Raw genomic sequence first — 72089 nt, 5'->3', positions numbered from 1 at the left:
GCATATCCCAATACTATGACCAATTGTAGTGTACATATATTCAGGCCTGCTCCATTGTCGATCAAGACTCGCTTGATCCTATGTTGGTTGATAAACCCTTCGATGTGGAGTGAGGTGTTATGAGGTTGTTGGAAGGATGTATTGTCACTTTTAGAAAAAGTGAGACAAGGTGATGATCTTAGACTGCCAACCATGGCTTGGAACTGATCTGTGTTTAGATTTGCAGGGACTGACACCTCTTTGGAGAGCTTGATCCAAGATTGTTTTATGAGACAGGGATAGGTGCAATTGCTCTAAGATAGATATCAGTGTGGGTGTTTTGTCTAACTATTCCATGAGGTTATACTACTTTGGGATAGATGGGTTGCCTTATGGAGCTTATTTTATGGTGATCTTGCCACGACATGTAACAACATTGCAGGTAGAGCTAGGATTTTTTATGGTAATAGTTGCAATTTGTAAACTGGCATCATATAGGTGATTCACAGTGTAATTATAGGCAACGCATGTATAATCAGTGGTATCTGTGTTTCTCCCTGAAGTGGAAGTACCCCTTTGATCTTGTGATGGAATTAGATTTTTAAACATGAGATGATCATTATTTGTTATCTTTGGGTCATGTCCTTCAATTTCGATCTCAGCTCGGTCAATAAGATCTTGAATAAGATCTTTCAATCGATGACAATTGCTTGTCTTATGCCCTTTCCCTTGATGGAAATCGCAACGTTTAGTATCCCTCCACCATGAAGGTTTGACCTGAGGCTAGTAATTTGATGTTTTGGGTAAGGTTACCAGATTTTGAGAAACCAACTGACGTAACACCATTTCAATAGGTTCCCCTAAGGGAGTGTATGTTCATTTTGGTTTAAAATTTTGCTGGCATTGTCTAGGTTCCTCTTGAGGTACATTGCGTCCTTGATTTGAGGGAGCAATTGTGTTATTCTTGGGTGGGGGGTTCTGTCCTACAAATCAGACCATAGGTTGTGCACTTTTGAGAGTTCTAGCATCCACAATCCCATCATTGATGATATTTTTGTTTTTGTTCCATAAGTTAGCCTTATCGCTATTGAAGCGTGGGCGAGGGCCATCCTTTGGCTCGTTGTATATCTTGATAAGCCCTTTTTTTATGAGAGCCTGCTCACATTTTAAACCTTTGGTGATCATGTCATTGAAGGAGTCTGTGTCTTTTACATCTAGGTGAAATTCCATTTCATCATTTAAGTTGGAAATAAATATTTCCACTAGTTCTTGTTTAGGTAACTGAAGAGAACGTTTGATAGACATTTGACGCCATCATTGCAGAAAGACTAAAAATAGCTCGCCTGGTTTTTGTTTAGTGTTACATAGATCAACCATTGTGATATCATGTTCAATGTTGCATGAGTAATGTGCCGGGAACTTCTGGACTAGTTCTTCGAAGGTCCTAATGCCACTTGGTAATCGAGAAAACCATGATGTGGTTGTTCCTCCCAAACTTTGGGGAAATAGTCGCATTAGGTATGTATCCTCATATGCCACTTCTAGGCAAGTTGAATGGAATTCTCTAACATGATCATGAGGATCTCCTTTTCCTCTATACTTTTCGAACTTAGGTGTTTCAAACCCTCATGGAAAAGGTGTCATATGAAGATTCCTATCAAAGGGATAGGGATAAATATCATTAAGTAAAAACTGATTAGTTTTCACACCACTACGAAGTTGTTGGGTGAGATTCTTGACTTGTTGCCGCAACATGTCTATGTCATTTGGAGGAGGAGAAGGTGGGGGATTTCCTTGATGAAGGTTGTATCTGATGTGATCATGACCTCTTTCATCCTTATTATGACTTTGGCATTCTGATGCTTGCCTTAGTTGTGCAACATCAAAATCAGAGGGTAGTTTGGCTCCCTCTTGAGCAAGTCTTAAAAAGTGAGCATCAACATTGCTCCTGAGTATCTTGTCAAAAAGTCTATTAAAGAGAGGGTTGTGTTGTGCCCTTTCTATTGTTGCAGGAGTAGGAGTACTTGAATTTTCATCATTTGGATTTCCTCCAAGAGCTTCTTGGAATTCATTGATATTTTCCTCCTCTTCTTCCTTAATTTCCATTTGTATAGTTCTTGATCTAGTATGAGCCATTTTGTTTACAAGTTTTTATTGAAGTTGGGTGAAAATGATGATGAGTTGTTGATGAAATGAGAGATTTATGTTTGGTGGGGTGTTTTGCATATTAATCTCTAGCACTAAAGGTAGATGTGACTAAAGTCCTTTCTTGAATTGCTTGTTGTGTTTGGTTGACAATGTTTGGTGTGATAAGGTTTAAAAGGATCTAAGATGTGTTACATATCCAACTGCCTAGTAATGAGAGGATTCACTCATAGACTAGTTTTAACCTGCGCAGAAATACCTCTTAGGATGAGTTTATCCTAGATGTCGAGACACTCTAAAAAGTGATGTATTTTGTTTGATTTAAGCAATATCGAAAAAGAACTTTAGGACAAAAATCTCTTGATGTTTTGAGAATTGAAATTGATTGATGATGTGTGAATGGTGATAATGGATGAAATGTTAACTTCAATAGAAACTTTGTGTTACAAAAGGAACAAACTCTTCCTCTTCTTGTTCAGGGGTTGGTGGTTCTACCTTAGTTGAGTTATATGTGATACAAATGTCTCGAAAGAAGGTAGGATTGATCTTGCCTCCCTTGTTTTTGTGACAACTCAAAGCTTGATATTGAGTAAAAGCTCTACAGTTTAATGACTCTTGATCAAACTCATTTTATTTCCTTGAAGATAGAGACACATGTAATGTAAGAAGGTTCAATGAGAGACAAAGATTTGTCTATTAAGATAGAAGAATTTCCTTCTTTTGATGAAAGCTTTTGAGCTTAATGGTCTTTTCTTCAAGTTGATATGTTGATGAAGATTCTTCTTTCTCAAGATGTGAAGAATGGTCATATAGTTTGATACTTTTGTTGTTGCACTTTGTTTTTGATCTTTTGTTGTTTTTTTGAAAAATGTTTGTGTTGGATGAATACTTATTTTGGAATTGGATTTTTGATGTTTCTTTGACAAGAAAACAAAGCAAGCACACAAACACAAGAATGTTGCCTCAAAAGGCACAAGTAAGTTTGGGTCTAGATCAACACAATCTTTGGACTTTTCTGACCCTTTCCTTCAAATATATTTTAGGTGTTTTTCAAAGCCCGAAGTTGGCTCAATTTGTACTGGTTTGACACAAAATGAAGACACTTCAAACACACTTTATTCCTAAGGTCAAATAGCCAGTTGCGATAATTTCAGCTCAAATCTTGATATTTCTTCAACTTTGGTACCTCATACCTTATGAATCCCACCGTGGTAGGTAAGGATGTGATCTACTAAGTCTTGCACAAGCATAACAAATAGATGATCCCTATGATGGGGGAGTCACCACTTTTATTAGGCTACAAGTAACCTTTCAAAAAACTATGTTTCTACTAAAGGAAATATGTATGGTGAGTATCTTGGGAGCAAAACCTTCCATACTCTTGTACTGAACTTCTCACAAATATCCTCTTTTTGCAGAGCATCATTTGGAAAAAACCTGGCAAACAGGTGCCACTTATAAAGGCTATGGATCCATTGTCTTTCAAACTTGTTATGATCACATTCATTACACACACATATCCATAAGTCCAAAACCAAGTGCTAAAGCGCGAACAAAAGCATTGAAGTGCGACCTGTGTGTCAAGTAAAATAGTCAAAAAGTTAGTTGTCCAAAAAAAGGTTGATCTTCGATTCATGTCAGGTTCACCAAATGATGCTCTTCGATTCATGTCGGGTTCAAAATATTCTCCTATTAATTAAATAAAGTGTTAGTAACACTCAAAACATATTTCTTCTGTGCATACAAGTAACTTTTTGAACTAATTAGACATGCTATGAAATGAACTAAGATTTATTTTAAATATGCCCCATAAAATATTAATTTGTGAGACAGTTTTGAATGAAGGACTCAATGAATCACAAGTAATGTAGAATCCACTTCCATCAATAGGTTAAGGGCATTGCCCCCAGTTTAGACATGACTCTGAAAAAGTGGGATGCAAGACGCATGAAGTACTATCTTTGATTGTAGATAAAAAAGAAGCCATGGTTTTGGACTGATGGATGTGTGTGTGTAATGAATGTGATCACAACAAGTTTGAAAGACAATGGAGCCATAGCCTTTATGAGTGGCGCCTGTTTGCCAGGTTTTCACCAAATGATGCTCTGCAAAAACAGGTTAGGTTTAGACTAAAACCTGTGGCCGTATAACACATAAGAACACAAGAAACAAAGAGAAATGTTAGTGTTAATCAACCAAAAAAAGTCTAAGCAGGAATACAAAGAGAGACACCAAAAACAAAGTAAAACATTTAACTATGAATATAAATGCAAGAAGACATCTCCAAATGCCTTCTGCCATGCTTGTAGCTCCTCCTCCCTTATTCCTCTCCTCTCCAAGTTCCAAATTAGTGTAGCTCTCAGCAACTTTTTGCACTATGGATGCCTTATGGACATTTAAAATTAAAATGTTTAGCTATGATATGCAAATGTAAAATAAACTAATTAGACATGTGATGAAATGAACCAAGATTTATTTTAGTCCAAAATGACAATATATGTTATTTATGCTAAATGCTCTTTCTCTAAAATTCACTATAATGTAAATGCATACAAGTTTTCAGGATCTGGATTATGAAGAAATGGGCTCTATTTATAGGAAAAACGGAGCAATGGATGGTTGAGATTGAGTAATCTCAACAAGGGTTAGGATTGAATGATATTCAATCCATGTGAGGGCTTTCAACCCAATCCCAGGATGACAAGTGTCAACATAAGATGGGTTGAGAGGAGAGGGAAGAAGCATTAAATGCTTGACATGACCTGAGGGTTAACTTGGGGGGTGAGGTTAAGGTTGGGTTGAGTGAATAAATTCATTATCCAAAGAATAATGCTTTTATCCAATGGATAAACTCTTGTGCAAGAGTTAGTGAAGATAACAATGGTCAAAGCAATAAATGCTTGAGGAGACACATGGGTTACATGATGGTTGAGTTAGGGGTCAAAGTCTCTAGCCATGGGTGCAAGTGGATTTAACTATAAATGGTCATGTAAGAGCCATTAGTGGTTTGAGAGATTTTAGAGGTTAAATTGTTGAACACACAAAGCAATTAATGTTTTTCAAAGACTTTGGAGTCTTTGAGAAGTGACTTCAAGCTGCTTAGGAATGTGACAATATTTAGGGGATGGATTAGGATAATTAGGAAGGGTTTAGAAGAATCTAGAAGGGGGTTAGGATTGCAAGTGGGTTTTGTAGGTGAGCGAAAATAGGATTTTTATTAAAATAAAATTCATTTATTTCAATAAATAGGTGCAAGTTGCATTTTTAGGAAAATGCAAGTGGGGGGGATTTTCATGATTTAAATAAATATTTTATTTAATTTATTTAAAAGAGGAAAGGGGATTAAATTGAATAAATAGGATTTATTCATTTAATTGATTGTGAATTTTGGTTTAATGAATTAATTAAAATAAATTGAATAATTTATTTAATTAATAGGAGAATATTTTGAAGATGAATTAATTAAATATTAATTTAATTAATTGATGGCTAGTGGATTTTTAATCAAATAAATAGCAAATATTCATTTAATTAAAATGGACAGATTTATGTGACTACAGGAATAATTTATAATTGCACAAAAAAATCTTCCTTAGACGTGGAGAACAATATAATTAAGAGTATCAATAAGATCAATCAAAAGAATGGGTAATGTTTAACTAGTCATTGTTGTCCAAATAAGTCATGTTGTGAGGTGAAATTAAAAGGAAGGAATGTTTAGTAAATAAATTAATGTTATTTAGTGAAGGATGTGGTTGCTAGAGAAAAACCGTCCCTCTGAAATGACACAATCCTTGAACTCATCAAGCAAGACAGATACCTGTAATATTCAGATTAAGAAGCACTCAAGGAGCCCTCAAGCGGCCAAGTGAAAGGTGGTAATTATCCACCAGTTTTGCAAGGCTAAGGATGCATGTATAAAGAGTCAAGTAAACAAAAACAAAACCAATCTATTGCATACTTATAAGACATATATTCAGGAAAAGCAATCAGACTAACATAAAAAAAAAACCTCAGTCCCATACATCAGATTACTATCTGAACCCAGTCACACTTATATTAAAGTACAACAGTCCAACTGATTATCGCTAGACTTATTTATATAAGTTATCAGTTCGTGCATATCATACATTATATCAGTATTTACTCATTGTTCATGATATAATTACCATATTAATACATTCAGTTAAGAAAATCAAATTATTCTTGGATTATTCCAATCAAATTCCCCATCACAACATTCCTGATTGTGCAAACAAATCAACAAAACAATCTATTCAAGATTAAACAAAATACCAAAAGGATCTACAAGGGACATTATAGTATTAGACAATGATTGTATTTAATTAGAAAGGTGTGATTTTCATTAGAGGTTATTTTTCAAAAGGTACGATTTGTTAAAAATAAAGTTTTATTATTTGCAAAGTGCTTAGTTTTCAAGGTGGTGCGATTTAAGAAAGGAAGCAATTTGAAGGAGATCTGACCAGTTTTCGATGTGTCTATTTATTTAAGAGACATATCACTTGTGAAAAGGTAGGTCTTCCAAAGTAAAATGGAAGGAGAAAGTGTGTTGTGTGAACAAGGTAAATAAATCAAGCATATACATCAGATCTAAGGAAGAACAAGATATGAGAAGATTATTTTTAGATTTACGAAGAAATAATAAGAGGATCATTTGCATATCTAATGAATAGATTTTTAAGTATAGATTGTGATGTCTTTATGGCAGATTTATAACAAATTTGGGAAGGAAATAGTAACAGCTTGAAGAAAAGCGTTATAGCTCTGATGAAGACAATATTTAAATGAGGGGTTGGTGCCTCTAGTGAGTTGGTGCTCATGAATTGAATGAGGTGTTGTTTCCTCTACAATTTGTAACAAGTAAATTAATAAAATCAATATTTTTGTTGTCGTTTTTTCTCGTAAGGGTTTCCACGTAAACCCTATTGTTGTGCTTATTATTTTCTCATATTTGCTAATTAAGAATTAAATTATAATTGAGTTGAATAAGTTTTATAAGGTTAATAATAAAATTAATATATTGATTTACCCCTCCTCAATATAACCATGTGCTCATTAATTGGTGTTAGGGATGACTCCTTCAAATTAGCCTAACCAACTAAAAGGGAGATTTAAAATAGCATGCATGGGTGGACAAGAAGGGTTATCCTAAAAAAAATTTCCATTATTTTGTGAAACAAACTATGCTTTTTTGAGCCTAAGAATGGAGACCTATATAAGTGCCCTAGATTTTGAAATTTGGCAATCGGTGGTAAATGGATATAGAGCTCCATCAACTCCTCCAATAGATGCAATAGGAAAGAAGCATTATGAAAATAATGAAAGAGAATTTTTTTTTTTTGTGGATTAACAAAATCAGAGCTTGTGAAGGTGATGCACTGCAAATCTGCCAAGGACATATGGAAGAATTTGAGAAATATCTATGAAGGAGACACCAAAGTATAAAAGGAAAAAACTTTAAACCCATAGAAGGGAATTTGAAAGTCTCAAGATGTTGAATGAGGAGAACATTACAACATATCTACTTTGAAATTAATATATTGATTTACCCCTCCTCAATATAACCATGTGCTCATTAATTGGTGTTAGGGATGACTCCTTCAAATTAGCCTAACCAACTAAAAGGGAGATTTAAAATAGCATGCATGGGTGGACAAGAAGGGTTATCCTAAAAAAAATTTCCATTATTTTGTGAAACAAACTATGCTTTTTTGAGCCTAAGAATGGAGACCTATATAAGTGCCCTAGATTTTGAAATTTGGCAATCGGTGGTAAATGGATATAGAGCTCCATCAACTCCTCCAATAGATGCAATAGGAAAGAAGCATTATGAAAATAATGAAAGAGAATTTTTTTTTTTTGTGGATTAACAAAATCAGAGCTTGTGAAGGTGATGCACTGCAAATCTGCCAAGGACATATGGAAGAATTTGAGAAATATCTATGAAGGAGACACCAAAGTATAAAAGGAAAAAACTTTAAACCCATAGAAGGGAATTTGAAAGTCTCAAGATGTTGAATGAGGAGAACATTACAACATATCTACTTTGAGTTTCTAAATTGGTGGAATCAACAATAGTTCAAAAAATATTGTCTCTTCCTGAGAGATTCAATGCTAGTATTTGTCATAGAAGAAATGAGGGACTTGGATAAATTAACCATGGATGAATTACATGAAATCCTTATAGCATACAAAATGAGGACTAGTAAAGGTGACACATATAAAGGAGAATCAACTTCAAAGCCAAAGATCACCATCAATAGGTAAAGATCACCATCACATTTAGGTGATATCATTAATAGCTAAAGATCACCATAAAAAAAAAATGACTTGGTTATGAAGAAAAACATAAGTCAAAGGAAGAAGAATTCAAGTTGTAATCAACAAATTTTAGTGAAGAAAAGTCAAGGAGTTATGCTAATGCACTTAAAGTCCTATTAGAGGAGAATGCATAAAATATATAGGGAAAATCATGTTGCACTAAAACCGAGCACACATCAAATAACTAAGAACACATTCAAGCCATTCAAGCAATAAAATCATCCTTTTATTAGTTATTGCTTCACATGCAATCATTTTGGGCATAAAGCAATAAATTGTAGGACTCAAATAAGAAATTCTGGTTGAAGCAAGGATAAGAATTTTTCTGGGTTTGATAAAAGAAATTACAATTATTTTTCTCTTGTACTTTACAATGTTGAAAATTGTAAATGATATAACTATGGTGCTCATGGATGATCAAATAATGGTTATTCAAGAGTTGATCAATCTTCATTATCACTTGATGTAGAAGGATAATGAAGCTGCTAAGATCCTTAAAGATTTTCAATAGTCTTGTCTATTTATTGTTTTTTATTGGTTTCTTGATAGTTGGCTAGCAGTTAGCTATGCATATTTTTAGGCAACATTTTTTGTAAAAGGTTTTGTTATACCATATATACCCATCCCTACATTTTGTTTGACAAATTTTGGGTATCCTCTATTCCTCTATTTTCTTTTCTCATTTTTCCTTCATTTCCCTTGTTTTCTTTTGTTTTGGTTTTCCTCTGGGGTTTCAATGTCCAAAGAACCTAAGGGTTTTCCCTAAGGTTCCTTCAAAATCTTGGCCCCTGATCTCTCACCGCTTTTCTTTGTTCTTTTCATATTTTGGACCTTGAAGTCCTAAGAATCACAAGAATGTTAAGTTCTTGGGGTTCTCAATTCTCCAGGCCCTGAATCCTACCTTTTCCTTTATGCACATTGGAGCCCCAAACCCTATGACCCTACAAGTTACATTTATTGTGCCAAAATAAATGAATATAAAGCCTAAAAATGTCTCATTTTGAACTACATTTGAGAGCTCATGCAAACCTCATACCAACCTTCCATCCTTTGTGACCTTGTTGTGCAGACTTATGGTCAATTCTACATCTCTTGCTTGTCGATTCCTCACCTCTATGTACCCTTTTTTTGTTTTTCCTTGTTTGGAGGTTGGTTCCCCTTTCCTCCTCATGTAGTTTCATGTTTTTTGTTTTCTTGTTTTCTAGTTTTTCTCTTATTTTTCTTGTTACAATAGGTTTCCCTTCTTTCTTAGATTAGGAATAAGGTGATCTTCCTCTTGGAATTGAATAGTTAGGTCCTCAAATAATCAGGTTATGCCCTATATTCCTCTTCTGTGTACCTTTCTTGGCCTTAATCATCCTTAAAACGTGAAGGATTCAATCAAATTTCATCATTCCCATGTTCTTGTGAAGATCAGTCATATGTTTTATCATTTGATCATTACATGTTCTGGAGATCCTTTCTCAACCCTAGTCAAGACCAAAATGACTGAGTATGGATTACCCTCTACTTGAAGTTTTAGACTTCGTTAAGCACAAGAAACAATCCTTTGGGATCATGGGCTCCCATGATGCTCTTTGTCTTTAACTATGAGACTAAGTTCTCCAAGATTTTGGACTTTGGGGTACCCAAAAAACCTTTACCAATTTGAACCTTAGGTGCCCAGAATCCCAATCCCCAAATTCTAAACTCAAATCGCTAAAAGAAATGAAGTCCTTCAGAATTTTTAACTCTAGGGTATCAAACCAACCTTTATCAAAATGGACTTTGAGAGAAAAATACCAAACTCTAGATTTTGAAATCACCTTGCAAAATATCAAGGCCTCTAGGATTCTAGAATGCAAGGTACTCAACAAGACCTTGAATGCCCAAGTTTTGGAACCTCAAACTTCAAAATTGGCTTAGAAAATTGAAGTCCTTTGGGATTTGAATCTTCAATGAACTAGGAAAATCTCAATAAAATTGGCCCTATCTTTCAAAACCATGAACCTCGAAGTCTGAAGTGGCTTTAGAAAAGAGGCTCATTTCAAAATCCTAGATTTTAAAGTGATTTAGGAGATTTACATCTCTCAAACCCAAGATGCCTAATTCTCATTGTCGGCAATAGAACACTAAGGGGCATTAATTTTTTATTCTTAGGATCTGGAAAACCAAGAGAGCTTATGAACTTCCAAGGCTTATATCATATGCAACTGGAACCCTAGACCCTAGAATTTAAGCGATAGATCTATCACTTTGGGATTTCAGACCTTGAGTGATTGAAAGTACCAAACTATGTAGATCAAAGGATTCCATGACCCTGAACCCCAAATCTCAGAGTTTCCAAGATCTTGAAATAAGTCAAATTTATGGAGAAAATAAAGTCTAATTGAATGCAATGTTTACAAGGGATACTTGATGATTGTAATTAGATACTTTTTGCTCTTGTAGGTATATCCATATGTTTATGGAAGAAGTGGAGGTGGAGGTGGAGGTGGAGGTCCAAGAAGTAAGAAAGAATAAGACTAAGGCTGAAGTCAAGTTGGAAAAGTCTCCCATCACCATGAATTATTTATACCAAGGAATAGTGACCTTGTCAAAATTTGAGAGTGAAGTTTAACAGATCATAGATACTGAAATGGGTCATATAGATTTGGAAGAAATGAATATGGTAGTGTGGTATCCAAAGGCCAACCACACATAACAAAAGATAGAAAGATCAGGATTGGCTCATGGAATACTCTCTCCTCAAGAAATGCAAGTGCTTGAGCTTATAATGACCATAGCCCAAGACTACAATCAAGCTACCCAACAATGTATGGATGAAGAAAGGAATGTAATTGTGGACCTATCACCGAATATGGTTTTTAAAACCTTCCAAATTCCCCAAAATGATAAAATAATGGTGATTAGTGAGGCAAAAGATTTGATAGAGTATTCCAAGAAGAGAGATGAAAACAAGGAATATCTTAATAAGGATTGGAAAAAGGAACCAAGAAAGTATGGCAACAAAGCTATGTGATAAGATTCATAGAATTAATCTTAAGGATGTAGTGATAAACATAATAATAATGCTTAAAAAATTATTTGGCAAAGAGGAGTGTCGACATTATGGTCATTGAATGTTCTACTATATTACAACTATTCTCAAAGGTGAGTATCAATTTGATTGGGCTCAATTTATTTTTGATAATATACATGAACAAATTTACAAGGTGACAGAAACCAATAAGTTCTTCATGACTTATTATGTGATATGGTTGGTAGCATTGATAGGTGTCTATCTTTTATTAGACACAAAGGGAATAATGAGATAAGGCTTTGGAATGGTAAAAGAATGGTAGCATTTTACCGAATTGCACATCAAGAAAGTTGGCAAGTACTTTAGAGAGTGAATGATGCATTTATTTATGCAGTGATTAGTAGGCTATCTGGAATGTTGGACACATGCTATCTAAGGAAGCAATGGAGCTAGTGATTACTTGGGGAGCAAGATTTTTTTCAAAACCCCAAGTCCACATATATCATAATAAGTGGGTTTCACAACTAGCCTTTTATCCTTCCTCTTCATTGCAATAATAGGGTGATTTATTATAATTTTTAAGATAGATTCTGGAACTATAAATACTAATGACACAAAAGAATAAGTCTAGAGTAGGATTTCCCCTCAAACTAGGGTTTTATGAATGTTATGATTTGCAATCGGCCAAGTTTGTAGTGTATGAGTTGCTAGATTTGAACATCAAGGAATATGGATCAAAGATATATCCTTATGATCCCCTAGGAAAACTAAAGTCCTTAATTCCAAACATCTGCCCAAGTCAAAGGTTTGCATTAGACTAATTTTGGGCTGGTATGTAAGATGGTAAATTGAAGCAAGGAAATGAAGGCATCACAACTTGAATTCCTTCCAAATGAAGGCTTTCAATGTAAAGAAAGATATTCCTAACAAATTCTTCCATGATGGTGAAATTTTGAATCCAATATATGAAGAGCATGAGGTTGCACAAAGATCCCTTTCTCCCATTAGCTAGTTTGAGAAGGAAGACACTATCATTGTGGTCTCATTTGAGGTGCTTAAAAGAAGTTACAATGGATAAACCTCAGGATCCCGAAGACTCTAAAAGATAAGAAGGATAAAGAAAATCCTTCCAACAATCCCCAATCCAAGGTTACCAAGGAATATCCCAAAAATAAAGAAAAAAGAAAAAAAGGGGAAGTCAAGAAGTGAAGAGGCTCCAATGAACCTTTGAGAAGTAGCAGATTTATAGCAAAAGCTAGATAAAGAAATGGCTAAATGTCAACTCCTTAAGAAGGCAACAAATGCAAGGATAATGAAAGAGTTTCCTATAGTGGCACAAGCATCCATTTCACGCCCTAGGGTATAAATTAGCATGACACCTAGAGAAGGGATGCAAGAACAAGATCTAGAAGGTCCAAGTGCTACAATGATGAACCCTTCTAGAAAACCACCCCCTTAAAATACATACTAGGTTGAGATACATGAGATCACTGATGATGGTGAAGATGGTGATGATGACAAGGAGACATAGTTAGATGAAGAAGTAAGTAAAAATCAAAACCCTAAGGTAAGTTGTCATGCTCCTTATATGACATTATCACATGAAATTATCTTACATAATGTAAGACTTCACAATTTCTACAATAAAAAATCTATTGAAGCAAATTCACTAAAGGACGTCCTCTATAAGACACCTATATGGTAAACTTATAGACAATGATCTCACAAAATAATCCTTACAATTTACATACCAATTTATGTTCTAGAAAAAAATGGTTAATTAACACCAAAGGGGTGTGGTTCCTTGCAAGGCTCCAATAGTTATGAAAAGTCAACATATGAAGGGATGTCTTTTGCAAGGAAGTTTGTGAATTTTTAGACAAGACTCCTCATGAACAATTGGTGAAAGGGCATGACCCCTCTTCTTGATAGAGAGTTATTTATACAAGAAAATTACCACTCCAAGAATTATTGAAGACAGAAGATCAAATATATCTTGAAACTAAATTAAGACAATCCATTAAAAACTACTACTGTGTGGTAAGCTTATTCTATGCAAATTTTGAAGTGTTATAACAGTAATTTATATCTATTATGTACCATTATCTACATAACTATTTTAACATTCTTTATGATTACTTACATACTATAGAAATGACTACTAAAATGACTACTTGTATATGCTTCATACAAAATAAAGCCAAACCATGATATTCTACAGTTACTTCATTGAATCTATGTGCATTATCTTGCATTATAAATATATTTCATGCTATGATAGAAGGATGGGTTTGTGAGAGGGGTATGTTGATGAATCATCCTTATATGATACACAAACTATACAGGGGACTTGATGGCCCCATGTGGCCAACAGGTTATAATGCGTGTTGCCCTTGGTCCTAGAGGAAATGGTTTTTAGGGCACCCTATTGCAACCTCTCCCCTATCATGGTGCACAAATTATATTGAGGTTCAATCATAAATAAAAGGAGATCATTGACAAGATGAGGGGATAATGGAAAGGGGATGCCTCACTAGGTAGGACACTTCATATGGGTGGCATGAGCCACATGAGGTCGAACATGTCTATTCTGGCTCCAAAATGATAGTAGGGATTGACTAACATGCATGTTAGTCGAGCATTTTACACCATCGATTTTGTAATTAACGGTTGTGATTGACTAACTTGTCGCTAACACGCTGTATGAAAGGTCCATTTTAGAGCCAGAATAGATGCAACCCATGAGACCAAGGGGGATGGTATATCCATTTTTGGGCTCAGGGTAGATGGTCTAAGACACCTCATCAAGGTTGCATTCCCCTATACTCTTACATGGTTAAGTCTCCAAGGCAATTAGGATATGTAATGAATAATTATCAAACTTTGTTTATGATCTAAATAATGTGAATAAATAATGCTACTAAGAACTCACTAAAATTGATATTTGTTCATGTTAATTTGATCACTATTTTAATCTGATCACTATGCAAGTATGTTTGCTTCTCATTTCTATTTTTTATTCTGCTAATGTAATTTTTATTCTACTATACATTTACTACTCTAACTTTTTGAAATTATTATTGTAAGAATTCTCTAATTTGCTTGCAAGGATTTAATTAGGGAAACAAGTATTCTCTAAACCCATCTATTCACTTGGTTATTTGAGAATTAGGGTAATTTAGGGCAAATTAGGGCTTTGCCAATTAAGGTACATTACAAATGGTATCAAAGCATTATTATTCTAGCCTATTGGACAAGCCTACTTTAATGACTACTTAGGAGTAATTATTCAACCTCTTCTTAAATAAATAAAAAAATTAATTGATAAGGCAAACATTGCATTCTTATGAGTGTGCCTTTAATTGCTTCATGTCTAAAGTGTTTTGAGCATGCATACTTCACGAATGAGGTGTTTTTAACATGTCTACTCCATGAATACCTTTCTTAGGTATGCTTCATGACTAATGTGTCTCATCATATCCACTCCATGAGTACCTTTGTCATATATGCTTGCACCTTATGTGCATTACTTTATTACATATACAATTCATATCTTGCATGTGGATGATATGTGCTTTACATAGATGTTTCATGCATTATCTGCATTACTTCACACTTTATGCATATTCATGTGTGTTTCTTCTTTCCTTACATGTGTTCTTTATTTCATGCCTTATGTGTACAATTCATGTCTTATGATATTAATGTTACTTCATACCTCATATGTATACTTTATGCCATGTGTATTCTCGTGTATGCTTCATGTCTTAATTGAATTCATGTGCATACTTAATGGGCTACATGTATTCATGTGTACACTTCATTCTTTACATGTATTAATACCTTATGTGTATATGATGTTTTATGTAGATGCTTCATCTTATGTGCTTTCATTTGTATACTTTGTGGTTTACACTTATGTATATTCATGTGTATTATTAATGTCTTATAAATTCATGTGTATTATTTTTACCAGATGTATTAGATTCATGCATAAGTTTTTCCACATGTTTACTCTATACATGTTTTATATGTATTCTTTATGCCTCTATGTATATTGCTTCATGCCTTACATGTTTGACATGTACACTTCATACCTTACGTGTATTTATGGATATTTCTTTATACCTTACTTATGTTTATGCTTCAATACTTACATGTATACTTCAAACCTTGCATGTATTTAAATGAGTTCATGCCTTGTGTGCATTTATGTGTTTTAATTCATACCCTATGTGGATGCTTCATGTCTTACATACTTTTTATGCTTCATGTCTCATGCCTTGTGTGTATTCATGCAATTTACTTTGTGCCTTACATGTGTCTATGTCCATGCTTCATGTGCATCCATTGTTTTTATTTGTATCTTATGAGTATGTATATGTTTGATGTGTTTCCAACATGTTTACTCCATGTATTCTTGTGTCTTGTATGCATGCTTCCACGTCTATCTTATTTTCAACATAATTACTTCATGCATGTATACTTGCCTAATGTATGACCTTTGCTTTGTATCAAATTTGGTTAGTCCATGAGTACTTATGGATGTTCCAAGAGCCACATTCTAACATTGAAATTAAAATAGGGAACATGTTTTAAAATTAACAAGACCCTTCTCTCTATGAACATGAGTCTGACAAATAACCTAACATAGGAAATGTTTAACATAACAATAGAGAGTATAACTAATAATATGAAGGAAGAATGTGTGATAATAAAAATGTTATCATAAGAATTAGTATTCCTCCTTTTGAAATCCACCTAATTGAATCCTTAATAGCCAAAGTTAAAGTACATAGCTTAGTAAACATATCTTTTTGTCATCACTCATATAGGGAAAATATTGGGCATTATCAAAATCTTTTAGTGCGAGGTTCCTAATGTCATCCTATTCATAGCAAGACATCTCAATCTCTATATTAATTAAGTCATAGATCAGACATCTTTTAAGTTCTCTAAAAATATGCAGCCTCTATACATTTTTGAGAAATTCATCTCACGAGATGACTCAACTATTAACTTAGACATATTCATCCAACAACTTATACAACAAGAAATAACAGAGTAAAAGTGTCATTTGGGGTTTCCTCAAAAATAAATTCCACATTCATAAGTGGTACTTAATGTTGGCATTAGATTGTCATTGATGTCAACCATTGAGAAGATGCAGTGGACAAAGATGTAGAGATAATAAGTGCCACAAAATGCATGTGCAACTTGAAGAATAATGGGTAGAGGAATAAATTCACAACTATAGGACTAAGAAGTAGAGACATGTAGATAGCAGATTGGATTGAAATGCAAATGCATGCAGGACAACAGGCTGGATAAGTAAAATGATGTAGGATGATGAGGTCTCAAAGGAAGATTAGATTGGCTGATATGGTGTTGCATCAGGTTAGAAGATCTATGCAGGTTAAATGTACATGCATGGAGTAATTGGCCTCAAATAAGATAGAGAGGACAATGGAGTTTTTCATTGGACTTACAGGTGGTTAGAGGACCAAGGCCATAGAGATGTGATGGCATTGGGCAAACAGGCTTGACCAAGAGAAAAAGTATTTTTGTAACATCATATAACACACCGTGTTAATCCCACATGGAGCTATAGAAGGAATGAATGGGATGTGCTATTGGGATTGGAAATTGGATGAGGAAGTTATCAGACATTGAGTTGGTAAGGGATTGTGAAATCTAGTCTGACTTAGAAAAAGTATAGTTACAGTTGTGTATAACATGTCATGTTAGTCGCATATAGTTACAGGGAGTGTCAATCACAGTTGTATATAAAAAATCATGTTAGTAACACAAATTTTACAGAAAGAGCGCATAACATGCAAGTTATTTCTATTTCTATCTCATAATCAACTCACTGCATTGACCAAAGGGATACTATGAAACTATGTCGGTGAAGTGCATAATACGATGGTTATGCGACAAGGTATGTCAATAACACGATGGTTATAATTGTTAGTTAAATGAGAGGGGGGTGAATCAGATAAACTCACAATTCAATGTTCTAATCAGATTCAACCTCGGTAGAAATTACTTGGTATGCAACTATGACTGTAAATCATTCAAACTCATAAACTGATAAACTTGAAACATCACAACACATTTAACACCACATTTAACGTGGAAACCCAAATAGGGAAAAACCACTATGGGATTTTAGATTGATGGGGTGGGGTTCAGGATAGACTAGCCTAGTCTATGCTCTTAGATCCTTTCCTTGGATCACCAGGTGTACTAACCACACCCTAGGGTCTCTAGGAATTCCCCTACTTGTGGAGTCCCCTAACCTTGCCCAATCCACCCACCAACAACTTGAATTTTTGCTCCTAAGGTCTCACCTACTCATGAGATCCAAAGAACCCTTACTTAGGCTAATAAGGGTTTGTCTTGCTCCTAACCTTCTAAGGTCCTAGCAAGGATAGGATAGGTCTAAGACATGGTTTTCCACCCATTCATGTGCCCCCAAGAGGTTACAAACTTTCAACCCCTTACCGATTTCACTATTTTGTCCTTTTGCTACAAAATAGGGCTACAAGGAATGTGCCTAATTAGGCCTCCTATCTGGACTTTTAGGGCTCCCTCTTGCAAATGATTCATATGCTTGTGAAACTTCCCAAAAGACCTACCATTCATTTGGCAAGGGCTCAAGTATTTTTCTAGTTTTGGGCCTCCAAGTGTCTGTACACTGCCCTAGGTGGATTTTAAGGTTTTTAAGGGTTTTAAAGAGGGTTTTTAGGCCTGCCAGGGTCACAGTGTAGGTTTGATGTTCTTGCCACCTTTTTTGGATTGGTGGAAGCTCCTCCTTCACACAAATGGTACTCCACTCACCCCTCTACAACTAATCCAAAGGGTGCCTCCTCCTCTATCCTTCCTTGTTCTACAAGACCTCTGCAACTTAACCCTTCCTAGCCGGGCATTGTCCAGTCTCACCTAGGAGTGGGTCTTTAGATGGCCTTCGTGCATCTTCAAGGGCCCAACTTGTTTTGAAGTATTGTACAGGGTCTGCAATCTCATTCCCCATGGTTTCATGGTGATTCCATAATGGGGAATGGAGTTATGAACCCATTGACACAAATCAGTCCAAAACTGGATAGTGAGAAGCAAGTTTTACAAAATATTTACAAACACACACAACCTATAAAAAAAAACCTAATCTAAATGCTCACAATGGAAGTAAATACACCATATAAGAAACTCAACATAGTTTTTCTTGAAAATCAATCCATTAAAGATCTTTTCTTACTCCATTTGTGCCAACTGGCAACAAAATTGCAGTCACAGTCAAGTCACTTTGCTTTTTCTATACAACAACTGACATCCAACCCATTGTCTTAGGGTTTGAAACTACTTATAATACCCTTTCCTTGGTCTATGTGCCCATATTAGGGTTGTCCATGCTAAACTAAATATTATGACCACTAAGTTTCAAAGTTGCTTGACAACTTTGAAAAGTTGTCATGCAACTTTTGCAACTTTTGAGCAACTTTCTCAATGTTGCTTTTCTTGACTCCTAGGCCCACATTGGGCTATCCTAAGGACACCACCATGATAAGAAGGATGCTAAACACCACAAAGGCACACATACCCTCTATTTTCAAGAAAAACTCAACTTTGACTTATGACCCTAGGACCTCAACTAGGACCTAAACTAGGACCTATGAGCACATGGCTCTTATTTTATTTACAATGGCTTCATATAGAAGCAATAACACAATCAAAAGAAAATGGTGGGAGCCCTTTGAAGGTTTCCCCTACACCATACTCCCCCTTTGCAACAAACTAAGGAATTAGGGGAGTGAGAAGAGCCAGATCAATGCCAAGCTTCTTGAACTTGCTCTGCTCAACCCAAGTAGCTTCAGACATAGGTTGACCTGCCCACTTCACCAAGTGCTCCATGTAGACCTGGTGTCTAGTAGACTTCTTCACCCTTGACTCCAAGATCTCCTCTGCTATGGGCTGCTTCACTTGAGGTAAGGCATTCACATCCAAGTCTTGTAGTACCTTGGCTTGATTCTCAATCTACCCTGCTATCTCACCCTTGTACATGATCAGATTAGCAACATTGAAGATTGGTGAAATGGCTAAGTCTGAAGGAAGATCAACCTTATAGGCATTCACAGCATATCTTGACAAAATTCTACAAGGTCCTACCCTCTTCATTTGCAGTTTAGTAGGCTTACCACTTTGCATTCTAGCTTTGCTCAGATGGACCATCACATAGTCACCCACCTTGAACTAGACTTCTCTCCTTTTCTCATCCATTTTGGCCTTCATTTTTTGAGTGGATTCAGGGATGGCTTTCTTAACCTGCTCTTATACTTCCTTGATGGTTTGAGTGAAGTCCTCTGCTTGCCCACTCTTCATCTCCATGGAACCAAGTTCCCTGAGTTAACACACTCCCCTTGGATGTCTACCATAGATAACCTCAAAAGGACTTCTTCCAGTGGTCCTATTTACACTGTCATTATATGCATACTCTACTTGTGGAATGACTAGATCCCATGTCTTTCCACACTCCTTGGTTAGACACCTCAACAAATTGCCTAACACCCTATTAATGACTTCGTTTGACCATCAGTTTGTGGATGGTAAGCTGAGCTAAATGAGAGATTAGTTCCAAGTCTCCTCCATAATGTTTGCTAAAAATGGCCCATGAACTTGCTGTCCTTGTCTGAAACAATGCTTAATGGGAGTCCATGAATCCTAACAATATCCTTAAAGAAGAGATGTGCAACATAGCTAGCATCATGTGTAGTTTTACATGGAATGAAATGGCTCATCTTGGAAAATCTATCTACTACCACATAGATGTTGTCCATACCTATCTTTGTCTTGGGGAGTCATACTACAAAGTCCATGCTTATACATTCCCAAGGCCTATTTGGGACTGACAATGGTTGATAGAGACCAACATTACTTGATCCTCCTTTTTCCCTTTGACACACACCACATTGCTCCACATACCTTTTCACATCTCTTGGCAACTTGGGCCAATAGTAGTACCTCTATACTAAATCCAAGGTTTTGTTGATCCCAAAGTGTCCACTTAAACCGCCATTGTGTTTTTCTTGGATGAGGTTTTCCCTCATGGATCCCCTAGGCACACACAACTGATTACCTTTGGACAAGAGACCATTTTGGAGAGTGTAATCTGCATACCCTCCATGGAAATAGTTTTCAAACTCCTTGCAAACCTTCTAGGCTGATGAGAAGTCTTCATCTCCTTCATAGAGGTCCTTGAAACCTTCTATTCCTATGCTCTGCAATTGTAACTCTTGAACTATCAACAACTTCCTGCTTAAAGCATCTACCACCTTGTTGAGTTGCCCCTTCTTATGCTTGATAATGAAGGTGAAGGATTGAAGGTATTCCATCCATTTCAAATACCTATTGCTAAGCTTCTCTTGAGCGTTAATGTAACTCAAAGCTTGGTTATCTATGAACACCACAAACTCCTTAGGGAGTAGGTAATGCCTCCACTTTTTGAGGGACTGAACTAATGCATACAACTCTAGGTCATAGGCTGAGTACTTCTTCATTGCTTCATTGAGCTTCTCACTGAAAAATGTCACAGGTCTTCCCTCTTGACTCAATACACCCCCTACTGCAATTCCACTTGCATCACACTCCAATGTGAATAGCTTGTCAAAAGTAGGTAAGAGTAGGATAGGTTTTGTGGCTACTTCTTGCTTCAATAGTTGGAATGCTTTATCAGCCTACTCAGTCCATTTGAACTTAGTTTTCAGGCATCCTTTTATGGTGTCAAGGACTGGTGCACATATGCCACTGAAATTCCTCACAAACTTCCTATAGAATTGAGCTAAACCATGGAAACTCCTAACTTCAGTCCTTGTTCTAGGGGCAGGCCAATTCAAGATTGCCTCCACTTTGCTTGTATCCATCTTCAAGGTTCCCTTAGACACCACAAATCCTAAGTAGACCAGCTCTTGCTTCAAGAAGTCATACTTATCTAGGTTGATTGATAACTTCTCTTCATGCAACCTCTCTAAGACTAACCTCAAATGCTCAAGGTGCTCCTCTTTGGTTCTACTATAGATGAGAATGTCATCTAGGTACACCACCACAAACCTACCTATGAAGTCCTTTAACACCTCATTCATCAACCTCATGAAGGTGCTTGGGGAATTGGTGAGTCCAAAAGGAATCACAAGCCATTCATACAACCCTTCTGTGGTCTTGAAAGCAGTCTTCCACTCATCACCCTCCTTAATTCTAATCTAGTGATAACCACTTTTAAGGTCCAACTTGGAAAAATACATAGCACCTCCTAAATAGTCCATCAAATCCTCTATTCTAGGAATAGGAAACCTATACCTTATGGTGATCCTATTGATTGCCCTTGAATCAGCGCAAAGTCTCCACTTGCCTCCCTTCTTTGATGCTAGCACTATTGGGACTACACCTGGGCTGATGCTCTTCTTGATCAGTCCTTGTTCCAATAACTCCTACACTTGCCTTTCTACCTCCTTATTTTGGTCAGGTGTGAGCTTATATGTAGCTTTGTTAGGTAGGGATGCATTGGGAACAAGGTCTATTTGATGGCTTATAGGCCTTCTTGGGGGGAGTGTTGTAGGTTCTTGATCACTCACTATGCCCTTATACTCTTGCAACATGTGCTTCACCTCCTTGGGTACCTCTGCCTAGAACTTGTCTTCCTCCTCCTTTGGTTTCACAAAGATGGAACACCTCACTATTTCCTCCTCATGTAGCAAGTGTAAGAACTCTTTACCAGTAGCCAATAAGACACTAGGTGTTCTTGAGGTTCCCTCTTCATTCTCTATCAAAGACTGAATCTTAAAGGTTTTGCTATCCTTCTTGAAGGAAGTGGAGTTCTCCTCTCCATCATAGATCACCTTCCTATCAAATTTCCAGGGTTTTCCTAGCAATAGTTGACAGGCATCCATGGGTAACACATCACAAAGGATCTTATCCTTGTATCCTCCAATAGAGAACTCTACCCAAGTCTGTTCATTAACTAGCACACTCTGCTCTTGATTCAACCATGTCACCTTGTAAGGGTTAGTGTGGGGTATCCTTGTGATTTTCAACTTCTTGGTTGCCTCCTCTGATATTATGTTATCAGCTGACCCTAAATCAACTATCACCTTGCAAACTTTACCAAGGATCTTACATATCACCCTAAACAATGCTCTCCTATGCTTAGGTTCATTCTTAACCGGCTGTCTTATCAAGACCCTATTGAACATTATATTTTCTCCAATCTCCGATTCAATATGGTCCACCTCAAGTGTCTTTCTACTTGAAGAGTCTTCATGTGCATAAGCAACCCTATTTCCATTGTTTGATGATGTAGGCTTGTCAGGGCATCTATAGGCCGGGTGCCCCAATTGACCACAATTGTAACATTTCATGGTTGCAAAGTAGGAGTTACCTCTGCTAATACCTCTACCCCTACTTGGACCTCCTTGTGCAACTTTTCCTCTAGAATGGCCCCCTTTGAGATTGGTTTCACTGCTATGTTCAGTCAACTTGGCATCTCCTTGGTTCCTTTGCTCATTTGCCTTGCTTTGGTAACCACCTTGGTGATTCATTTCTTCTCTACCTCTGCCTCTACCCCTGCTATTAGAGTCTCCTTTTCTTTTGTTCCTCTCTTCCACCTTGGCAGCAAGCTAATGACATTTTTGGACAGTCGTAGGAGTCCATAGGCTTATCTCCTCTTGAATGTTCCACTTTAGGCCGCTTACATACCTAGCCACCTTGATAGATTCACCTTCTTAGACTTTGGATCTAAGACAAAGCTTTTGAAATTCTTCGGTGTAGGAGGTCACATCAAGGTCTTTTTGCTTCAATCCCTATCTTTTCTTATGAAGTTGGACTTCATAATCCTCTGGCAAGTAGTTCTCCTTGATCTTACTCACCATGGCCTTCCAATTTGCAATAGGTAGCTTCCCCATGCTAACTCTTTCTTCTCGGAGATACTTCCACCATGTCAAAGCTGCTCCCCTTAGTCTTGATTTAGCAACCTTAACCTTTTGAGCTTCTATTACTCCCTCACACTCAAAGTGGTTCTCCATACCCTCAATCCATTCCATGTCAGTGTCAATGTCCATCCTTCCACTAAAATGTGGCAATCCTTCAAAAGCTTTGGTGTTCAAGGCCTTAATAGCCTTTATAAAAGGTTCTTTATTGAACAAGGGATCTGGTTCAGGTATAATGTCATCTATGTCTATAGTTTTCTTGCCTTTATCCTTGGTGTCTTCACCCCAAGGTCCATGTGTCCTCTGATCCACCACTTCCTGTAGCTTATCCCTTATCTCACTCATAGCTTCTTCAAGGAGTCTATTCTTCTCCTTCTGCTCTTCTACCTCCCTAGCCAACTCTGCATTAGTGACCATTCTACTCTCCCCTACTGGTTCACCAGTATATAGAGACATGCATGGTCCACAAAATCTTTAACTTTCTCTGATACCAATCTGATGGCGTGGGGTTTGGGATAGACTAGCCTAGTCTATGCTCTTAGATCCTTTCCTTGGATCACCAGGTGTACTAACCACACCCTAGGGTCTCTAGGACTTCCCCTTCTTGTGGAGTCCCTTGACCTTTCCCAATCCACCCACCAACAACTTGAATTTTTGCTCCTAAGGTCTCACCTACTCATGAGATCCAAAGAACCCTTACTTAGGCTAATAAGGGTTTGGCTTGTTCCACACCTTCTGAGGTCCTAGAAAGGATAGGATAGGTCTAAGACATGGTTTTCCACCCATTCATGTGCCCCCAAGAGGTTAAAAACTTTCAACCCCTTACCGATTTCACTATTTTGTCCTTTTCCTACAAAATAGGGTTACAAGGAATGTGCCCAATTAGGCCTCCTATCCGGACTTTTAGGGCTCCCTCTTGCAAATGATGCATATGCTTGTGAAACTTCCCAAAAGACCTACTATTCATTTGGAAAGGACTCAAGGATTTTTCTTGTTTTGGGCCTCCAAGTGTCCGTACACTGCCCTAGGTGGATTTTAAGGTTTTTAAGGGTTTTAAAGAGGGTTTTTAGGCCTGCCAGGGTCACTGTGTAGGTTTGATGTTCTTGCCACCTTTTCTAGATTGGTGGAAGCTCCTCCTTCACACTAATTGTACTCCACTCACCCCTCTACAACTCCTCCAAAGGGTGCCTCCTGCTCTATCCTTCCTTTCTCTACAAGACCTCTGCAACTTAACCCTTCCTAGTCGAGCACTGTCCAGTCTCACCTAGGAGTGGGTCTTTAGATGGCCTCCGTGCATCTTCAAGGGCCCTACTTGTTTTGAAGTATTGTACAAGGTCTGCACTCTCATTCCCCATGGTTTCATGGTGATTCCATAATGGGGAATGGAGTTATGAACCCATTGACACAAACTAGTCCAAAACTAGATAGTGAGAAGCAAGTTTTACAAAATATTTACAAACACACACAACCTGCAAAACAAAACCTACTCTAAATGCTCACAATGGAAGTAAATACACCATACAAGACACTCAACATAGTTTTTCTTAAAAATCAATCCATTAATGATCTTTTCTTACTCCATTTTTGCCGACTGGCAACAAAATTGCAGTCACAGTCAAGTCACTTTGCTTTTGCCGTACAACAACTGACATCCAACCCATTGTCTTAGGGTTAGCAACTACTTATACTACCCTTTCCTCAATCTGTGTACCCATATTAGGGTTGTCCATGCTAAACTAAATATTTTGACCACTAGGTGGAAAAGTGTTTTGACAACTTTGAAAAGTTGTCATGCAACTTTTGAGCAACTTTCTCAATGTTGCTTTTCTTGACTCCTAGGCCCACATTGGGCTATCCTAAGGACACCACCATGCTAAGAAGGATGCTAAACACCACAAAGGCACACATACCCTCTATTTTCAAGAAAAACTCAACTTTGACTTATGACCCTAGGACCTCAACTAGGACCTAAACTAGGACCTATGAGCACATGGCTCTTATTTTATTTACAATGGCTTCATAAAAAAGAAAGAACACAATCAAAAGAAAATGGTGGGAGCCCTTTGAAGGGTGCTCCTACACCACAGATCCACAAACAAAATATACTCTTCTATAGTATGCTCGGTTAAAAGCCAATCCTGTTAAAGATTACATAAACACATTGCTAGATGTGACCCAGTCAAGGGATTTCCCTCAGATCTAGCAGAATCTTGCACTTTGTTAGAAGTGACCTTGTCAAAGGATTTCAAACACTCAATTAGAATTTTACCTTGCTAGAGGATTTACAAATAATACTATTAGGTCCACTCAGTTAAGAGATTTCCTGTCACTTACAAAATAAATAACAGTGATAAAATATATCTGTAACTTCACATCAGAAATGTTATAGAAGACTCTATGTGCTCAAAATAATCTTGTCATAAGACTTATCTTCCTCCTTGCTAGGCTTCTCACTCTTTTCTTCAATCAAATCTTCAATCTTTTGTACTCTGTAATCACTTCTGCAGCATCACTGTTCTTCTATTTGCTCGCATACTTTGTTCATCAACTTTTCTTTATTTATAAGCAATTCCTAAACACTTAATCTCCTTAATCACATTTTCCATGATTAATCTTAACCATCAGATCTTCAAACTTCACTAGGTTCATTGATTCCTTTGAATTGAAAAACATTTTTGTTAGGCCCAATATGGAAAGCTAATGTATTGAGAGGGGAGGGGTAAATCAGTACTTCAAATCCTTTTATCAACAATATTTTTACTATTATGCATAAACCAAAAATTGTTGTAGCATAATATAAAGCTAAAAAAAAAAAGTAACAATCATACATGATTCACTCCATAACACATATATTTTGGTTACGCAAAAACTCTTGGTTAGAGAGAAAAACTACGGTGGGGATGGCACCCACAACTTCACTACTGCAATAATAAAGAGTGCTCGGTTAGAGCTACATATTTAGCTATTTCTGATAGCTTACCCTGTTAGGAGTAACAAGATCTATTAGATCTACCTTGCTAAAGGATTTTACAGCACTATATAAATGTTGCACCTGGTTAGAGGCTTTACAATTTATAGACTTGATTAGAGTCTTTTACCTTGTTAAAGGTTTCTCTTACAACTTCAAAATATTACAATAAGATTTTACTAATATCTATAACTTTACATCTAAAATGTTGTAGCAAATTCTATGTGCTCAAAATAAGATTACCTTACCTATAGCATACCTCGATTATTCATAAAGTAACTTGGTAAACCCTTTCTGTTTACTTTGTTCTTTGACTGTTCTCTGATAACCTTCTCGATGACCTCTGTGTCTCTATAACAGTCATAATACTCTGTGATTTCTCATGTATCACATAAGTCTTGCTTCATACACATATGCACACACATTTCTCTCATTCACACATATCTCTAACCCTAAATTCATGCTGTATAAATAGATTTTTTATGTCGGTGATCTGATTCATTGCTTCGATCTTACAAACATGATTTCTCAAATAAATAACCATGCAAAATATTTCATTGGTTAGATAACCTCAAAATTATACAAAATCTATATGTGCAATTTCCAATGTGATAACGGTTCTATGTGCCTTGATCTTGTAACACGTTTTGATATGTGTGTCTAGGTTCAATGAATCTGGTAACACGTTTCACTCAGTGTATATCAAATCAGTGTATTATCTTTACTGCTCAGTAGACATGAAATAACACTCAGTAGACAGCTCGGTGTATACTGGACTCTGTGACTGTTTTCCTTCTGTAACTGACTAGACTGTTCATACTGACTAAATATTTCGGTAGTGGTAACCGACTAGAGTATATAGAATGAATTTGTATATAAAACTAATGGAAATTTGATAAGTAGTAACAATCTCCCCTTTTGACATTAGTTGAGATGTTTGACAAAACTACTTTCAAAGTCATTACTCAAAAATCTGTATACTTTACAAAATTTGACTAAACATACAATATATACATTAGTCAATGAAATAGTATAATCAAATATACTCCCCTTATCAATATGTTGTACAAAACTTTGATTATGTGTGCTCGGTGATTAATATTCTGTAATCACTGTTCTTTCCTCTGTTCACTGCTCGGTTCACTGCTCTTGGATACTCTGCTTATTCTGCTCATTCTGCTCGGTATACTCCCCCTGTATACTACACTCTGGTTGTTTGATACTTTGAATACTATACACTTCCCCTGTGTACTTTGATGCTATATATACTTTGATGATATACTACCCCTTTTTGACAAACATCAAAAATTAGTTACCATTTGGAGGTGGCAACTGATCAAAAATGGATTTGTACTTTGTCTTGGCTTCGGAGAGAGCGACAGAGAGTGCATCCTTTACACTATCCATTAAAGAATTTTGTGCATTAATATCAGCCAATAATGAAATTAAGCCATCTAAAGTGCTTCCCTCTTGTGTAGTAGAGAGGTAAGTGGCTTGGTTTAGCTATTCCTGAACGGATGAAAGATGAGGAAGGAATAATGTTTGAAGTGTCATTATGTCCATCCTGATCTTGTGTTCTTCATTCCTTAGTTCCAATTGTTGAGCCATGAGCTGTTGTAGCTTAGTATAAAAATTCTGAACTAAATTGGACTCGGGGGTCAACTTATTTGAGAGATCAGTGATCTCTTTCTCAATTGCTTCTGTTTTATTCTTAATGTCCTTAAGGAATAGAGAAAATGTGCAGAGTTTTTGAAATAATGAAAGAATGTGCTTGAGTTGAGGGGACAACTCAGCAATAAATTTGACAAGTTTTACCTTGTGAACAATAATGGATTTTTGTACTTCCTCTATCATTTTGGCAGTTAGCTCCTTGTCTTTTAGTTTGCTCAAGTATTCGGATGCATCTGCTCCAGATGTCTCAATCTGATTTTGGAGTTCATCTAATTGAATATGGATGGCTACATCAGTTGATACTGTAGTTGAAGGTAGCATATCTAATAGTAAGGTCCTTACCTTCTGAAGTACTTTATTCTTCTTCTGTATGGCCAGTTGCTTCTCCTGTTCGGCCTTTGCTTTGCACAGTTCACCAAATTTAGTGAGTGCTTGCCCTTTCAATTTGGAGATGTCTACATTGGGCAACACTATCAGTTTTGATAAATCAATTTTGAAACTATGCTTTTTCAACTTCTTTTCTTTACCTTTCACCGGGTGAACCACTACAATAGCTTGAGAGGCTTCAGGACCCTCGGTAGGTTGCTTGGTAGAGACAACACTTTGGTCGGTTTCTTTAGCCTCGGTAGTGTCTGTCGATGTCTCGGTGCTTGGTGTCTTAGCTGTAACATTTTCCATGCTAGAAGGTTCTTGAGAGGTTTGTTCTTGGGAAGTACCTTCTGCTGTAGACTTTTGACCTTTGGTGCCTTCACCTATATCCTGAGGAGCTTCGGTTGTAGTAGGTTGATTGATCGGTGGGTAAGGCTGAACTTGTTCCAAAACAAATTCACTGGAGACAAGTTTTGCATAAGCATTGCCTTCAATCATTTCTTGTTCAGGTGCCTCTACATCCATGATATGTTCATCTATTTGAATGGTGTCAGCAGGGTCTTGCTCGGTGACATCAGGCTCTTGGTCGGTGACATCGACTATTTCCACTATAGATTGTTCACCAGCATTCTTTCTTCGAAAGATGTACTTCCATTGCTCTTTTGTTTCCTTCTCCACGTCTATATATAGGCCGTTCATCAATTTCAAGGCCTTTTGTTTTACTGTAAATTGTGTTTGGCTATTTGTCAGATGTTCTTTTATTTCATCAACTGACATATCAGGAAAGAGATGCACTAGACTTCTTTCTCTAATTTGTTTCTCTGAGTGTAGGGCATATTGCCATCTAGTTTCAATATGTGCATATAATTCCTTAGGAATAGAATTACATACCTCTAATGGGACCACTCGGAATTTTAGAAGTGTGCAAATGACAGCTTCTTCAATTTGCCTCTTTTCATCAACAGATCTGGATTCATATTTGACAAATCTGAATCCACCAAATCCACCATATTCCTTCAGATTTTTACAAAAAATTTCTACACTATGTACATCTACCTTCTTGCTTTTCACAATCTGAAATTTACTTGCATCTTCAGATTCGATATCACTTGACTCTTTTGACAAAATGAGTCTCCGAGTAGATTTCTTGTAAGTTCTAGTTACCTTAGGAACAACAACAGTCTTTTGTTTCTTACTCGGTGATGCAGTAGATGCCCTTGTGTTAGGTCTCTTTGTTGGAGGGGTCGGTAGGGCCATTGAAGTGTCCTGTTTCTTTCTCTTCAACACTTTTCCCTTAGGCAATTCGGTGCTAAGTATTATGGTTGCTTCTTGGGCTTCTGTCTCCTCTTCGGTGATGGCTAGAACTCCTTTGACAGGTGTGGAGGAAGACTCTTCTCCGAATTTCTCAGTTAATGCCTTAATCATCTTTGTAGCCTTGTAGCTTTGGGTACTACAATGCTCATCTTTACTTTTTCTTTCACCTCTTCATAGGTTCCATACCTCAGCTCAGTAGCATGCATTGGTAGTGTCAGAAATGCATCGATTTGCTGTTGTGTGATATCAAAATCAATCTCGTAACCCATAGGTGACAAAGATTGAATCCTCGGTTCCACAACATTTACATAATAGTAGTTGGTGTCGACCTCAAAACATATTTCATCTTTGTATTTTTCTACCAGCTGTGGTGGAATCTGGTACGCATTTTCTCTTAGAACTTGCTGAAGTAATCATCCATTATATCATTAAAGTTATCACCGAACTTCTTGATGAAGCTATTGATCTGATGGGTGATTGGTCGATGTAGTTCCCAAACAACTTTACCGACTGTTGGAAAAAACCTCTCAAAGTAGAAATACATACCTACAAGTAGTGATCCAAATTTTAGAGTATTTGTCGAGTTGTTCTTCTTCGGCTTCCTGATTGTGTTCAGATTTTCAAACAAGTTCTTCAACAATACTTCACACAAGTCAATTTTCATGCCTTTCTTAACAATTTTGTATGCTAAGTCCACTGCTGCACAGGGTACACTGTTTTCCCTTGCCGATTGGAAGAAACAGTAACCAATTACTCTAATGGCAAATTTGAGTTCAGGATCAATGACATTGTTCAACTTCAAACCTCTGCAATTAGATTCTACTCCAGTCAAACTGATCAATTCCTTCTATGATATCATTTTCTATGCTCGGGCATGATCATAGATAGGATAGCCGGTGATCAGATGAATGATTTCTTTAGTGATCTTAAACGGTTGCTCTTGTAGCCAGACTTGACCCACTGGGGTTTGAACACACGGGGATAGGTTAGGGCTTCAGTCAATCCCTTGATTTTGATATGCTCATACTTGCTATCCATTTTACCATCTGTGCACAATTCATCATATGCATCTTTGATCTCAACATGACCGAGTTCTTCAACGCGACATTTTGTGAAGAATCTCACATCCTCGACTAACAAGACTTGATCTGGGATGAGTGAAAAGGCAGTTTTGTCATCTGGTTCAGATGCAATTTTGGGAGTCAAAGAGTATTTTAGTGAGGGCTTTTCTACATTCTTGACAACAATGGGGTTTTAGATCTTAGGTGCCATTTTGATTTCAGATAAAAATTGACACAGGAACCTTAGGGTTTGAGAACTTTAACAAATGGCAGATGCTTCACACTCAGTAGATAATAATAACTCAATGAGTTTGGTAAACCAGCTTAGCAATGCAATGAGATTCGATGTAAATACCTTAGTTTTTGCTTTGAATATGGTTTGATCACCTTGATTCGCTCTACTCTGCTTCTCGAAAACTTGGTGAATGAAAATGACCGCGAATAACCTTTAAGTACTCAAAAATACCTTATCGGGCTCTGTGCAAGTTAGGTCAAAGACATTAAATGCACTCGGTTCACTTAACTTTCTTTCCCCTTTTTTTGGCGCTTTAACTGAGTAACCAAATTTCCTTCATATATAGACTTGACAGGCTTCCTAAATTCACCGACTTGACAGATTTCCTGTAAAGTGCTCCAAAAGACTTTGATAGAATTTCAAACTTACTACTACATCTTACTATGCAGATTTTGAATTCAGTACATACTAAAATAGGAACTGTTTAAGATTTAACCTTGTGAGAATGCAGTCCCTTCATACCTTTACCGATTAATTTGGAGTGAGAGCACCTAACTCGGTAGGTAAGGTGCTTTCTTTATTTGACACAATTTCCTTCTTTCTCCAAATCATCTTTAATTTCTCTTTTATTTCCTTAGTGTCTTTTCTAGGTTGATCTCTGCAATCTCTAGCCAAGTGTCCAACTTTGTGACAATGAAAACATGCCATACCAAGATTTCTCCATGATCTTCGGTTATTCATTCCAAACCTTATAAAGTAGTTGGCACTTATATGTCCATATCTTCCACAACATTCACACCATATCCTTGTATTGTAATCCCATGGTACTGTAGAATATTATCGGTAAGGATCTGTGTGAGTTCGGTAACCTCTAGTATTTGCTCGGTGTGCAGACCACATGTGGTTCTTTTGCTTAAACCAACACTTCTCAGTACTATGTCCATATCTATTGCAGTTTTTACAAAACCCTTTGAATTTTGCCTTTTGATAATTATTAATAGACTTTGTCCTACATTGATTAGATGTGTGACCATATTTATTGCAATTGTAACAATAACCATTAGTCTTAGTGGCATTCGGTTGCTTACCTTTTTTGGTTTGACACATGTTGGCAGTATGACCTTGATTTCCATAGTAGTAGCAAATAGGCTTCTTCCTTTTGATGTTATTCCTTTTTCCAACTTGTTTTGATGATTCTCCTTTCTTGGTAGTGCAGATTCCCTTCTTGGTAGAGTCTTTTCCTTTGTAACCGAGTCCTCCTTCTTTGTAGGGTTGTCTTGTGTTCAGTTGCTCATCCAACATCTTTGATGCTTCATAACTCTTCTTCAGTGTTTCCTTGGATTTATTCTCTGTTTCAAGTTGATTGCTCAACCTTAATACTTCAAGTTTCAATGCTTGATTCTCATCATCTTTCAGATTTGCTTCATGATGTGCATAACCTAGTTGATCTGTAATATTTTGTTGAATCCCAGTCAACCTTATGATTTCATCATCCATATCAGATACTAAAGCTTCAAGTTGTTGTTTCTCCCTTTCTAGATCTCTTACTTTGTCCTTGGTTGTCCTCAATGCATCAAGATTTTCAGTCATCTATGTACTGAAATGTTCATGTTCTCTTTTCATTGCTCTTAGTTGATCAACCAGTGCTTTGTTCTTTTCTTTCAATTGTCCAAACATTTCTTCAGTCTCTTCAGACATACTGTTCTCAAATGATGTCTCAATTTGTTCCACTAACTCTTGAGAGTCCTGCAAATCATCAGATAATCTTCTTCTCACTTTCAGAGATTTTTGCATTTGCCTTTGCATGTCTACAATCACTTGATTAGCATGATCCAATTCTTCTTGCAGATACACAATCCTTTGAGATTGTTTGTAGCCTTCCATTGATAAGATCTTTCTCTTTAGGCAGTTAAACCCTTTTCCAAGATTCAAGCTCTGATACCAATTGTTAGGCCCAATATGGAAAGCTAATGTACTGAGAGGGGAGGGGTGAATCAGCACTTCAAATCCTTTTATCAACAATATTTTTACTATTATGCATAAACCAAAAACTGTTGTAGCATAACATAAAGCTAAAACAAATAATTAACAATCATACATGATTCACTCCATAACACATATATTTTGGTTACGCAGAAACTCTTGGTTAGAGAGAAAAACTATGATGGGGATGGCACCCACAACTTCACTACTGCAATAATAAAGAGTGCTTGGTTAGAGCTACATATTTAGCTATTTCTAATAGCTTACCCTATTAGGAGTAACAAGATCTGTTAGATCTACCTTGCTAAAGGATTTTACAACACTATATAAATGTTGCACCTGGTTAGAGGCTTTACAATTTATAGACTTGATTAGAGTCTTTTACCCTGTTAAAGGTTTCTCTTACAACTTCAAAATATTACAATAAGATTTTACAAATATCTACAACTTTACATCTGAAATGTTGTAGCAGATTCTATGTGCTCAAAATAAGATTACCTTACCTATAGCATACCTCGGTAATTCATAAAGTAACTCAGTAAACCCTTTCTATTTACTCTGTTCTTTGACTGTTCTTTGATAACCTTCTCGGTGACCTCTGTGTCTCTATAACAGTCATAATACTCTGTGATTTCTCATGTATCACATAAGTCTTGCTTCATACACATATGCACACACATTTCTCTCATTCACACATATCTCTAACCCTAAATTCATGTTGTATAAATAGGTTTCTTATGTCGATGATCTGATTCATTGCTTCAATCTTACAAACATGATTTCTCGAATAAATAACCATGCAAAATATTTCATGGGTTAGATGACCTCAAAATTATACAAAATCTATATGTGCAATTTCCAATGTGATAACAGTTCTATATGCCTCGATCTTGTAACACGTTTTCATATGTGTGTCCAGGTTCAATGAATTTGGTAACACATTTCACTCGGTGTATTATCTTTACTGCTCGATAGACATGAAATAATAGTCGGTAGACAGCTCGGTGTATACTAGGCTCTGTGACTGTTTTCCTTCTGTAAACGACTAGACTGTTCATATCGACTAGAGTATATATAATGACTTTGTATATAAAACTAATGACAATTTGATAAGTAGTAACAGTTTTATCTTGCCTTGAAACTTCTATTCCTTCCTTGGTACTTGTGCTCAGTTATGACCATTTAATCTGTGCTGTAGATCTAACTCTTGAATTTTCATTGTCGTTGATCCTTAACAAACTTCTTCCACGATATTCCAATCTTCTATAAATCTCCAGCTAATTAGCATCCTTCATTTAATAATGTATTTATTCATCCAATGCATTCTGTTACTGCTCGGTTGATACTCGATTAATTCTGAACTTTGCTCGGTTACTGTCTCAGTAGCTTTTCTTATTGATGATGCTCGGTGACTTCTTCCTTCTTTAACTACCACCGATAACCTTGGAGTTTATCAACTGGCTCCTTGCTTGGTAAAATAGAATAGTACCAAACCTTTACTCATTCTATTGCATGAAATCTTTTCTCCTTCTTATTCAGTCTTCGAATACACATATATAGGATATCAAAACAATCAAAATATCATAATCTCATCATTGTCTAACTTGAAAATAGTTTCCCATTGAATAACTTATTACTCCCCTTCATTTTCACATTATTTCTGTGTCACTTACCGACATCTTTATACTCATCAAAACATACTTTTTAAGATATGGCAACATCATACTGATCAGAAAATCAATTGCTTGACATCAATGACAAAATAATATTATTAAGACAAAAATCAGGGTGAATTCACAAAGCTGGTTCCCACTTTTACCAACGAAGGAATTTGGCGAAAGTGGGAACTTCGATTTTCTAGGTGTTCGAGTGAAATAGTGGTATTCGCTTGAACAACCCTAGGAGTTCGAGCGAACCATGTTGGAGACCTGGGTTCGCTCAAACCATGGGTGACTTTGTACAGGCCGAAATCAAGCCTATTGGTTCAAGCAAATGGGGGTTTGCTCAAACCATAATGGATTCGAGCGAACCCCATTCGCTTGAAGTACTGTTCATTCGAACCCTCTAATTTGAGGTTTCTCCCAAAATTTTTTAGAATTCTGAAGAATTAATGACTTCGGAGCTTTGGTTCAAAGCACGAATGAAATAATCTTCATAACCCAAAAATATTAGATTGGAGTACTCAGAGCAAGCTTTCCAATGAGTATAATTTTGTTATATTTTGAATTTATTATGTTCTTGTTTTTTTAATTTTATAGAAAATTGGTTTTTCATCGAACATGAACTTCTCTGTTCAACGCATTGGGAAAAATAAGAAACTAATTCAAAAAAATTCTGAAAAATATCTATGCCCCTAGTATTGATGTCTTCTTTCTAACAAAAAAAAAAATTGAATTTCAATTTATATAGAACACGTTATGTGTTCAAACGTAAACCTATGTCTAAATTATTACTAGTCAGACTTCAAAACTTTATAAAATGAAAAATATTGAACATATCACTATAAAACCAAATGCAAGCCCTGGATATTGACGTTACAAAGCAAAATTTGAAAGAATTGAGTTTTTATCATTTATAGAAAAAAAATTATACGTTTTGGGAGGCACCTCACTCTTAAAAAATGTAGTTTGTTGTAAAAAACTACTTTTTGAGGGAGATGGAAATTTTTTTAAAAAATCCTTCAAAAAAATTTGAAAAAAATGTATATAGAATCTACAAACAAAATGCTAGAAATCACTAATTTACGTCATCTTCAAATTTTTAATAGTTTAAAAGTTATAGTTCTCGGAAGTCGAAGATTATTTTAAAAATGTACATCTCAGTGTCAAAAGTGGCAAAAAAGTGGGAACCATTATTGTGAGTTCACCCATCATCCTTTATCAATTATATCATCAATCTCCAACAACCTTCTCAATATCATCATACCAACAAACTTATTGTAATGCCAACAATCTCCGCCTTTGGCATTGATGGCAATACCAACTTGATTTATTCTAATTGATTCGAACTACTGGTATTCTTCTCCTGTTAGCCTCTCCCTCTGTCAATAGTCTTCTCCCCCTTTGACAACAATGCCAAAAGTAAAACTGATCCATGATTACTTCCCCTATGAAGTAATTTCCTTATTGTTAAAACATATACAAATGTATCATCTTAGTCTCGGTCAGAGCATCTTGTCTTCATTCACTGTTTCCTGCACAACTTTAGACAACCTTCTAAAGTGTGTAAATCAACTTCAAATCACAAATAGTATTTTGTAGAGTCATAGAATTGATGCTTTCACTGAACTCTATCAGTGAGTACTAGATAGGGGTAGGACCCCTAACTTACTTCTGAGATACTCAAAAGTGTCCCTTGGCAGTGGCTTTGTGAAGATGTCTGCTATTTGTTCCTTTGTGCTAACATATTCCAGCACAACTTTCTTTTCTTGAAATTCTTCTCTTAGATAATGATACTTTATAGAAATATGCTTTGTCTTAGAGTGCATTACCAGATTCTTTGAAATATTAATAGCACTTGTATTAACACAAAATATAGTTACTAGCTCAGTAACTATCTCATTCATACCTTCCAACAGTTTTTTGATCCATGCTATATTGGTACAATTCAATGCTGCAATGACATATTCAGCTTCAGCTGTTGACTATGAAATGCATCCTTGTTTCTTGCTAAGCCAACTCACTAGTCTTTCTCCCAAAAAGAAAGCTCCACCGCTTGTGCTTTTCCTATCACCAATATTTCCTGCCCAATCAGTATCAGTATAGAATTTTAAGTCAAAATCATTCCTCTTTTTATATAGTAAACCATAATCTTCAGTGCCTCTCAAGTATCTGAAAATTTTCTTGATTGCTGTCATATGGGTTTCTTTGGGATCTGCAGAAAATCTTGCAGCTATACCTACTGCATGTGCTATATCAGGCCTGCTGTGAACTACGTATTGCAACTTTCCAATCATAGATCGATAAAGTGTCTCATCAATAGATGCAGATTCATCATTCTTTGATAGTTTACAATTAGTAGTCATAGGAGTAGTTACAGGTTTAGAATCCTCCATTCCAAATTTCTTCAAGATTTCCTCTATATACTTGGGTTGAGTAATGAAAATCCCATTTTTCATTTGCAGTATTTGTAAACCTATAAAATACTTTATCTCACCGATTAATGACATCTCAAATTCTTTGCACATTTCATTTCCAAATTTCTTACATAAAGAATCATTTCCACAAAAAATAATATCATCAACAAATATGGCTGAAATCAGTATTCCATTATCCTCATCATTCTTCATATACATGTTGTTGTTTTCACTAGTCCTCATAAATCCAGTCTTTATTAAGTAAGAGTGCAACCTTTCATACCATGCTCTAGGCCATATAAATCTTTGTTCAACTTACATACCTGATCTTTATTCTTCTCTTCAATAAATCCTTCAGACTGTTCAATATAGACTTCTTCTTCTAGTATACCATTCAAAAATGCAGATTTAACATCCATTTGATATACCTTGAAATTTTTGCAAGCAACATATGCCAACAATTTTCTCACTCCCTCAAGTCTTGCCACAGGTGCAAAAGTCTCACCATAGTCTATGTCTTCTTCTTGAGCATAACCTTTGCAAACTAGCTTTGCTTTATTCCGAATGACCTCACCTTTTTCATTTAGCTTATTTCTGAAGATCCACTTTGTACTGATTACTTTTTTCTCTTTTGGTCTTCAGACCTGTGTCCATGTTTCATTTTTCTTGATTTGTTCAATCTCTTTTGTCATAGCATTCACCCAATCTTCATTGCTTAATGCCTCTTTTACTATCCTTGGTTCAAACTCGGATATCAGACATGTGTTCTATATCAGTTTGTTCCTTGTCATCACTGGAGCATCCTTATCTCCTATAATCTGACTTGATGCATGATTTATTTTGACATATTTTGCTAATATAGGCTCGGTAGGCTCTGTATGATCTTCTTCATCACTCGGTAACTGAGTATTTTCTTCATCGACTTTCTCGGTAAGACTTCTCGGTTGTACATATACAAACTCTTCATAATCTTCTAGTTCTTTGGAATTTCCTTCATCATTCCTTTCTGCAAATTCATCAATTTTCACATTTGCACTTTCCACTATTTTGTTAGATGATTTGATCAGACATTTAAATGCCTTACTCCTAGAGGAATAACCAAGAAATGTTTCATTCTCGCTTTTCTGATCAAATTTTCCATTTCTGTCATCTTTGTGAAGATAACATCTACTTCCAAATATTTTAAAATAACTTACATTTGGTTTCTTGTCATACTAGATTTCATATGGTGTCTTCATAGTTCCTTTCTTCAGTTGTACTTTGTTCAAGGTGTAAATGCAATGCTTATTTCTTCTCTCCAAAATATTTGAGGTACTCTCTTTTCTATCATCAAAGTTCTGGCACAATCTACAATTGATCTATTTCTTCTTTCAGCTATCCCATTTTACTGTGGTGTTCTTGATGCAGAAACTTGTCTCTTTATACCATGATCATTGCAAAATAAGTTAAATTCATCAGAAATGAACTCTCCTCCTCTATCAGATCTTAGACATTTCAACTGTCTTCCTATTTCTTTTTCAACTCTTGCCTTATACCATTTGAACATTTGAAAGGCTTCTGATTTCTCTTTTAGAAACATAACTGACATCATCCTTGAGTAATCATCCACAAATAATATGAAGTATTTATCACCATAATAACTTTGAACTTTCATAGGACCACAAAGATCAGTGTGCACAAGATCTAAAATTCCTATAGAAGTGTAAGACTTACTTGTAAAGCTTGATTTTGTCATCTTACCCATCTGGCATCCTCGGCATATTACATTCTCAAGTTTTTCCAAGCTTGGTAGACCTCTTATAGGGTGCTTCTTACTTATTTTTATCAGGTTATCAAAATTTACATGACAAAACCTTTATGCCATAACTAGGTATCTTTTATTTTTGCATACAAACAATTGTTCCGAGTTGAGTCAAGATGAAATGTATTACCTCTTGTTTGAGTCCCAGTAGCAGCCAACTTTCCATGTTTGTCATGAACTTTGACAGTTCCTTTCTGAAATTATATTCGGTATCCTGTATTGTTTAGTTGTGCTACACTCAACAAATTGTATTTCAGACCTTCAACCCAATATACAACATCACATTTAGCATTGTCAAGAAGTGTGATAGAACCTTTACCTTTCACAGGGCATGGTGCATCATTACCAAATGTTACATAACCTCCATCATAATCTTCTAATTTAACAAACTTGTGTTTATCAACTGTCATGTGATGTGAGCATCCACTATCTACGATCCAAGAATCATTATTATTTATGTGTGATATTAAGGCTTTTTCTTCATACCTTTCTTCATCTGATCCATCTTTGATAGCCACATATACAACTTTCTCTATCTCAGTCCCATCAGATTTATCATCATTGGAATTCTCATCAACTACTAGGCATGTCTTTCTATCTCTCCTTCTGAAGTCTTGGTGCCCTCTGTATTGGTTGTCTTTCTGTCTGTCATCTCGGTATTCTCTCTTTTCACTAGATTCATTGTTAGGATAGTTAGAAGCCATATGTCCAATTTTATCACAGTTAAAATATTTTAAAGGTAACTTTCCTTTATACTTACCTTTGCCTCTCGGTAACCTTTTGGCCAATAATGCTTCAAACTCTTCTTGCTTTCTGATTTCCTCATATAGTTTGTGTACTTCTTCCATGTTTTTGCGAAATCTCTCACTTGCTCCATTGTGATTTCCTTCAACATACTTATACATTCTATCATTGTAATCATTAGATTCACCAAGATGAAAAGAACTGAATGCAGATTCAACTTTGTTTACCGAAGACCCACTGTTATCAAAATTACTTAACTCAAAAGCATGTATCTTACCGATAGTAGCATCCAAAGAGACTGGCATGTTTGGTACATACCTTAAGTCATTAATTGTAGAGACTCAAATGACATAAGCAGGTAGAAGTGTTCTCAGCAACTTACTTGTTACATCCTTTTCTTCAATAGTTCCTCATGCTCCTTTGATTTGATTGACAGTTTCCTTTAGCCTTGTACTATATTGGATTATGTTCTCACCTTCATTCACTCTCATGGATTCAATTTGTCCTCTTAGACTATCTACTTTTGCTCTTTGAACATGTTCATCACCACCATACACAGATGTAAGCTTATTCCACATAGCTTTGTCATCATTACAACCTTCTAGATCATTAAACTCCGAGTCGATCAAAGTTGATGTTATTTCAATCATTGCTTGAATATGTTCTTGCTTTGCCTTTATTTCTTCCATTGTCATAGGGTAGGTGCTAGGTGCAGTGTAATCATTCTCTAGATAATATATTGCATATTCTCTAATTCTTGATAAGTGTAGCTTCATCCTTTTCTGCCATGTGGTGAAACTTGACTTGTTCAACTTTGGTGCATCCCTTTTATACATCTTCGGATCTTGCCTCAAGTTCCTTTAAAATTTTCTTTCGGAGTTCTAGCTCTGATACCAATTGTTAGTTAAATGAGAGGGGGGGGGGTGAATCAGATAAACTCACAATTCAATATTCTAATCAGATTCAACCTTGGTAGAACTTACTTGATATGCAACTATGACTGTAAATCATTCAAACTCATAAACTGATAAACTTGAAACATCAAAACACATTTAACACCAGATTTAACGTGGAAACCCAAATAGGGAAAAACCACTGTGGGATTTTGGACCCACAAAGAAAATATACTCTTCTAGAGTATGCTCGGTTAAAAGCCAATCCTGTTAAAGATTGCATAAACACATTGCTAGATGTGACCCGATCAAGGGATTTCCCTCAGATCTATCCGAATCTTGCACTTTGTTAGAAGTGACCTTGTCAAAGGATTTCAAACACTCAATTAGAATGTTACCTTGCTATAGGATTTACAAATAAGACTGTTAGGTCCACTCAGTTAAGAGATTTCCTGTCACTTACAAAAATAAATAATAGTGATAAAATATATCTGCAACTTCACATCTAAAATGTTATAGCAGACTCTATGTGCTCAAAATAATCTTGTCATAAGACTTATCTTCCTCCTTGCTGGGCTTCTCACTCTTTTCTTCAATCAGATCTTCAATCTTCTGTACTCTATAATCACTTTTGTAGCATCATTGTTCTTCTATTTGCCCACATACTTTGTTCATCAACTTTTCTTTATTTATAAGCAATTCCTAACTGCTTAATCTCCTTAATCACATTTCCCATGATTAATCTTAGCCATCAGATCTTCAAACTTGACTAGGTTCATTGAATCCTTTGAACTGAAAAACATTTAATCTTGCCTTGAAAGTTGTATTCCTTCCTTGGTACTTGTGCTCGGTTATGATCATTTAACCTGTGCTGTAGATCTAACTCTTGAATTTTTGTTGTCGTTGATCCTTAACAAACTTCTTCCACGACATTCCAATCTTCTATAAATCTCTAGCTCATTAGCATCCTTCATTTAATAATGTATTTATTCATCCATTGTATTTTGTTACTGTTTGGTTGATACTCGGTTAATTTTGAACTTTACTCGGTTACTATCTCAATAGCTTTGCTTGCTAACGACGCTCGGTGACTTCTTCCTTCTTTAACCGACACCGAAAACCTTGGAGTTTATTGACTAGCTCCTTGCTCGGTAAAATAGAGTACTATCAAACCTTTACTCATTCTATTGCATGAAATCTTTTCTCCTTATTTAGTCTTCGAATACACATATATAGGATATTAAAACAATCAAAATATCATAATCTCATCAATGTCTAACTCGGTAATAGTTGCCCATTGAATAACTTATTACTCCCCTTCATTTTCACATTCTTTCTATGTCACTTACCGACATCTTTATACTCATCAAAACATAATTTTTAAGATATGGCAACATCATACTGAATCAGAAAATCAATTGCTTGACATCAATGACAAAATAATATTATTAAGACAGTAATCATCCTTTATCAATTATATCATCAATCTCCAACAACCTTCTCAATATCATCATACCAACAAACTTATTGTAATGCCAACAATAATTCCCCTCCATCTCGTAGCAATGAAGACCTAAAAAAAATACTCTACAAGCTAGTCTCCAAACTATGATAGGGAAGTCAATAACACAACGGGTTAGTCACCCCGTCATCCCACAACAAGATGGATCGGCGATAGAATTCCCTATGGGGTAATGGAAAAATACGATGGGGATGCCAATAACACAATGATTATGTGGCCCCTGATATCCATTACATGAAGGATGGAAGAAAAATAACACTATGAGGTAACAATGAACTATGCCACATGATGTCAATAACATAGCAGGTTAGTCGCCCCGCCACCTCATAGCATGACAGATGGAAGAAATTTGCCCATACGGGGTAAGGCTAATTGTGATGGGAGATGTGTGTAACATAGTAGGTTATGTTTTCCCACTATCCCGCATCCAAGGAACTTACTAGAAGACTACCTTGCAAGACAACAAGAAGGTAGAAGCGTGAGGTTATACTGCCATCCAGCGATATGTTATACAAGAGTAAAATAACCCTATGGGGTGACTTCAAAGAAAAGCAAATGCAACCCTTGCTATCTTGCAGAAAGTAAAGTTGAAGAGACACAACATTGTAGGTAACAAAAAATGAAGGATATTAAAATCCCTTGCTATCCTGCACCATTCAAGATTGAAGTGAAGTGATCGTGTGGGGTTAAAAGAACAAAGGGAAAATTGTGCTCCTCGATATCTCGTAGTTATAAAGTTGGAAGTGTGATAGTCTTTCAGGATAAGAAGAACCATGGAGAATGAAGTCTGCCGCTATCTCGCACCATGTAAAGTGGGTGCATGGTGATCTTGTGGGATAACATAGGATGAAGGGAGAGAAGGATCCCACTATCCTCAAAACCTAGTGAAGGTAAGATAGATGACCCTGCAGGGTAATAGATAATCAAAGGATGAAGTACCCTGCTAGGCCGCACGGGTAAAATGGGCATGTGAATAATGATGGGAAATGAAGGGAAAGAAGAAAGTGGCTCCAACCATCCCTCAACAACAAAAAATGAGGTTTATCAGTTGAGATGACTTTGTCAATACATTGGTAGCCCAATAGGAATAGAAGTCTGTGTGGCAAGTTGACTGCAATTAACCATATTACTTTTAAAGAAGATTTTGATGCCACATATGTAGCCTGATAGATAAACTGCTCACGCAGATAGTTGACCAAAGATGATTGGGCAACTTGGATGTCTAATGAGAATATTTTGGCGATATATTTTCATACTAATAGGGAAAATGATCCATGTGGTAGTTGGCCAAGTTTGACCAGATGATTTGGACATCAAATGTGAATACATGTGGCTTCCTAGTGGTCGAAGAGGAGATTTGATATAATAAAGTTGCTGATGATGGAAGTAGTCAATATTTTTAGGGCAAGTCGAGAAAGAGTGAAGAACTCATTAATGTCAACCCTATTAAAGACTGGTGTGTGGATTGAGGTGATATATGAAGAAGAGATCAAATCTCATCAGATAGACAAAGATTACAGAAGTTAGTAATCAAAATACAAAGTAGATTTGGAAGAACGAAGAAACATTTAATGGAGAACCAACAAAGGATCAAGTGAGTGGATCGAGAAAATCGGAAAATCTCTAGTTGACAAAACATCACCTCCAAGGGTAGGTGAAGATTACTAAAGATAGTAATTTGAATCCAAGGACCATTCTGAAGATGGAAGATGGTCCAATGAATGATGGCATCCAATTATCCTACATGACAAATTTGTAAGGTGCTCAAAAAAGATTTTTCTAAATATTTAATTTGGAGGGAAAATCTTAGTTGTAAGTAGAGTACCACTAAGTGAAGTTAGTGGAATTTTGAGAAGTATCAGGAAGGAGAAAAGTAGAGTGGTCTGTGTAGAGGATAAAAATAAGCTATGCAAAAATAGAGGTTGAAGAGAAGAAATTTCCGTAGGTGTACATAACATGAAGTGAGGGCGGTCAATAACATCGCAGAAAATTTGTGTGCAGAAAAATAAAAAAATTGAAGAGGAGATCAGAGATAGCGGGAAGTAGAGGTAGAGAGTAGGAAAAATAGAGAAAAGAGAGAGGTGTGAAGTAGAGAGTATGTGATTGGAATGCATGAGAAGAAGCTATATAAAAGAAGAGGCTACATAACAAAGATAGTGCAAAGAAGTAGCTCCTGCAGGTGTCAATAACATGATGACAGTGTAGGCCTAACATTGCAGAAAAGACTGCATGCAAGAAGATCATAAGATGAAGAAAATTTAAGAGGGAGTCAAAAGAAATACTAGAGAGAAAATAGAGCAGAGCACAAAGGTGAAGAGAATAGATTAAAGACCTGAGGGTGTAGAGTCAAGGTAGACAACACATAAGGTTAGTCATTCAGAGTGAGGCAGAGAAAGCGACCAAAGTAAAGAAGAGATTAGAGAGCAGAAAAGAATCAGATCAATATTAAGAGAAGAAATTTTTTGAGCTACAAAACATCATTTATAACAAGGTGTTTATTTGTTATTGAATACCTTTTTATTGTACATCTCTAAGTGGGTGCTCAAAGCTAGGGGTTGGTGCCCATAAAAATTGTAATCAACTTTTCACTATGAGGCTGGATTGGAGCAGTAGACTCTAGCAGCATTTCTCATTGAGTTTTTTTCCTACCATCGATTTTCCTCGTATATTATTGTGTTATGAGTTTTCTCTGTGTGTTTTATTAAATGTGTTTCATATCTCTACTCATATTTCTATGATTACAATTATTAAAGTTTTATTTAATCTAAATATTTAAAGTTTTTAGATTACCATTGATTCACCCCCCTCTTAGTGTTATATTGTGATCCTTCAATTGGTATTAGAGCCCTAGGTTCCATCTTAGATAAGTTTTCTCTAGCTTGGGTAGATTCTGGTGTGTGAACACAATGGTTAAATTTGAGTCAATCCTTGCACCTATGTTTGATGGTACAAACTATGTCATTTGGTGCTTAAGAATGGAAACCTATTTGTCTGCCTTAGGCTATGATGTCTAGATCTTTGTTAAGAATGGTTATAATGTCCCTTCCACTCCTACTAAACTTGAAGAAAAAAGAGAACATGAGTACAATTCTACAACAATGAACACTATTCTTAGTGTGCTATCTGAAGTAGTGTCACCAAAAGTCAAAGAATGTAAGTTTGCAAAGGATGTGTGGGATAAGTTGATGATAACATATGGAGAAGATCCTAGCACTGCTAGGATATATTCTGGATCAAATTGTAGAGGGAAGAAGAAGAAAAATAAAGGAGAAAGCAAACATGTAGAAGATAGAAGTAGATCAGTTAGTTGCTAAAATAAAGATGAAAAAGAAGATTAGTTACTCATGGCACAAGAGGTCCAAAGTGAGATGAAAACATCAAAGAGTGATAGTAGAGATCAATCTAGATTGCAATATGTATTTGGTAGTGATGATGAAGAAGATACTTCAAGGGAGGATTGCAGGTCTAAATATGGAAATCAAAGCTCACTTAATAGTGATGACTAAGAAGAAGTTGAAGCTAAAGTAAACCTTGAAGGTGAATTTATTTATACACTTGAAAAACTTAGAAAAGTTAGGAAAGAATACAAAATGTATAAGAATGTTGCTGCTAAAGAACAAGATCAATTAAACAAATGTCTTGAAGAGTCAGAGATAACTATTGCCAATTTGAAAGAACAAGTGAATGGTGCTAAAAGAATAAATGAAGTAATAAAATCAGATTTTGATGCCGAAAAAAGTAGGTGTGTGAAGTTAACATCAGAAGTGGAGACAAAACAAAATAAATGTTAAAAGATGGAAGATGAATTGAGGTCAATAAGTAAAGAACTTGAAAAATACAAGGATGAGCTTAAGAAAAGAATAAAATATGAGAGCAACACTAAGGATTTGGATAAAATGTTGAGCAAAAAAAAGCATTCAAAGGATACTACCAATTTTGGATATGAAGAAGGTCAATGTTCTATCGGCAAGGACACATCTAAGAAGGAGATACACTGTCTCTTCAAGTGAAAATGGTAACAGACAAACCTTTACAATCAAGAATGCTTCAAGGAAGAAAATATACTTAAATACTACTACTGATAGGTTGAGGACATAGGCTGCAAGGATGGATGATGTTGATCCAAAAGTAAAAGGTAAGCTGAATGAACATGGCTTTTTTAGAAATAAGGATACAAGAAGAAAGTATAGGAGACCTCTTGCTGGAAGAAGACTAGAATATGTTGTTGCTCACAAGACTAAACAAGTTTGGAGACAAAAGGTATCAGATGAAAGGATTGCTTCAAATTTTCAGCCCAAAGTCAATCACAGAAGAAGAGGAAATGGAGCAAACAAGCCTGCAAGATCTCCCCACACCTAGAAAAATAAATTTGTGTCACAATTCCCTTTTCCCTGGTTATTGGTATTCATGTAAAGGTTATTGACATAAGGAAAGTGAATGTAGAAAAGGCTCTAGGAATGATCAAGATGTATTTTCTAGAAACATAAGTGTAGTTTGTTAAAGATGTAATACATATGGACATAGTATGTCAAGTTGTAGAAACATGCATAGATTTGCTCCCATTTATGATAAGAAGAGTCCCTTTTCTATCTCAAGAAATATGAATGTAACTTGTTATTGCTGCAATAAATTTATTCATAGAAGTTATGAGTGTAGAAGAAAACCATGTCAGTCAAGTGCAATATCCTCCACTTTTTCTTCCAACAAAAGATTAAGAAACAACAACCATGGTCATGAAAGAGTGGATAGAACATATGAGACATAGAGACATGCATGGAATGAAATAAAAATTTCTCCTATAAGGAAAATAAATCCTTTTGTTCCATCAGTTGGTAACAATGACATGGTTTGGAAAAGGAGAAAAAATCAGATTGAAAGAAGGCCCTCTATTCCTTTGTTTAGAAAGTACATAGTTTTCTACAACTGCAACAATTTTGGCCACACTGCAAAATATTGTAGATAAAGGGTAGTCAAGAAAAGGAAGATGATCAATGCTACTTTGAATGTTGCAAATGAGAGACAGAGGGAGATCAAGCAAATCTAGAGGATAAAGTGTAGCCAAGGAGGTGAGAAAGGCAAGAATGTATTCATGAGCAAGAATTGTGCATTTCATGCACAAGTGACATCTCCTCAATTAAGAAGATGTGGGACCTTAGGGGGAGCAACATATTGGTCACATCATCCACCCCCAAAATTTTGAAAAGGATTAGTATAAGGACCGGATGTTGCAGATATGAGGAAGACAGACTTTAAGAAGAAGACATGGAGGAAGAAGATGATATGACAAATTTCATAGTTGATGTTGAGTTAGTTTAAAGTGTTTCTAAATTTGCTCTAGTTGTTTGTGTTGTAGAAGTTTATGCCTTGGCAGTATATTAAGCTTTAACATTTTTGGCATATAGTTCAATGTGAAAAAGGCATTTGATTGTAGTTGCATACTTGCATATATAGAAGCCTTAGTATAGCTGCAAGTAGTTTGATTGTTGCAACAAGACATTAAGGATTTAAGGAAAAATCACAAAACAAAGAAGAAAGTATGCAAGCAGAAAAGGTAGAATACACAAAGTGAGTTGTGTTTGTGTGATTCAAAAGAAATGAAATGCAGATGAAAGAAAATAAAGGTTAGGCCAACAAGTCTATTGTTTGGTTCAAGGCATTGGTAGCAAAAGTGTAGCAGTTGTGGAATTAAGAAAATAATAAATTTGATCAGATTTTTTGTAGCAATTGCTTGAGTTGTAGATAGTGGGTATTGAGGACTGATCAACAATATGAAGGTAATTTTAAGTGGTTGTTGATGAGGAAGTTTAAGTGGTATATGTATGTACTGGTAAGGACTTGGAGCTCTATGTTTTAGGGGGAGCTACATGACATACATATCACTTTCTTACATCCATGCACATTTGCAAGATCATTCAACATGACATTTGTAGTTCTTAGGGGGAGATAAGTGCGGACTCATTCAATAAAATGAAATCTTGTCAGATATAAGCTATAACATTCTGAGATCATAGTAAAAATGCTTGCAAATAGATCTAACCTACCAGAGAGACCAACGTATAACTTGAGAAGGAGTATACCTTTACTAATGCATACTTATGAAAGAACCAAAAGGTGCATGAAATTACCATCATTGATAACATCACTCCATAAACAACACATAGTATTTTGATGAATAAAGTATCCGAAAAGGGGCCAACTCCATCTCAGTGGCCTGAATGGAAGCTCCAAATTGATCATGCTTTACCATTGCATAAAATCAAACAGATGCTACATACTGTATTCATATCAATGCTAAGGGAGAATACCCTCTAAATAGCTAGAAGACATAAATAATATATTAAAACACACCTATATATAAGGTGAACTCATAATAATGGTTCCCACTTTTTTTGCCACTTTGGACACTGAGATGAACATTTTTAAAATAATCTTTAAATTCCGACAACTATAACTTTTAAACTTTTAAGAATTTGAAGATGATGTAAATTAGTGATTTGTAGCATTTTGTCTGTAGATTCTATATATGTATTTTTCAATTTTTTTGAAGATTTGTTTTTTTTAAAAATTCTGTCTCTCTCAAAAAGTAGTTTTTTATAGCAAACTACATCTTTTAAGAGTGATGTGCCTCTTTAAATGCATAATTTTTTTCTATAAATGATAAAAACTTGATTATTTCAAATTTTGGTTTGTAACATCAATATCTAGGAATTGTAGTTGGTTTGATAGTGATATTCTCAATATTTTTCATTTTATTAAGTTTTGAAGTCCGACTAATTATATTTTAGACATAGGTGTACGTTTGAACACATAACTTGTTATATATGTATATAGAAATTCAATATTTTTTTTGTTAGAAAGAAGACACCAATACCTAGGGCATAGATATTTTTCCATATTTTTTTTTCGAATTAGTTTACTGTTTTTCCCAATGCGTTGAACAGAGAAATTCATGTTTGGTGAAAAACCTATGTTTGGTAAAATTAAAAAAACAAATTCAGAATAAACTCAATATGTAATAAAATTATAGTCATTGGAAAACTTGCTTTGAGGACTAGTATACTACATTTTGGGTTGTCAAGATCATTCCATTTGAGCCTTCAACTAGAGGTTTGAAGGCCAAAAATATGCAAAAAATTGTAGAAAGTTTCAAAGAAGTGTAAAAAAAGGGGTTCAAACGAAGGGGGGTTAGAGCGAACCCCCCCTTCTTAGGGAGGTTTGAATGAAGGGGTGGTTTGAACGAAGTGGGGGGTTCACTTGAACCCCAAAGTGTAGTTCGTTCGAACACCCCCACTTTGCTTGAACCCCCTCCAATTTATTTTTCCTACCATCTTGTTTTTCCTTCATGGGTGAAACTGGGAACCATTATTGTGAACTCACCTTAATATATATATATATATATATATATATATATATATATATATATATATATATATATATATATATATATATATATATATATATATATATATATATATATATATAACAGAAAAGAAGGAACTTGAACCCCTAAAACTAGCACCCAAGACAGGAAAAGATAAGACATAACCAAAAGATACAAATGAGAGGAGTCTAAAACTAAACCCCCTAAGCTACTAGATATTTCACAATTAAATTAGCATAAAATAGTCCATAGATTAAAAGAGTTCACCGCCATAGGGGTCATCATATATACCAACCAAAACTATATAACCAAGTCCTATCAGAGATAAGTCCAAATAAGTAAAACTGCCATAGCGATAAGTATGAAACCATATTCGAGTGGATACAAAGTTCTAAGTGAATCTAAAAGCCCAAAACTTTCCTTACGGGGATTAAAATGACATATTATTTTTATCTTTACAATCTAAGTCCACGAGGCCAACACTTATCATCTCAGAACCGACAATTGCTGCCCTTCCTTTACGGTCATCCCGACTCTCATGCTTAAAAGGACTCCTACTCTTTTCAGCTACCTCCATAGAATCCTTATAATCATTTAGGAAGGAAGCATGGGTATGTTCAAGAATTCATTATACCCAGAAATCCCTTCCTCCATGAGGTATTGAGCAAACCATTGGCGACAATTTGGTCTCTTGATGTGAAACAACCATAGCAGGAAATTGAAATTCCAAGTAATTTCAGGCATCCTCCTTTCAAACCCATCCCAATCCTCAATATCTAGGATAGGATATTTTGGAATTGGATTACCTCACCATACTAACCTATCATAATGCCTAAGTTTGGGGATAGTAAGGTCTTCATATATATTAATAAAGACTGTGTCTAGATTATACCCAAAATGAAGTCTTTGAAAAGGCTCTTGCAGATACCCTTAACCATTGCCCTATCTTTCTCAGAGTACATATATAATGATGAAAAATAAGATGCTATATCAGAGTTAGCCCTAGTTCTATCCTCATTTAGGACTCATTCATTCCCAAACATTTTTAAAATGGCACCAATTACTAGATCATGAGGGAATTTGACTTGATCCCTACCAGACAGTCCTGAGTGATTACATTTGAAATTGCCATCTTCCTCTTGCTGAAAGACAATTTTATCGGAGTATCCATTTGAAGTTAAGCTCCCGCTAAATCTAGAAATAGTTGTGATAAAAACATAATTGAATGAGGAGGAGGCCGTACAAGTCACTTATAGAATTGCTCATGAGAAAGGCTGTCATAATCATAGTGATATGAGACAATAAAATAGAGTGCATTAAACACCCAAGCATTCGAAGAGCTAAAAGTCAACACATGTCTAATATAATTGATTGATGTCATATATTATGCCTGAAGGACATGTAAAATTGTAAAACCCAGTCGACGCACATATGGAGATGAAAACCTATCCCTAGGCCACTATTAGAGATTGTCAGATTATCCTCAATCTTTCATAAAGTGGCCCTTAATAATTAATGATTAGACATCTCAAATGAGTGGTGATAAAATATCACTGGAGGAATAAATGCCCACCTGAAGAGAGACAACAAACACACGTCCCCAAAAATCAGTGATGGCCTTGGTTAGTTGCCTTCCTAACCAAGATAAGATGAAGTCCAGAATTAGCACTCATAAAGATACATAAGAGTAAAGTCAAAAAATATCGATATATATAAATATATCTATAAGAAATTGAATAAATCTAAGTTTATATATATACATATAAGTCTATATATACATATAGATAGATGCATTATATATATATACTATATCTCTATTTTGTTTTTTGAATGACTAAAATGAGTGCATGCATTATGGATAGTATATTCTTATTTGCTGGAAATAATAAATCTGTAGTTTTAGCATCTTTCTTATTTTAGATCTGGTGTTTTTTCTCTCCATGATAATGTAATCTAATATCATCTTGATTATTTTAGAAATCCAAGTCCAAATGTGAAAGGGGGCCTTCAACAATACATTTTTGTCCTTTTTAAATAACTACACCACTTCATTAGTCAAAACAAGGGGTTAGGCCAAAAACCAAATCTGAAAACAATAAAATGATAAAAAAAAAGCAAATTGAAAATAAAAAATGTGGCTATATCAGACATAGACTCGAAAATAGGAGCCAAAACCTGCAACCACAGACAAAAAATAAAAACGAGAGAACAAATAGTGCGTCATGCCCAAAACTTTAGGGCAAAAACGGAATGATTTTTTTTTAAAATGACTAGTTAATTAACAAAGTTCGCTATCACGACATGTGTTAACATGTTGGCCATAAAAAAAATCAAACTAACTCTGATACTAACTAAGTATCAAAACTTAATTAAAATTTATTTGTGGAAAGCTAAATGTTTTAATTTATTTTCTCATCAAATATAGTCGTTAGTTTAATTTATTAAACTCATGTAAATGGTAGATGTAGATAATAAAATTGATCTCCAATAAATCCATATTGCCTAAAATACATTTTAAATCATTATTTAATTTAATGGATTAAAGTGTCAAATTAATTTCTTAAAGACATTATTCGATGAGGAAAATTATCTTTCCAAAGTCAAATTTAGTTTTCAAGGAATTAATTTTCCCCTTCTATTAAATTTAAGGCTTCACAAATAGTTAGTTCTGAAAATAATTAATTGGAATTAAAATTTCCCCGTCTATCTAAATTGAAAACCTAACTAATTTTAAATATAAATTTTTCCACAACTTTAAAAGTAATTTTCATGTAAACCCTAATTTAAATTACATTATAAAATTACTTCTTTGACACATTATTTTTTTAAAACTCCTTTAAACTTACTTATCTTCCCCTCTACCCTAGCTCTAATCGAGCTAGGGTTTTCTCTTTTAAATTTTTTTTTTTTGAACCCTACATTTTGCAGGGCGGCCATGGACGGCAGACGGGATGGGCGAACAGCGGACGGGATACATGAAACACAGGGAGGAGGCGAGAGGCAGAAGTCGACGCCGCCAAAGTCTCCACTGTGCAAGGCACAGTGGGCTCGGCCGCCGGCCACTGTGCAGTGTACAGTGAGCTCGGCCCGCCGGCCACTGTGCAATACACAGTGGACTCGGCCACCAGCCACTGTGCCATGCATAGTGAGCTCGGCCGCCGGCCACTGTGCCATGCACAGTGAGCTTGGCCGTCGGCCACTGTGCATTGCACAGTGAGCTCGGCCCTCGACCGAACCCTTCGTTTAAACATTTTATTTTTTGTTTTAAATTTTTTTTTTCAAAAATATAAATATATTATATATATATATATATATATATATATTTATTTATATATTTGTTATTATGAATATTTAAAAACATTGATAGAAGTTTATTTATATTTTCTATGACAGAGATGTATAATGTTTTTTGTTTGTCCATTTGCTTTGTGAATATAAGATTTAGATGGAATATATATATATTTTTAACACTCTGATTTTTTTTTACTGTTTATTATCAAAGGCATAAATATGATTTTGCTAAAGTCTGAGGTAAACAAATATAAAAAGAACACAACAAAGTAAATAGCTATAGATTTATTTCCTGCATTAAAATAACGACAGATTTAAAATAAAACATCTATCTTTGAGCTTTTGACTCCTATTTCTGTAGCTTGGTAAATCTTCAGATATCAATAAATGTAATAGCAACTTAACAATCTAAAGTTTATAAAACTAAAGATAAGGGATTAGAAAAGAGAAAATGCTTTAGATTTTATTCCTACAGTTAATTATGAAATTTCATTCTTGCAACTATTATTTTCTAGGATCCAAAAACTTAAATCTTACAATAGGAAGTTTAAACTACAATATACATCTTTAAAGCAACATGAATACACTCAATTAGATGCTAACAATAAATCCTTCTCATATTTTTCTGCAAGTAGAATGTAGGAAAATTCACAGATAAGAGAAAATACTGAATCAAATAAAACTGATTTTCATATTAAAATGACTATTGCATGCAAATCAAAAGTAGCTTTTTTTTTTTTTTAAAACAGGAATAGAGATAAAACAAGCTTTTTACAACTCTAAGATATTCTGCAAAATTTACAGGATGTTTCTTTATTTAACTACAATAACAAATCTCAAGTCTATTTTCAAATTTACAACTTGCCTCTCATTCCAACGGATGAGGGTATGTTTCTCCTATCAAATTTAAAACTAATAACTGCAAATAAATTTAGATTTCTTCAACAATAATCTTCTACAACTTTTCACTTCTCCTATCCTTTCCTCTTGCCTTTCTTGCATAATAAATCACAAATATGACCACGGAGTGCTCACCTCCCAACCTAGGCTAACTGGTAGCCACCCCCGAGCTCGGAGAACCAAGCCCTAGACAGGTAAAAAACATGCAAACACATAGAAGACAAAAATACACACACAGATATTCAGACACACTCCCAACTTGGCTACACAACACCACACTTTGGTGATGACCTTTTTAAGGGTGGTAGTGGATCAATACCCTGAGGAGAATTGCAAGTATGGAAAACCAGAAGCCACCTCATGGCACAATAAATACATCAAGAGTTTCAACCCCTTATTCCTTATGCCCCCCAAAGGCATTCTAGCCTTATATCCCTCCTTATGACCCCCATTGCACAAACAGGCCATGCAGCAAGGGTCACACAAAGATCCCTTGTGATTGCTCTCAAACGAGAGTCTCTTACTCGAGGGTTGTCACTGCTACCACCCACAAGATCCTCCTCTCTCCCAAGAGTAAGAGGTCTTGAGAAAACTCCCAAAACACAACAAAGCATAATGCAAAAATTCCAAATGAAATTCTAAAACAAGACATTCAAGAACACAAATTTCTTACACCAATTATACTCTCAAAGACATGCAAGAAAATAGACATTTTAAAGAATAATCAAACCAACCTTAATCTGCCCAATGGTAGTATAATATTTGAGGAAGAGCTGCCCAATCCACGGATCTTCTTCTTCTACCCTTAGTCAATTTTTTTTTTATTCCAAACTATTCTTTTTCTTTTAAAAAATTCTCTTGTCTCCAAAAATGGAGAGTGGGTGATTACCCTCAAATTCTCAAATTCTTGCTTAAGAAGCTCATTCTTTGAGTTCTCACAAGTTTCTAAAAACCAAAAAGGAAAGTAAAGCAGAATGGGAAAAAGACTCCCATTCAAATAGGAAAAAATCTCAATTAGATTTAAACTTCTAATTTTCAATTTTCGCACAACTCAAAAAAGCCAATTTTTAAAGTGTCAAAAAGGTCACTTAAAAGTAGAAACTTGCCTAAAATTACCCCTAACCTCTAGGTGTACCTTATGGGCTTTAGGAAACCCTATTAAACTACCCCTAGGTGTTCATTTAACCTATTTTAAACCCCTCTGAAGTTTATTTTCGGGTCAAACATATGTTGACCTCTCCAAAGATTCCTTTCCCTAGGTATTTATGACAACACGTAATATTATTTAAAAAAAAATATAGTTAAACACTTTCCCACCAAGAGACAAAAATAAAACATTCAAATTGAAATCCACACGTGTCAAGTGACACAAATAAAACACTTTTACAAATAAAAACATGAAATCATCTCTTGTGGGTTTTACACATTAAATTTAAATGACACTTAACACCCATGCAGCATACACTGTTACGAATAAAATACAACACAAATGGGGTGTTGTCTCTCCAAATAGACAACCCCTGGCTTATGAACATACATAAGTCTAGGTTTGGTTCTCCGTAATTTTCCATGGTCACATGGTAAATTTCCTGCGCATCTCAATTTACACATTAGTACTTTCAAATATCCACATATAATACAGTTCAAAGGAATAACAATACACATCATCACTTGCATACAATTTTCATCTGCACGGATTAAATACATCTTTTATCAAGCAATTTCACATAAGCAATTTCATCCCAATTCACATAAACTTAACCATACATCATAGTTCTATTATCATAGTAAAGTACTGCAAATATAATAACGACATCTATCATTGCAATATCATCCTATTTAACAATCATGTAGTGTTCTATCTCATAAAGCATATAAGTAAATCATCAAAACATAGCAATGTTATCCAAATCCTGAAATCATATAAGTTCTAAGTCTCAAAATGCATCAAAATAAAGTATCCATAATAGTCTAAATATAAAATCCACTGAATGTCAGACTGAGTTAAGGTGAGGCCTCACACCCTCCCCCTCTAGGCATGAACTTCCTCCTAGAGTTCATCAAAGAGGTGGGGGTACTCTAATCTCATACGTGCTGCGTCCTCCCATGAAGCCGTAACCTCATCATAACAATCCCACTGGACCCTAACCTGGTCCAGCTCTCGACCTGAAAGGGCCAACATCTGGCATGCCAAAATGCAGATGGGTTCCAAAGCTAGCTGCTCGTCCGACTCCACCTGCAAGGCATCCCAATCTAAAATGTGAGACTCATCATAGATATATTTTCTCAAAACTGATAGATGAAACACATCGTGGATGCGTGACAGGATAGGTGGCAATGCTAAATGGTAGGCAACTGGGCCTATCCTCTCAAGAATCTCAAAAGGTCCTACAAAGTGAGGTGCGAGCTTAGAACCCTTTCTGTAATGGATTGGACTCTTATGCGATCGCACTCTCAAGAAAACTCTATCTCCAACCAAGTAGCTACGATCTATCCTCTTTGCATCAGCATATTTCTTCTGTCTATCCTGAGCTTCTCTGAGATGCTGCCTAATCAAATCCACCTACTATTCCATATCCAGAACTATCTCAGGACCAATAGCAACTCTATCCTCTATGCGATCCCAACTCAAGGGCGTCCTGCAAGGCCTATCGTATAATGCCTGATAGGGTGGCATCCCCAAAGAAGTGTGATGCCCATTGTTATAGGAAAACTCCACTAAGGGAAGATACTCCTCCCACCGGGTCTGATGATCCATGACCTACATGCAAAGCATATCCTCTAACATCTGATTGACCCTCTCTGTCTAACCATTTATCTCCGGGTGATAGGCTATACTGAAATTGAGCTTAGTGCCCATAGCTGCCTGTAATGACTTCCAAAAGGGAGAAGTGAAAAGAGAATCCCTGTCAGAAATAATCTTGCAGGGCATGCCATGAAGTCTAACAATGTCCCGCAAGAACATCTGTGCTACTACTAGAGCTATGAATGTAGTACGGACTGGTGAAAAGTGAGCTACTTTGGTCAACTTGTCAACTATCACCAAGATAGCATCATGGGGACGAGAAGACATAGGAAGACCAATGATGAAATCCATGGATATAGTATCCCATTTCCACTCTAGTATAGCATGAAACTGGAGCAACCCACTTGGATGGCGGTGCTCCGCCTTTACTCTCTGACACTTGAGGCATCGAGCTACTATCTCAGCAATGAGCTGCCGCATTCCTGGCCAATGATACAACTGCCTCAAGTTAGCATGCAACTTTTTAACCCTGGGATGCACTGCATAAGGAGCTCTATGAGCCTCCATGACAATGAACTCTCGCAACCCTCCAGAGGAAGGTACATAAATGCGCCCTCTATGGTGTAACAGTCCATCAGACTCCAAAGAATAATCCACATATTTCCCTTCTAGAGTAACCTGAGATCATATTACCTGACCAACCTCTACATACCATCCATCCTCTGGCAAGTGCTATAGTATACGGTCTCTCAAATCCGTGCCCATGGATATGGTGTAAACCTCGTGACGTCTTCTACTCAAGGCATCTGCAACTACATTTTCCTTTCCTTTGATGTAGTGAATGTCAAAATCATATTCGCACAAGAACTCCATCCATCTCCTCTGACGTGCATTAAGGTTTGGCTAAGTGAAGATGTACTGAAGACTCTGATGATCTGAATGCAACTTGAAGTGATGACCTAGAAGGAAGTGTCTCCACCTCACAAGTGCATGCACTATTGCTAAGAGCTCAAGGTCGTGAGTGGGATAATTAAGTTCATGAGTCTTAAGTTTCCTAGACTCGAAAGCTATGGCCCTACCATCCTGCATAAGAACTGCCCCTAAACCCTCTAGAGAAGCATCTATACAAACCATGAAGTCAGCTGTAGGATCTGGTACAACAAGGATAGGAGCGCTAGTAAGTGCCTACTTGAGTTCTTGAAAGGCCTTCTCACACTTCTCTGTCCACTCAAATTTCTTCCCTTTACGTTGAAGAGAAGTAATAGGGTGTGCAACTCTAGAGAATCCCTCGACAAAACGTCAGTAATACCCTGCTAAGCCCATGAAACTCCTGACCTCTGTCACACTGGTAGGCACTGGCCAATCCATAATAGCCCTAATCTTTGATGGGTCAACTAAGATCCCATCACCGGAAATAACGTGCCCAAGGTACTTGACCTTAGACCGAAAGAAAGCACACTTTGATAGGCTACCAAACAACTGGTTAACTCGCAAACACTGCAATACCTGCTTCAGGTGCTCCTCATGCTCCTCATTCCGAGAATATATCAGTATATCATCGAGAAACACAAAAACAAAATGGTCCAGAAAGGTACGGAACACCCCATTCATGAGGCTCATAAAAACTACTAGGGCATTCGTAAGTCCAAAGGGGACTATGGTAAACTCATAGTGACCATATCTAGTGCGAAATGCGGTCCTGTGGATATCACTTTCCACTATTCTCAACTGATGGTATCCTGACTTCAGATCTATTTTGGAAAAGACTTTGGCACCCTGAAGTTGGTCGAATAAATCATCAATTCTGGGCAAAGGATATCGGTTCTTGATGGTTACTTTATTTAGCTGCCGATAATCCATACATAATCAGAGAGATCCATCCTTCTTCTTAACGAAGATGACTAGTGCACCCCAAGGGGATATGCTAGGATGAATATGACCCTTCTCAAGGAGTTCCTCAAGCTGTATTTTAAGTTCATTTAGCTCATTTGTGGTCATCCTATAAGGTGCTCTAGAAACTGGCTCGGCTCCTGGTACTAGGTCTATATGAAAATCAATCTCTCTATGGGGAGGCATTCTCGGTAACTCTGAAGGAAATACATCTGAATATCCCTTAAGGATAGGATGGTCATCGAGCGATGTTTCTTTTTCTTCCTCTTCTCCTCTATCACTGATAGTGATAGCAAAAAGCTGACATCCCTTCCGCATGCTCTACATGAGCTGCATTGCAGAGATCATATGAAGAGACACGGGCCTCTGAATCCCAGTGATAACTATGGGCGAACCATGATCATCCTCACACTCGATCTTTTTTAGGCGGCAATCCATCTTGGTTCTGTGGGCATAAAGCCAATCCATGCCAAGTACGATTCCATAAGATCCAAGTGGAGTAACTCTAAGGTCTACTAAAGTGGTGGTCTTGCCAATCTGCAACTGACATGCCCTAACCTCTGATTCCACTGACACTCTAGCTCCTGAAGCTAATTCCACTTCCCAACTGACACCCTGTCTAGTTACCACTAGCCCGCAACGCTCCACAACCAATGGAGATATAAAGGAGTCAGTAGCTCCTGAATCAAACAAAATAGATACATTGTTACCTTTGATTATACTTGTAGATTTGATAACCATGGCTTGATGCTTAGCCTAGCGGTTGTCAACCGCTGCGAATACTCTATGGGACTTGCCCATATCACCAGCTATCAGCTCTGAAGCGGCCATCCGCTAACTCCCTGCCACCTGTCCCTGAGGGAAATCCCTCGCCATATGCCCCATGGCTCCACACGTAAAGCAAGCACCCCATGCCTGGAACTGGGCACCCTGAGGCCTAGAGAATGCCTGACCTCTTGTCTTACTAGATCCGCTGTACCCACCCCTGGAGGACTGCTGAGTCCCCGCCGGCTGTGTGTACTTCCCCTGTGCTCTCTGATCACGTCTCTGTCCTTGAGTCTACCACTGTTTGGGCTTGGAGCCCTGCTGATACTATGGAGGCTTCTGCCTCTGGTTCTGTGGTGTTTGTTGTGGAGGAGGGGGTTTGGAGAACCCCTGAGAATTTCGGTTGTTTCCTTTCCAATGTGGTTTCTGGAATCCATAAGTCTAAGGTGCGGGATTTCGGTTTTGAATCTGATCCCTATTGTCCTGTGGTCTGACCTAAATTTCCTCGGCAATCAGTGCCTTCTCTACAACAACCCGAAGGCTCTCTGGAGCAGACATCCTAATAGGCCCGGCTATACCGACATTTAATCCCCTGATGAAGAGGTTTACAAGAAGTTTCTCATCCTTTAGATAATCTACATAAGGCAACAGCTCAAAGAATTTACTCTCATACTGGGTTACTGACAAGCCTTTTTGTTGGAGATCATGAAATTCGTCTATACGATGCTGCCTGAAGTGTTCTGATAGGTACCTCTCATGAAACCTCTTTGTGAATATCTCCCAAGTGAGAGTATCAGGAACTAATCCGCATTTGTACTCTTCCTGTCTCCACCAAGTGGAGGTTGTCCCTCTCAGTAGATGAACCACGACACGTTCTTTCAAGTTGCTCTCGTAAGAACGCAATGCAAAGCACCTCTCAAGACTCAGAAGCCATGCCTCGGCCTCTACTCCATCGGTAGAACCTCCGAAGGATGGTGGTTGGAGGTGCATGACCTCCCTGATGAGATCCCCTGGATCTCGACGAGCTCTCTCAAAATAAACGGGTTCCACTGCTGGAGGTGGTCTTGGCATATGCACAGGCTCTAGCTCATTTCCACACTGAATCTCTACAGGAATAGGAGCTGGGCTCCTGCTTCGTTCTCTATCAACAGATCTATGACTCCCAGAGTCATGACTCCTAACCTGAGGGTTCTCTGCTGGGATCCTTTCCTGAACTATGCCAATAAGATTTTGGATTGCTGCTAAGAGGTCTCAGTTAGGTTCATTTGGCTGTTCGGGAGGTGCTCCTGGGTTCTCCTCTGGAACCGATGCCTCCCTCACTACCTCTTCGCGTGCTATGCGCACACGTCTAGGACCCCGTCTGTGCTTGCGAGCTTGTCGCGTTGTTGGAGGCATCCTATGAGGAAAATGAAGCCAAGTAATTAATTAATTTCTTTTAGAATAATATTAATCCAATTAAATTCAAAAGTCTGATAAAATCAATTTAACCAAATAATTTAAATAATCTAAGGCGAAATGTAAGTGGAGTAAGGTTCCTAGTGTGGAAACCTTGCTCTGATACCAAAATGTCATGCCCAAAAATTTACGGCAAAAACGGACTGATTTTTTTTAAAACGACTAGTTAATTAACAAAGTTCGCTATCACGACATGTGTTAACATGTTGGCCATAACAAAAATCGAACTAACTCTGATACTAACTAAGTATCGAAACTTAATTAAAATTTATTTGCGGAAAACTAAATGTTTTAATTTATTTTCTCATCAAATATAGTCATTAGTTTAATTTATTAAACTCATTTAAATGGTAGACGTAGATAATAAAATTGATCTCCAATAAATCCATATTGCCTAAAATACATTTTAAATCATTATTTAATTTAATGGATTAAAGTGTCAAATTAATTTCTTAAAGACATTATTCGATGAGGAAAATTATCTTTCCAAAGTCAAATTTAGTTTTCAAGGAATTAATTTTCTCCTTCTATTAAATTTAAGGCTTCACAAATAGTTAGTTCTGAAAATAATTAATTGGAATTAAAATTTCCTCGTCTATCTAAATTGAAAACCTAACTAATTTTAAATATAAATTTTTCCACAACTTTAAAAGTAATTTTCATGTAAACCCTAATTTAAATTACATTATAAAATTACTTCTTTGACACATTATTTTTTTAAAACACCTTTAAACTTACTTATCTTCCCCTCTACCCTAGCTCTAATCGAGCTAGGGTTTTCTCTTTTTAAATTTTTTTTTTTTGAACCCTACATTTTGCAGGGTGGCCATGGATGGCGGACGGGATGGGCGAACAGCGGATGGGATACGCGAAACACAGGGAGGAGGCGAGAGGCGGAAGTCGGCACCACCAAAGTCTCCACTGTGCACGGCACAGTGAGCTCGGCCGCCGGCCACTGTGTATCACACAGTGAGCACGGTCGTCGGCCACTGTGCAGTGCACAGTGAGCACGGCCCGCCGGCCACTGTGCAGTGCACAGTGAGCTCGGCCCACCGGCCACTGTGAAGTGCATAGTGAGCTCGGCCCGCCGGCCACTGTGCAATACATAGTGGACTCGGCCGCCGGCCACTATGCCATGCACAGTGAGCTCGGCCGCCGGCCACTGTGCATTGCACAGTGAGCTGGGCCCCCGGCCGAACCCTCCATTTAAACATTTTCTTTTTTGTTTTAAATTTTAAAAAAAAAAAAATATAAATATATTATATATATAAATATATATATATATATATATATTTATATATATATATATATTTATATATATATATATATTTATATATATATATATATATATTTATATTTATATATATTTGTTATTATGAATATTTAAAAACATTGATAGAAGTTTATTTATATTTTCTATGACAAAGATGTATAATGTTTTTTTTTTTGTCCATTTGCTTTGTGAATATAAGATTTAGATGGAATATATATATATATATATATATATATATATATATATTTTTTTTTTTTTAACACTCTGATTTTTTTTTACTGTTTATTATCAAAGGCATAAATATGATTTTGCTAAAGTCTGAGGTAAACAAATATAAAAAGAACACAACAAAGTAAATAGCTATAGATTTATTTCCTACATTAAAATAACGACAGATTTAAAATAAAACATCTATCTTTGAGCTTTTGACTCCTATTTCTGTAGCTTGGTAAATCTTCAGATATCAATAAATGTAATAGCAACTTAACAATCTAAAGTTTATTAAACTAAAGATAAGGGATTAGAAAAGAGAAAATGCTTTAGATTTTATTCCTACATTTAATTATGAAATTTCATTCTTGCAACTATTATTTTCTAGGATCCAAAAACTTAAATCTTACAATTGGAAGTTTAAACTGCAATATACATCTTTAAAGCAACATGAATACACTCATTTAGATGCTAACAATAAATCCTTCTCATATTTTTCTGCAAGTAGAATGTAGGAAAATTCACAGATAAGAGAAAATACTGAATCAAATAAAACTGATTTTCATATTAAAATGACTATTGCATGCAAATCAAAAGTAGCTTTTTAAAAAAAAAAAAAACAGGAATAGAGATAAAACAAGCTTTTTACAACTCTAAGATATTCTGCAAAATTTACAGGATGTTTATTTATTTAACTACAATAACAAATCTCAAGTCTATTTTCAAATTTACAACTTGTCTCTCATTCCAACGGATGAGGGTATGTTTCTCCTATCAAATTTAAAACTAATAACTGCAAATAAATTTAGATTTCTTCAACAATAATCTTCTGCAACTTTTCACTTGTCCTATCCTTTCCTCTTGTCTTTCCTACATAATAAATCACAAATATGACCATGGAGTGCTCACCTCCCAACCTAGGCTAACTGGTAGCCACCCCCGAGCTCAGAGAACCAAGCCCTAGATGGGTAACAAACATGCAAACACATAGAAGACAAAAATACACACACAGATATTCAGACACACTCCCAACTTGGCTACACAGCACCACACTTTGGTGATGACCTTTTTAAGGGTGGTAGTGGACCATACCCTGAGGAGAACTGCAAGTATGGAAAACCAGAAGCCACCTCATGGCACAATAAATACATCAAGAATTTCAACCCCTTATTCCTTATGCCCCCCAAAGGCATTCTAGCCATATATCCCTCCTGATGACCCCCATTGCACAAACAGGCCATGCAGCAAGGGTCACACAAAGATCCCTTGTGATCGCTCTCAAACGAGAGTCTCTCACTCCTCCTCTCTTCCAAGAGTAAGAGGTCTTGAGAAAACTCCCAAAACACAACAAAGCATAATGCAAAAATTCCAAATGAAATTCTAAAACAAGACATTCAAGAACATAGATTTCTTACACCAATCATACTCTCAAACACATGTAAGAAAATAGACATTTTAAAGAATAATCAAACCAACCTTAATCTGCCCAATGGTAGTATAATATTTGAGGAAGAGCTGCCCAATCCACGGATCTTCTTCTTCTACCCTTAGTCAATTTTTTTTTTATTCCAAACTATTCTTTTTCTTTTAAAAAATTCTCTTGTCTCCAAAAATGGAGAGTGGGTGATTACCCTCAAATTCTCAAATTCTTGCTTAAGAAGCTCATTCTCTAAGTTCTCACAAGTTTCTAAAAACCAAAAAGGAAAGTAAAGTAGAATGGGAAAAAGACTCCCATTCAAATAGGAGAAAATCTCAATTAGATTTAAACTTCTAATTTTCAATTTTCGCACAACTCAAAAAAGCCAATTTTTAAAGCGTCAAAAAGGTCACTTAAAAGTAGAAACTTGCCTAAAATTACCCCTAACCCCTAGGTGTACCTTATGGGCTTTAGGAAACCCTATTAAACTACCCCTAGGTGTTCATTTAACCCATTTTAAACCCCTCTGAAGTTTATTTTCGGGTCAAACATATGTTGACCTCTCCAAAGATTCCTTTCCCAAGGTATTTATGACAACACGTAATATTATTTAAAAAAATATATAGTTAAACACTTTCCCACCAAGAGACAAAAATAAAACATTCAAATTGAAATCCACACATGTGTCAAGTGACACGAATAAAACACTTTTACAAATAAAAACATGAAATTGTCTCTTGTGGGTTTTACACATTAAATTTAAATGACACTTAACACCCATGCAACATATACTATTACGAATAAAATACAACACAAATGGGGTGTTGTCTCTCCAAATAGACAACCCCTGTCTTACGAACATACATAAGTCTAGGTTTGGTTCTCTGTAATTTTCCATGGTCACATGGTAAATTTCCTGCGCATCTCAATTTACACATTAGTACTTTCAAATATCCACATATAATATAGTTCAAAGGAATAACAATACACATCATCACTTGCATATAATTTTCATTTGCACAGATTAAATACATCTTTTATAGCAATTTCACATAAGCAATTTCATCCCAATTCACATAAGCTTAACCATACATCATATTTCTATTATCATAGTAAAGTCCTGCAAATATAATAACGACATCTATCATTGCAATATCATCCTATCTAACAATCATGTAGTGTTCTATCTCATAAAGCATATAAGTAAATCATCAAAACATAGCAATGTTATCCAAATCCTGAAATCATATAAGTTTTAAGTCTCAAAATGCATCAAAATAAAGTATCTATAATAGTCTAAATATTAAATCCACTGAATGTCAGACTGAGTCGAGGTGAGGCCTCACATAGTGTGAAATTAGTTTACTGTCATAGGCACAGTTTTACCAAACACAGATATGAAAATAGGAGCTGAAACCTGCAACCACAAACAAAAAACAAAAACATGGGAGAAACAAACACATACATGATTTGAAAATAAAAACACAGAAAGATGAAGCAAAGACGCGACTTTGGGTCATAGACAACAGATGCAATTTTAAAGATCTAAAACCTACAAAAATAATCAGAAGACATAGATGTGAAATTGGGAAACAAAAACATAGAAATTTAACAAAAGTCGCAAATGTGTAATAAATTAAAATCATCGTTGGTCCAACCTGCAAGTTGACAAAAAAAGATAAAAAAAACAATAGAAGTTAGAAACAAAGGGACAAGTGTTTCATCGAGCGTGCCAAAATGTATACGATGAAAAATGATGATGATAAGCTATTGTAAAACCACAAAGATCCAACCACAACAAACCCTAGTCCTACAATAAAAAAATCACCATATACTAATGAAGATGCCTAAGAACATGCAAATCAACAAATGAAGCAATATTACCATTCACATGCCAAGTAGGGTTTCAATCTCCATTGATCTTGTTTAATATATTTTCTCTCATATTTTGTATTGTGCACAAGAGCTCAACAAAGAACGGATTGTGGTTGTGAAGTCGCTTATCACAAGAAGGCTTGATAGAAACATTAGGTGTTAGAAAGAGAGAAAGAATCATCTTATATAGAAGATGCTTTAGAAAATGGAGGGATAAGATTAACAAGCGAAAAGATAAATAGTCAGCTAAGATTAAAGGGTAGGTAGAAGAAATAATAAAATAATGAAGGGGGTAGGTAGAGGAAAATTAAGAGATAAATGGCATGTGTCATAGAGGAAAAATATAATGAATTAAATAAGTAAAGATTTATTTAGCTAATAGAGGAAGTGGGACCAATTAAATAAATAAAATATATATTTAATTTAGAGAAAAGATAATTTAAATAAATAAAAATATTTATTTAAATGAGAAAAGGGCTAGAAGAGGCTAAATGAATTAATTAAATAAATAAGAATTTATTTAATTAATAAAATAATAAAATAAATAATAAATATTTATTTAATTAAAAAGGACAATTTTAGGTGTCTACAGAGGTTATAAATTGTTTGTACATGCATAAATAGGCGTGATTCACATGACCCAAGGGTTGGAAATAGTATGGTGAAGTTTGAGGAATAAAAACATACTGAGCTCTGCACTCTTTCTAACATTTTAGATTGCAAATCATATTGGTACCATTGTACTTGTAATGTTGAGGCCTGGGATAGATTGGAGATGAAAGTCTATTGAATCTACTTTCTATTGCTTTTTATCGATTCAATTTCATTAAGTAATAAGCAAGTCATTGTGTTTTTGATAACTCAATGATGAGCGAATAGTACCAAACCGGTATTGAGAGGGGGGGGTGAATTAGTATAGGCAAAAATATAGTCCTAAACCAGTTTGACAACAAACACTTCAAATGATTGGCAGACAGTGATATCGGTTTGAAATAGAGTGCAATCGGTAAAACTAAGAATGTCTGAGTCAAGCATTAACCGGTTACTCACTTAGCTTTTCAGTCAACTCAAGATTACACTACCATTTCACCCTTATGCATAAACAGGTAATCTATCATCAGACCACAATAACAGCTAGTTCAACATGTTTTATTGACAGGCATAAAACACAGAACCATCATATGCTTGACAAACAATAGCAGAGCATCACAAGATAAAAGCATCACACATGACACACATATTTTTTCACGTGGAAACCCAACTGGGAAAAACCACGATGGGGATGAATACCCACAAGCTGTTTTTGAACTCTTTAGAAGTCTGCTCAGCTAGAAGCCTTGTCCAGTTAGAGACATTACAATAGGTTCTGCTAGGAACTGATCCTATTAGGGATCACCTAGTTAAGGGATGGCTACAATACTCGGTTAAGGGTTAAACCTTGTTAAAGGTTACCTTGTTAGAGGATTTCAAGAACTCAATAGCTAAAGGATTCCAAACTCAGTAGCTTTGAATTACCCTGTTAAAAGATTTTCAGCAAGTCGGTTAAGGCTACCCTATTAAGGGATTTTCCAGCTGTTGAGGTGGTTAGAGATCAACAGGTATTACAATGATCTGGTAACAACACTCAATGCCAATGCAGATCAGCTTAAGCTCCTCTTCACCTTCTGCACTTACACTCTGCAGGTATCACTTCTCTCCTTTTGGTCTGGCAAGAATCACATATCCCTTCTCTTGGATACACACACACAACTTTTGCCAACAACATTAGAAAGAGACACAACATCAACCTTATAGGAAAACAGATAGGTTGGTAGCATAAACCCTAAACCCTAAACCTGTTAGGTTAAGGAATTCAAATGGTTCAATCCTAACCGTTGAGAACACTCCATTAATTGCAACAATCTTGATCCAATCTCAAGACATTCTCCATCATCCATTTTCATCGATTTCATGGCGGCTAATAACCCGTCACAAGTTATCACCATTTTACAGACTTCGCTCATTCCCGAGGTGGATAGGAACAATCTCCTTCATGCAAGATCCTTCACACACACAAGGCTGACATGGCAACATGATCTGTTCTTCATTACAATGCTAACTCATCACATAATGTCACTAGTTGAGCCATACAGGCTTGAAGCACATCAACCAAAAATCCTGAAGTTGAGACTACCAATCGATAGTCATACAACACTTCCATGTACCGGTTCCTATAACCATATGCTGGTTCACCTTGAACAAGCACACCACTTCACTTTGGCACAAATGTTGGTTCACAGTGTTATACTGGTTCTCACATATGCCAATTCACACCTCTTCAACATATTGACATCAATCACAACATACAATGTCATTATGTCCACATACCGGTTCACATAATGCAAACAATCTCCCCCTTTGGCATTGATGGCAATATACTAAGATATCTCTCTTCTTCACATCTTCTCCCCCAATTTCTGTAGATATCTTCTCTGCTTCACATCTTCTCCCCCTTTGACAACAATGCCAAAGTGGAGGCACAAGCTTCCCTATTCCATTATGCTGCTCCCCCTAAGGAGTAGCATCCTTCAACACATCAATCCTAAAGAAATATTTGACTATGCAATACATGACTGTTGTGGAGCATATACCTTTAGTTCACCTCCTGAAGGGGCAGTACCCCTAATTCACCTCTTAAGTACATAAATGTAGTCTTTGGGAGAGGCTTGGTGAATATGTCTGCTAACTGCTCCTTGCTGGAAACATGTTCCAGTGCAATCTCTTTGATCTGAACCTTTTCCCTTAAGAAATGATACTTAAGCTCAAAGTGCTTGGTTCTAGAATGTAAAACCGGATTCTTGGAGATATTAATTGCACTAGTATTCTCACAAAATATGCTTACCAGTTCAGATACAGGAACTTTGAAGCCATTTAATACATGCTTCATCCAAATTGTTTGAGTGCAGTTCATGAAAGCTGCAACATACTCAACTTTTGCTGTAGACTGAGAGATACAACTCTGCTTCTTACTCATCCATGAGACTAGTCTACCACCGAGGAAGAATGCACCACCAGTTGTGCTCTTCCAATCATCTACATTACTAGCCCAATCAGCATCTGTGAACACTTTCAAGTTGAAATCCTTGCTGTATGGATACCACAATCCATAGTCAATAGTTCCCTTTAGATACCTAAGAATCTTCTTGACTACAACCAAGTGGGATTCTCCTGGACTTTTTTGGAACCTTGCAGTAATGCCAACTGCATGTGCAATATCTAGTCTGCTATGCACTACATAATACAATTTACCAATCATTGATCCGTATTCCTTTTCATCAACCAATGCTGAGTCATCCCCTTTGGATAGTTTACAACCGGTCACCATCAGTGTCCCAACTAGTTTGCTATCTTCCATGCCAAAAGTCGTCAACACTTATTTGACATATTTGGATTGAGTGATAAAGATTTCATCCTTCATCTACTGGATCTACAGTCCAATGAAGAACTTAATCTCCCCTATGAGTGACATTTCAAACGCTTTCTTCATCTCATCTACAAATTCATAACTCATCTTGTCATCTCCACCAAAGATAATGTCATCAACAAATACCTTACAGATCAGGATCTGATCTCCTTCAGACTTCAAGTAGATATTGCTATCTTCACTTATTCTTTCAAATCCAATCTTCACAAGATGGGAATGCAGATGTTCATACCATGCCCTAGGTGCCTGCTTTAGTCCATATAGGGCTTTATGTAGCCTACCTACCATGTCACTATCTTCAGATAGGGAAAACCCATTTGGTTGCTCAATATACACCTCCTCTTCAAGTACACCATTTAGGAATATAGATTTTACATCCATTTGATATACTTTGAAACCTTTAAAAGCTGCATATGCAAGAAGCATACGGACCCCTTCCAATCTGGCTACAGGAGCAAAGCTTTCTCCATAGTCATCTCCTTCTTCTTGAGCATATCCTTTGCATACCAATCTGGCTTTGTTTCTAGTCATTTTGCCATCCACATTCAGCTTATTTCTAAAGACCCATTTGGTACCAATGACATTTTTATGCTCCGGTCTAGGTACGAAAGACCATGTACCATTTTTCTCTATCTGGTCAAGTTCCTCTTCCATTGCCTTGATCTAGTCTTCATCTTTATGTGCCTCTTTGAATGATTTAGGCTCGAATTCAGAGATCATACATGAGTTTTCTCTGACCTTTCTTCTTGTAAGGATTCCTGCATCCTTATAACCTATGATCTGATTAGGATCATGATTCAGCTTGACATATCGAGGAATGGTCTTGATGCATTTCTCTTGCTTTTCTTTTTCATCCTCATCTCCATTAGTATCAACATCTACATTTGCTGGTGTAGGAACAATGTTACTGGTACTCGGTTGACTGACAACCGGTTCCTAGAAGGTTTCAACCAGTTCGTTTACCACTTGCTCACTGTCGATTTTCTCAGTTTTCTCAGAGGTTTCATCAACTCTTACATTGATGCTTTCCATAATTCTCTGAGTCCTATTGTTGAAACACTTGAGAGCTTTGCTCTTGGTGGAATATCCCAAGAATATTCCCTCATCACATTTCACATCAAATTTGCTCTGGTGTTCACTCCTCTTGATGTAACATTTGCTACCAAACACTCTAAAGTAGCTAACCATAGGTGTCTTACCCATCCAGTACTCATAAGGAGTTTTATCATTACCTTTCTTGATGAGTACTCGGTTCATTGTGTAGACTGTAGTGCTCACCGCTTCATTCCAAAAGGTGTGAGCTACCTTTCCTTGAGTCAACATGGTTCTAGTTGCTTCAACCACAGTCTGGTTATTCCTCTCTACTGGGACATTCTTTTGTGGAGTCCCGAGGGCAGTCAATTGCCTCTTGATGCCATGTTCTTCACAGTACTTGTTGAATTCACCGGAAGTGAATTCCCCTCCTTGATCAATTCTCAGGCACTTGATCCTTTTACCGCTTTCCTTCTCCACTAATTCTCTGAAAGATTTGAACTTTACAAAGGCTTCAGACTTGTCTTTCAAGAATGTGGCCCACATCATTCTTGAGTAGTCATTAGTGAGAATCATGAAGTACCTATCACCCTGCACACTTCTAGTTTTCATAGGACCACACAAATCAATATGCACAAGATCAAGCAAGTTGTCAGTAGTGAAATATTTACCTTTAAAGGTTGAGGAAGACATTTTCTCCAATTGGCACTCTCTACATAAGGTATTATCCGGTTTGCTTAGCACCGACAACCCTTTGACTGCCTTGATCTTACTAGCCTTCATAATGTTATCAAAGTTTACATGACAGAGTCTCCTATGCCATATCCAACTACCATCAAATTTATCCATAAGACATGTACTTATATTTGCATTTAGATGAAATAGGTTACCTTTGGTCTGCATGCTGGTGGCCACCAATTCACCATTCTTTCCTTTGATTCTACAAACTCCATTCTTGAATTGTAGAGTGAGGCCACTGTCATTTAGCTGGGAAACACTCAGAAGGTTGTGTCTAAGACCATCAACCCAATACACATTGTCAGCACTACTCTTTCCATTCAGAGAGATGGACCCTCTACCTTTGACCATGAATGGTGCATCATTGCCAAAGCAAACCACACCACCATCATACTCCTCCAAGGATAGAAACTTGCTCCGATCACCAGTCATATGGTGAGAACAACCACTGTCGATGATCCACTCATTGGAATTATCAAACCGAGAGACAAGAGCCTTCTTGTCTGTCACATCTTCCTTGACAACAACAAACACAATATCTTCATTTTCTTCATCCTCTGATACTTCATCTATGACACCTTCATCAACTGCCACAAAACAGTTTTTCCAGTTTCCTCCTTTAAATTTCTTGAACCTTTCCAGTTTGTCCTTGTTGTCGCCATTAGGACAGTTTATAGCAATATGTCCTATCTGGTTGCAAGAAAAGCATTTCAAAGGTAGCTTACCTTTGTATTTGCTGGTTCCTTTAGGAATTTTCCTGGCAAGGAGAGCTTCAAATGCCATCAAAATCTCCTCAGCATCCATTTCTCTGCTCTATCTTGGTTCACCACTAGTGCTAGCTTCTTTTCCTTTTCTGGATGGTATTGCAGAAGCTTTCAAAGCTGATTCAGTCTTTTGAACACTGCCATCAAAACTATTTCGCTCATAGGCTATCAACTTTGCTATGATGGAGTCCAAGGATACCTTAGTTTTGTCTATTGATCTCAGCTCTTGAATAGCAGCAACCCTTATTGCATAGACTGGCAATAGGGATCTCGGGACTTTGCTTACCACAGTGGCATCTTCTATTTTACCACTAGCACTCTTGATATCTCCAACAATGGTTTTGGTCCTTATTCCATACTGTTGATTGGTCTCACCTTCAACCATCCGCATATCTTCAAACTTCCCTCTAAGGCTTTCTTCCTTAGCCTGTTTTACATGTTCATCACCACCATAGATATTTTCAAGAGTATGCCATACCTCTTTGGGATTTACCTTATCCTGAACATCAATAAACTCAATGTTGGATAAACTACTAATTAAGGCTTCCATGACTTGCCCATTCTCCCGCATCTCTCTCTTTTGGTCATCGGTAAGGGTATCGGTAGGAGCAACATAGGCAGTCTCAACATAGCTCCAATGTTGAGCACCCATGCTTCTGATGAATATCTTCATTCTGTCTTTCCATATATTGAAATTTTCCTTGTTAAACTTTGGACCTTCCCTCTTCATCATTTGACTAGGATCTTTACCTCAAGCGGTTAAGCTTATAACATAGAGGACCTGGAGGATGCTCTAATACCAATTGATAAC

The sequence above is a fragment of the Cryptomeria japonica genome, chromosome 10 (genome assembly GCF_030272615.1).
Source record: "Cryptomeria japonica chromosome 10, Sugi_1.0, whole genome shotgun sequence".
Taxonomy (NCBI): Eukaryota; Viridiplantae; Streptophyta; class Pinopsida; order Cupressales; family Cupressaceae; genus Cryptomeria; species Cryptomeria japonica.
This window is presented reverse-complemented; position numbering follows the sequence as displayed.